The 71,175-nt window shown below is 44.0% G+C and overlaps 1 protein-coding gene across 1 annotated transcript; it reads right to left on the bottom strand.

Annotated features, from left to right (window-relative positions):
• Positions 1-21,564: 21,564 nt before the first annotated feature.
• Positions 21,565-37,305, bottom strand: LOC143497853 (NLR family CARD domain-containing protein 3-like). Its single transcript, XM_076993461.1, is given in 11 exon segments — positions 21,565-22,554; positions 22,850-22,896; positions 25,273-25,446; positions 26,415-26,585; positions 30,644-31,980; positions 31,982-32,424; positions 33,079-33,283; positions 34,433-34,487; positions 36,097-36,243; positions 36,357-36,464; positions 37,192-37,305. Coding segments are annotated over 10 exon segments (3,168 nt in total). The 5' UTR covers positions 36,407-36,464; positions 37,192-37,305; the 3' UTR covers positions 21,565-22,015.
• Between the last annotated feature and the right edge of the window lie 33,870 nt (positions 37,306-71,175).

Below are 71,175 nucleotides of genomic sequence, written 5' to 3'. Positions count from 1 at the left end.
GACCCATTGGTTCACACACAGGTTTACTAATTATGCACAGAAATGATGTGCAGAAATTCTGTCATGAATGTGTGATATAAGATATCTTTGTAATTGCACAAACAACGAAATTTTGTTGGAGCAATCCTCCTCCAAACGCCAACATAATTAAATAACAAATATCAAAAATATCAAGAATAAATATTTATATTTTTTTATATTTAAAGTGTCGTAGTGCATATGGACCTGAGTACAGTGTGCTAAAGTGATGTAGTGAATGTGGGGTTAAAATCTGTTGGGTTTATTGTGCTCAGTGTTCAGTAGTGTAACAGCTCTGTGATAGAAGCTGTTTTTTAGTCTTGTAGTCCGTGCATATAGTGTCCTGTAGCGTCTTCCAGAAGACAGTGGAGTGAAGAGACAGTGTCCAGGGTGTGTGTTGTCCTTTATTATATACCTGGTGCAGCGGGTCCTGTATATGTCCTCTAGTCTGGGGAGCTGGTGCCCGTGATCATCTCAGCAGTCTTGATAATACGCTGGAGATCTTTCCTATTGTATATAGTGCAGCCACAGAACCAAACAAATGCAGTATGTGAGGACGGACTCAATGGCTGACCTGTAGAAGCTCACCAGCAGTTGTTGTGGGAGTTGTGCTCTCTTTAAGCACCTCAGGAAGTGTATCTTTGGAGACCTTTCTTGGCCGTCGCTGTGGTGTTGGTGGTCCAGGTCATGTCATGGCTGATGTTAACACCGAGATACTTGATACTCTTCACAGTTTCCACTCTCTCACCACTGATTGTGATTGGGTGATGGACGAGGGGTCTCAGTCTCCTGAAATCCAGGATCAATTCCTTCATCTTTGCTGCATTGAGGATCAAGTTGTTTTCCTGACTCCAGTCCTCCAGGTTCTCGACCTCTGACCTGTAGGCAGTTTCATCACTGGATGTAATCTTGAATTAATGAATGTTCAACTTATATAGCGCCTTTCTAGATACTCAAGGTCACTTTACAATTTTAATATAAAACAGTTTTTTCGGTGTAATAAATCATTTACAGAAGGAGTTTGGGAGTTAGTTGGGAAACATTTTGGAACTCAGCCAAGATAGATAGATAGAGATAGATAGATACTTTATTGATCCCAGAGGGAAATTCCTGAATTCCAGTAACAGATAGGCACATAGGGTTATAAAGGGAAGAAAAGATAAAAAATATACAGTAGGTAAACAGTTTAAAAATCCTAAAGTTAAAAAATGAAATAATATAAGATAATATAATAAAATAGACTTCTCATGGCAAAAGGTAAAGCAGCAAAATTAGCATTGGAATAATGTACAGTTAGTGCAAGTAGTGCAGTAATACAGTAGTAAAGTGAAAAAGTACAGGTAATAAAAATATATATATATATATATATATATATATATATATATATATATATATATATATATATAAACTGAAAATGCTGAAAAAAGAGGTATGGTACCAGGAGGGTGTTACGTATGATAAGGGGCTTTGTCCATTAGAGTGACCGGGTTGGGGGTGTCACAACGTTTGTAGTCTGCTATGCTGAGAGGAGTTGAACAGTCTAATGGCCTGGGGGACAAAAGACTTCCTGAGTCTTTCGGTGGAGCAGGACTGGGACAGCAGTCTGCCACTGAATGAGCTCCTCTGCCGGGTGATTGTGCTGTGCAGAGGGTGGTGAACATTGTCCATGATGTTCAGCAGTTTGTTGAGGGCTCTCCTCTCAGCCAGTGGTGTTAGGGGCTCCAGCTCTAAACCCAGCACAGAACCAGCTTTCCTCACCAGCTTGTCGAGTCGTCCAGCGTCCCTCTTGCTGATGCTGCCTCCCCAACATACTACAGCATAGAAGAGGACGCTGGCTACCACAGACTGGTAGAACATCAGCAGGAGCTTCTGGCAGATCCTGAAGGACGCGAGCCTCCTAAGAAAGTAAAGTCTGTTCTGGGCTTTCTTGTAGAGGTGGTCGGTGTTCACTGACCAGTCCAGCCTTTCATCCAGGTGCACACCAAGGAACTTGTAAGACTTAACTCTCTCCACATCGACCCCATCGATGGAGACTAGCTGCTGGGATGGCCTGGACCTTCTAAAGTCCATGCACATCTCCTTGGTTTTGGTGATGTTCAGCTGCAGATGGTTTGCTTTGCACCAAACCACAAAGTCCTCAATCAGGCTCCTGTACTCCATCTCCTGTCCATTACTTACACACCCCACAATTGCAGTGTCATCAGAGAACTTCTGCATGTGGCATGACTCCGAGTCGTATTTGAAGTCTGATGTGTACAGGGTGAACAGGACTGGAGAGAGGACGGTCCCCTGTGGTGCTCCTATGTTGCTGATCACTGTATCAGAGGAGCAGTCCCTGATCCTGACATGTTGTGGCCTCCCAGTCAGGTAGTCAGTGATCCAGGTGACCAGGTGCATGTCCACCTCCATCTTCACCAGCTTGTCTCTCAGCAGTAGGGGCTGGATGGTGTTAAAGGCGCTGGAGAAGTCGAAGAACATGACCCTCACAGCACCGCTCCCCTGGTCCAGGTGAGAGTGAGCTCTGTGCAGGAGATGGAGGATGGCGTCCTCCACCCCCACCTTCTCCCTGTAAGCAAACTGCAGTGGGTCCTCAACATGGTGGACCTGAGGTCTGAGGTGACTCAGCAGCAGTCGCTCCATGGTCTTCATCACGTGGGATGTCAGAGCAACTGGCCTGTAGTCATTCAGCTCCTTCGGATGTGGCTTCTTGGGAACTGGAATGAGGCATGATGTCTTCCACATGACAGGAACCTTCCCTAGGCGTAGACTCAGGTTGAAGACATGTTAAAGCGGCTCCCCCAGTTGGACAGCACATGCTTTGAGCATTCTGGGGCACACTCTGTCTGGGCCAGCTGCCTTTCTGGGGTGAAGTCTCCTCAGCTGTCTCCTGACTTGGTCCGCAGTGAAGGTGGGGGGACTGCAAGAGCTGTTTAGTCTACTCACTGATGGTGGTGCTGATGTTGGTGGAGGTGAGGGTGGTGATGGTGACGGGGATTGTAGAGGTGAGGGTGAGGGCTGGTTTGCTGGCCGTGGTGACAGTGTGGTAGTTGCTGCAGGAGGGGGGGAGGTGCAGGAGTAGGGGGCTGCCGGGGGGGGCTAGTGGGGGTGACTGGGTGGTGAGTGACTGGGTGGTGAGTGCTGCAGGAGGGGAGGGGGAGGGGGCAGCAGGAGCAGGACAGTCAAACCTGTTGTAGAAGTAGTTGAACTGGTTTGCTCTGTCCACACCTCCATCCACTGAGTTGCTGCTCTTGTTTTTGCACCCTGTGATAGCTCTCATCGCACCCCAGACCTCCCTCATGTTATTGTCCTGCAGCCTTCTCTCCACTTTACTCCTATAGGACTCTTTGGCCTCTTTCAGACGTCCCTTGAGATCCCTCTGTATGCGCTTCAGCTCCACCGAGTTTCCATCTTTGAACGCCCTCTTCTTCTGATTGAGGAGGTCCTTGACGTCACTGGTGATCCAGGGTTTATTATTTGGGAAGCAGCGTACAGTCCTTGTGGGAACAGCTACGTCCATACAGAAGTTCACGTAGTCTGTAACGCAGTGTGTCACTCCCTCAATGTCCTCACCGTGTGAATGTAGCAGCACGCTCCAATCAGTGGTCTCGAAGCAGTCCATTAGGGCTTCTTCTGCTTCAGGAGACCAAACTCTGAATGAGTGAGAGGTAGAAGGCTGCCTCAGTACCAGTGGTTTGTACTGAGGCTGTAGGAAAACCAGATTGTGATCTGATTTTCCCAGTGGTGGTAGTGGAGTGGCCCTGTATGCGTCCCTCACATTAGCATACAGCAGGTCGATAGTCCTGTTTTTCCTGGTGGGACAGTCCACAAACTGGAAAAAGGCAGGCAGGGTAGAGTCCAGTGTGACATGGTTAAAGTCGCCAGAGATCAGACAGAAGGCGTCAGGGTGCTGTGTCTGTAGCGCTGCGACGGTGGAGTGGATGACGTCACACGCTGCCTGCGCGTCCGCCCGGGGTGGAATGTAAACACACACAAAGAAGGCGTGTGAGAGCTCCCGCGGCATGTAATATGGTCTGAGGCTCACCGCTAACAGTTCTATGTCCCGACAGCAGATAACCTCCTTCACGTTTACATGACCGGGGTTGCACCACCTGGTGTTGATAAAAAGCGCAAGCCCCCCACCTTTGCGTTTCCCGCTGAGTTTCGGGTCCCTGTCCGCTCGCACCGTAGAGAATCCAGGTAGCTCAACGTTAACGTCCGGGGTGTCGGGGGTGAGCCAGGTCTCGGTGAAACACAGCACACTGCACTCCCTGTAGAGCTTCTGGGTCTTCACCAGACTAGCCAGCTCATCGGTTTTGTTGGTCAGCGAGTTGACATTCCCCATAACCACCGACGGGACCGAGGGTTTGAATCTCCACCGCTTCTCCATCTTCTTAGCCTTTAGCTTAGCACCGGCTCTGCAGCCCCGATACTTCCGCCTCAGCTCCCCCGGGATTGTTAGGACAATGCCCCCGCGTCCCATGGGACGGAGGCTCAGCAGTTGTTCCCGGGAATAGAATCGAAACTCTACGCTGCACTCCATACCACTCTGAAAATATATTATAATATCCTTAGGATATAAATAAGATGCACTATGGTCATGCGTAAAAGCCTAAGTCAATAAATAAAGTTTAAAGAAAAACTCGAGAAAAAAACAAAGCACACAAGACGGAGCAACTGGAAAAGGCAGCCACTCACGGCGGCGCCGGAAGACAAATCGAATATTATTATAATAAATTTTATTTTATAAATAAAATAAATATTATAAATATTATTATAAAGAATATTAAAATAAATGAAACTATTAATAATGAAAACTTGAGGAGCTCCACAAAGCTCCATTGATAATGTACAGACTGGTGGAAAGATCTGGAGAATTTAGACATAACATGAACACAGGCAGATAATGAAAGGGCCTCTACATGCTGCTGGATGAACTGTGGATGTAGGATGACACTGTAAAAGGCCTCATTTGATAAAGGTCCAGATCAGGGGATCTTTAAACAGATAGAACTTTTACATTTGGACCTAATACATATATAATGAATGTGTATATGAATATGAATGACTGGGGTGTGAAGTAATGATGATTGGACATAATGGTGGTAGAATCTAAAGCGCATATGTAAATAGAGTAGGAGGGGCAATGTGTATCTGATTAGAATATGTCACGGTAGGCCGGTCCGGCTCCTCAGGTGATCCGCCCACTTCACAACACTCCACCTCCCGTTTACTCCATAGATCACAAGCCCCGCCTACTGATCAGTTCTCTTCATTCCGTGCACCTGTCACTCATTTCCAGTCGCCCTCTTTATCCGTTAAAGGCCAAGATTGAGTGACTCTCTTCAGAGTTCAGAGCGCTATCTGCTCCCTCGCATTTAAACTGCATTTAACAGCTTTGAGTTGTGCTGTGTCTATGATGGAAATGGAGATTAAAGTCGACCTAGCACCACCTCCTGTGTCTGCTGCATCTGTCACCTCGTTACAGAATATACCGTATGAATAAACATTAGTGCTCCTCTGAGCCCTGGAGACTTTCATGTTGGGGGAAGACTCAACTGTACACCAACGTTGATCTACAATAAAGTGGGACCTGTTATTCTCATCAAGTGATCTTGGAGTCTGTCTTCTTTATTTTATTACTCTGTTCCTTATTTGTTTAAGGATAATTCAGTGGTACTGGCTTTAATGTGGGACTAAGGAACCACAAATATTTACTCGCTCCACACATACGCAAGAACTGAGAAGGGAGAGAGAGAGGAAAATGTGGAGAATGCAGACTTAAAATACTTTGTCTGATTAAAGAATCTGTGTGTAATGTGTCACTCACTGTGGGTCAGGGGTCACAGGCCCACTGCTGAAGTCAAGAGGCTGATGCATGGACCAGTCACTCTTCATAGACACACAGCTGGGTACTGGAGATGATTCACTCTTCATAGACACACAGCTGAGTACTTGAGATGATTCACTCTTCATTAACACACAGCTGGGTAATGGAGATGCTGCTCTCTTCACCCTGATGAAGATGAGGAAAGGGTTGAGTAATTATGTTCTTCACTACATCTCATTTATCCTGAATATTCCCTCTTCCTGTTTCCTCAGATTAAGGGCTGATGTAAAGCTCCTCACTTTGGGTCAGATGTTCCTCCTCCACTGCTGGAGTTATGAGGCTCCATCATGGAATTGTTCCTCTTCACACACACACAGCTGGACACTGGAGATGCTGCTCTCTGCTCCCTGTCAACACTTCATCATAAAGAGGAGGAGCAGGACACTGAAACACTGATTACAATGAACCTGATGTCACTGCAGGATGAATCTGTCCCGTATAAACATATGACTCTGCAACCAAACACAAGCCCAGTAACACTTGTGAAGGAAATATTGATTATATTCATGTGTGATTCATGTTAGCATGGTCTGTGTGAAAAGTACTGCTTAGTAATTAACTGTAACCATATTGAAGATGTTTTTCTGTAAGACTGAAGTTTTCTGTGCAGCAGCAGAGTTGGTGATAATATTGCTTATCCGTTTCTAAGCAAAATTGTTAATGCTTATTTTCTTTTAGCAAAAATGATTTCAGTAAATTAGCCATTTTAACTGAGTGTATAGATGCTATAAAGATCTGGATGAACTGCAACTTTCTTAAGCTGAACCAAGATAAAACGGAGGTTCTGGTTGTGGGTTCTGATAAAATCCCTAGGGAGGTAGAGGTGGCTCTTGGTTCTCTCACATCAAGAGTAAATGCTCTTCCTAGAAATCTTGGAGTTATCTTTGACCCTCAGCTACAACTCAATGAACACATCAAAAAGCTTATTCAGTCATGCTTTTTTCAGCTTAGGAACATTGCAAAAATCAAGCATATTCTATCATTTCAGGACTTGGAGACAATCATACATACATTTGTGTCTTCGCGCATAGACTATTGCAATGCCTTGTACACTTGCCTTAGCCAAGGATCTTTGGCAAAGCTTCAGATGGTGCAGAACGCAGCTGCACGGCTTTTAACCAGAACAAGACGTAGGGAACACATCACTCCAGTGTTGGCCTCCCTGCGCTGGTTGCCAGTGAAGTGGAGAGTGAATTTTAAGGTGCTTGTTTTAACGTATAAGGCTTTACATGGTGAGACGCCAGAGTATATTTGTGAGTTATTAGTTCCCCATTCCACTTCAAGGTCACTGAGATCTACAGACAAAGGGCTTCTGATGGTGCCGAGAACAAAACTCAAGCAAAAGGGTGACCGTGCATTCGCCGTGTATGCACCTAAACTCTGGAATAGTCTTCCTGTAAACATCAGGTTTGCAGATTCCATATCATCTTTTAAAAAACTGTTGAAAACCCATTTTTATTCCCAAGCCTTTGAAACAGTCCACAATTAAACCTTGAGCCTGGCGGTTTTGCTTAGTTGTACTTAATTTGTGTTACATACCTATTTTAAGTCCTTTTATGTTTTTATATGTTGTGCATTTTATGTACGATTTTTATGTTTTTATTGGCATTTTTCATTTTTGTATTTTATTTTAGAGTTGTAAAGCACTATATATAAAGTGCTATATAAATAAATTTACATTTACATTTACATTTACAAGCACCCAAGGTTGAATCCCAGGGAAACTGACAACTGCTCCTTGGAAGCAGGCATCCTTAGTTTTTTCTACACACACACTTTGACTATAATAATCTGGACTGAGAGAGACAGTTCAGAGTTACTGCATGAAGCGTAAGCTTCACATCATACTTTTATACTTTTATATTTTGTAACTCTCTTGCTATCAAATAAATACTGCTTAATATATTATAAGACCTCAAATTCTGTGCCATCAATTCCACCACAGAATTAACTGAAGCTCACCGAGGACGCTCCTCAGTCTGGGACTGAGCTGGACGACGGGAACCCCACAAGCTAAAGGGAAAGTACCGCCAGGGTGTAGCTGAAAGTTCTGACCTCGCTGACGACTCCCGCCTCATCCAACGAACAAAAAGAACGTGGTGGTGGCACGCAATCGTAAGTGAATAAAAAAAACTTGTTTGTAGTTTTCCACGGAATAGGCGTCCCTGCCTGCATTGAAATAGGAAAGGAATATTACTCTGGGAGTAATAAAGAGCCTATTAAGAGAATAGGCCTATTTAGACGCCTAACTAGAGAAAAGGCCGTTCTTGTACACGTACATTAACGTATAAGGACCCGGGTCGATTCAGTGCAAGGCTATAGGAGGGACCTATTCATGGCCATTGTTGGAACTAAATTGAGATCCAATATATGTTAGGCAGTAAATAAGTGTTTTTGATAGCAATTTGTATTTTTAATAGCAATTTGTATTTTGATTATTTAAAGGATGGGTTTAAGTAACAGTAAAAAATATGCCTTTGATGTCAGCCAACATCCCAATAGCATTTTTGAACAGATGAATAGACTTTATGGTACTGACTGCTGCAAACATGTTCCATACTGGATAGAAAATTGTGGGTTTGCGCCAAGTGGCTCACTGAGTGTGGTGTATTTGGGAAAGTTGATACAAAGGGTTCAAGAGAGACCTAAAAAGGATAATAAGAAAGTATTTTGATGACAATAAAGAAAATATGTTGCACAAGGCAAAGTGTTGGTTAGAGGAGGCTCAAAAGAGAGCTAATATGCAAAAGAAGGTTATGCAGGTAGGGCTTGGAGAAAATACTAATAAGGTGTCCCAGTGTGTCTCCTTAGCTGATCCTGACCTCGATGCCACCCCAACGAGATGTCGCCCACCACCCGGAGTACCTGGGGGAGAGGGAGCTGCTGCAGCTGCACCACTCCCACACCCGCCTCACAACAGATACCCACCGTTGTGGATACCCGCCACCAATCAGACAGCCCACCAGATGATGATAACCACGCCCGAACCAGTGGTCACACAGTTCCCGATGGTAGAAGTCTCCGGCCCGGACGGAGTTATCATGGTGCACAGACACTGGACTTCTGATGACATCATGAAAGCAGGCGAGGGTATGGGCAAACCATCTGACATAGGAGGACGGCGCTTTGGAGAAGAACTTGTGGCTTTTGTTCGGTCCTGTAGACCGACCCAATCAGAACTGAAACGTTTACTGGTGGTCAAACTCGGACCTCAGTTCAACAAGATCGAACATGACTGGAATCCAGGTGATGTCCGTCTCCACCTACCTGAGTGGGACGCCCCTGATGGAGGGGGAGCTGATCTGAACGGACCATACAGAGACATGATAAGACGTCTGGTGGAAAGAGTGGAAGCTGCCTATCCAGTCTCCGTCAACACAGACAAGATAGCAGTTTGCAAACAAGAAGATGGAGAGTCTATCAGTGACTTCCTCGTTCGACTGACCAGAGTCCATACAGACCACTGCGGAATCGAAGCACCAGTACAACGTGCCAACGGCCCGGCAGACGTTGGCTCGTGGGAAGCCATCTGAGAAACACTTTCCTGGAGAACATGAAAAAAGACATCAGCGACCTCATCAGAGCCAACTGCATTGCATACAACAGAGCTCCTCTGTCGGTGATAGAAGATCACTCTAAACACCACGAGGCACAGCTCATAAATAAGGAGAAGAAGAAAACTCAGAAACAGAGCGACATACAGCAGCAAGCTATGCTGACTATGGTCCAGACCAGCCAAGATTACATCAGTAGCAGAGGAAGAGGCCGAGGCAGAGGCGGAGAAGATGGAGGAGGTGGTGGACAGAGAAACAAAGACAAAGACACATGCTACAATTGCGGCAAACAAGGACATTTTGCTAGAGACTGTCCAGAGTCCAAAGATGGCCATCTGACCACTGAGGAAAGAGGCCAGGACTGACGGGTGGCGGGGAGGCAGGACAGTGACGGGCCACTGAGGGTAGAATACAGCAAAAGGAAAGTACCAAATTTAGATTACTCTTTTGTCCAGCTAATTAGTAAAAACCCAGCAGCACTCCCACAGGTAGAAATAATGGTTGAAAAACGAAAACTTAAATTTTTGGTAGACAGTGGAGCAACACACTCCGTTATAATGGTTGACCAGATAAATTGTGAAATGAAGCATGATAAAACTGTCAGAGTAATGGGTGTGGGAGGGCTAACTGTCTTAGAGAGAGTGTCTGTGTTTATACAGTGTAATGTAGATAATAATGATTTGAACATAGCTTCCTGATCTCCGCTAATGTAATGTTTTGAGATTTGATGTGTAAATTGCAATACACACTCCAAAGTGGCCAGAATGGGCTATTTTTGTTTTGGGGAGAGCCCCAATTAATTCAATTGGCATCAGGACAACCAGCTTATGCCTATAAATGGCAGTACAGGGGCACCGAAGGGGTAATCAGAAAGCATTTCATGGCATACATGACTTATGTGTTACCAGCAGATTTTTTACATTAAACCAAGTGACACATTTCATTGCACATACATATCTGACGGACCAGATACAGAGTATGAGACCAGGTTCTATGCAGAGCTGCATGACTTAATGACCATGTGCTACGGTTAGGGGTTTCTGTGTTCTCTTTGTTGTCTGTTGTGGGTTTTTTGTGTTCAGGTTCTCCAGAAGAGGGCGCAAACACCGTGATTAACATCAGGTGCCGGTGTTTGAGGAAGATTGGAGGACGGGTCCTTAAAAGCTCGTTTGGACCCAGAAGCCGCACCTTGTGGTGTCTTGGGCAGTAGACTGCACCTGGTCATCGGGAACACTGAGCTGGGTTTTGCTTATCGTGGGTGACCGTTTTGAGATCGTTCGGACCGATGGTTATCCTTCGGGTTTAGTACATACATCGCAACGCGACTTGAGACTTACTGTTAACAGACATATCTGTTCGCTACGCGATACATGACGTGTTGCTAATATACACCGCTACGCGGTTTGAGACTTACTGCTATTTAGCTTTGTAGTATTGGATGTGTGTGCTGTAGAAATCTGTGTGGGTTGTATTGAGTGGGGAGGAAGTTTTGTTTTGTTTGTATTAGTAGGGCTGGGCTGCTGATTTGTTTGGGGTTTGTTTCTCCTGTTTATGTTTAGGGAGGTAGGTTACGTTATTGTCTTTTGGTTTGTTATTTCTTTGCTAAGGTTATCTAAGTTGAGTTGTGGGAGGTAGTTGTTATGTTTGTTATTTTAGCCTTGGCCCAGCCTGAAGTTATTGTTACCATTTTGTTAAATTATATACATTATATGATGTCTATTTTTATTAATATATACCTTAATATATTGGAAAAGCACCACAAATAAATCCATGGCGAATAGCCAGTGAAACGCGGTTCAGTGTTGCCTGATATCTTTCTTTCTTTTTTTAAGCTTATTTTATGTTGCGGTCCGGTTAGCGAGCCAGGGTCATTCAGGGCCGTAACACATGACTGACTTGAACGACACATGGGCAGCAGGCCTAGTGAGATTGAGTGAAGGACAAATGAATCTCTATTGTGTTCCATGGGCCACGCCCCACATATCACTACATAACACACTGGAATTATTTGACCAAAATGACAAAACACAAACAAAGGCCATACGTATGACACTCCTCCCAGCGGAAGAATTAGAATTGGCAAAAGTTCCGCAAGCTCTGTTGGTTAAGGGAAAGAACGATGTGGGCCTCATTTAAAGATGTGTGCATCGTTCCCAAATCTGATTACAGACCCAAATAACACCCATACCCATTGAAACCTGAAGCCATGAAAGGCATCAGGTCCGTTTTCCAATTACTACGAGAGGCTGGCGTGATAGTGCCATGCAAAACCTCACCAGTAAGAATTCCCAGTTTTCCCAGTTAAGAAGCCAGGGCGAGAGGAATGGAGGTTTGTTCAGGATTTGCAAGCTGTCAAGTGGCAGCACACCCTAGATCCCCAGAAGTCCCAAATCCTTACACCATTCTCTTTCAGGTTCCCCCAGACAGCTAGTGGTTCAGTGTAGTGGATCTTGCCAATGCATTTTTCTTTTTTTTAGCATTCCAGTTCATCCAGATAGCCAGATTGGTTTGCCTTTTCAAAAAAAAAAGAAATGATTGGGGAGTAGTGCACGATTTTGGCGCCATATAGAAAGACAGAGATTTCCTAACTAGTTCTGGCAGCAAAATTAAGAACCACAAACTAGTAGCGCAACTACTAGATGCTGTCCAGCTACCAGCGCAAGTAGCAATCATTAAATGCACAGCGCACACCTCATCCCAAGATGAGGTAGCGAGAGGTGATGCTTTTACAGATGCCACTGCAAAAGCCACAGCGCATGCGACGCCTAACTTACAAGCCACCCAACAAGAACATGCATTCACCCCAATAACTACAATTGATATCCAACAAATGGCCTCCTCAGAGGAGAAGGCCCAGTGGAAACGGGCGGGCTGTGTTAAAACAGGAGGCGTAAGGGTACACCCTGATACTGCTAGACCTTGCCTACCAAAGGTTTACATGCGAGGCCTAGTTAGGATTGCTCATGGGAGGAGTCACATGAGCAAAGGGGGAATAGACCAGGTATCACTACTTATACTCAAAAGTTTTGTTAAAAATGTTTGATCTGTACACAGAACTCCACTAGAAGAGACACCAACACAATACCAGCCCCATCAGGACACCTGACAGAACCGTTTCAAAATTGGCAAATAGACTTTGTGGAACTAACACCATCTGAAGGAAAGAAGTTCCTTCTAGTGTATGCATGTTCAGTAAGTGGATGGAAGCTTTTCCAACAGGGAAACAGGACAGTGATGCGGTCTCTAAGGTGTTCCTGAGAGAGATCATTCCCCGGTGGGGTCTGCCACAGAGAATTTCCAGTGATAACGGGGCACCCTTTGTCCACGCAGGACTTCAAAATCAGACTAAATATGTAGGTATAGACATGCGCAAGCATTACAGCTACCACCCTGCAGGCGCAGTGCAAAGAGCAAACTGCACAATAAAAGCAGGTCTTGTCAAGACCAGCCAGGAAACAGGGATGTCCTGGACAAAATGTTTGCCATTAGTGTTGTGGCAGTGTAGGACCAGACCACAAGCTAAGACAGAGCTGTCAGCATTTGAAATTGTCTTTGGCAGGCCTCCCAACACAGGTCTCGGACCCGCAGAGCTGGAGATGCACCTGTTGAATGAACAACTAATTCAAAAGTTTGTCTTTGTACAAGTCTATGTACTGTGTCTAAGCAGGTGAAAGCAGTGTTGCTAGAACCAGCAGACCATCTGCTCCACACCTTCATTCCTGGCGACTGGGTTGCAGAACCAGATGATTCCTAAAGCTTTCTGAAAGAATGACTACTTGATATTGATTATATTCATGTGTGATTCATGTTAATCATGTCCATGCAGACACTATAGCATGGTCTGTGTGAAATTAACTGTAACCATATTGAAGATGTTTTTCTGTAAGACTGAAGTTTTCTGTGCAGCAGCAGAGTTGGTGATAATATTGCTTATCTGTTTCTAAGCACCCAAGGTTGAATCCCAGGGAAACTGATAACTGCTCCTGGGAAGCAGGCATCCTTAGTTTTTTCCACACACACTTTGACTATAAGAATCTGGACTGAGAGAGACAGTTCAGAGTTACTGCATGAAGCGTACGCTTCACATCATACTTTTATACTTTTATATTTTGTAACTCTCTTGCTATCAAATAAATACTGCTTAATATATTATAAGACCTTGAATTCTGTGCCATCAATTCCACCACACACTACAGGAAAAGGACATTTTAACATATTAGTTCATTACGTTTTCCTGTTTCTGTAACTGTTGTATAGTGTTGTATATAAATTAAACATTCATTCATTCATATGTACTTGAATGCTTACTTGACTGACATGTTACATTATCACCATCTCTTGGTAACCGGTATCACTCTTTTTTAGCTAATGTTCCACTTAGATGTTCCAGTTCAGAACGAATAAAGTGTGATTTAAAACCCAAGACATTCCTTTCAATGGGACAAAATCTGTCTATTCAGTGACTAAATGAGAAAAACATCAGCTGGGAAACGTTAGAGTCTTTACAGATTCAGCTGAAAAATCTTAAAATCGACATGTGTGACGACCTTCTCATTAATTCCGTATAGAATTAAAATAAGGGTGGTAGGGTACGTTACCTGTTGCTTTTTTTTCGTACTGTTTGTTGATAAAGACAGAAAGAAATACCACAAATAGCACACTCAAGAGAAAAAAACTAACTTATGAACAGAACAGAGAAGAAAATTCTAGGGGGATCAAGATCATAAGAAAACATTCAAAGCCGTACATTCCTCAATGGTTCGAAGTGCCTTTTGTGTGTCTGAGTCTTTTATTGTCCGAGTGTATTGCTTGATCTCATTGTGAAAAGCAATAAAATCACGTTGCGGTCCCCGACCCCTCCCTTTTGGGCGTGTGTTTACGTTGTCTGCGTCTACTCGTCGGATATGGAGGGAGCAACACCCCTCTCCTTCCCGGGACCTCTTGCCCCTGAGGGTTGGCTCGCTCGAACTCTGCTCCATGGAGAAGACCCCTGAGAGTGAGTTTGAGGGGAAGGAATCAGAGGGCGAGGAGGAAAAGGAGACCGAGGACTATCCCCCCTCTGTATGCTCCGCTCCAGTACCAGTACCAGTACTATGGTGAGGGCGAGGAGGAAGAAGAGGGCGAGGAGGATGAAGATCAGGGGAAGAAGAGGAAGCTTATCCCCCCTCTATGCTCCGCCCCCACCGAGTACTACGGTGAGGGCGAGGAGGAAGAAGACCATCCACCTTGGGTCTGAATGGGTCTGAGTGGGTCTGAGGACACTCACTCTCCTCTCTCCTCGACCCCTCTCGGGAAACTCCACCTCCTCCTGGCGCTCGCCCCACGGACCTGGCAGTGGGAGCGTCTTCCTCGACCTCCATCTCCTCCTCACTGCCCAGGCTCCAGCTCAGGCTCCATTTGTAGAATTCTGGGACCAGCCCTTCAGTGCCAGGTGACTTATTATTTTTTAATTGATTGATTGCATCTATAACCTCCTCAAGTCTAATAGGACCATCACACAGAGCCATCTCATCTTCGGAGATGTAGTCTAAACCAATGTAGTCTATGTAGACCATGTAGTCTAAACCAAGTGTGAAACGTGAGGTAGTGTTGGGTAGTCCAGGGTACAGATGTCTCTATGCTGTGTTCTGAGTTTTGAGGTTCAGAGTTCTGTCCAAAACCTGGTTGCTGTAATTCTACCTGCATGTTCCATACACTGAAAAAAATGTGGAGTAGGGTTTACTTAAAAAAAACTTAGGAAAGTTTTTCCACGTAAGAACAGCAAGTAACTCATAATTTTCAGTGTATTTAACTACAAATGTTTCAGTAAATGTTGCAACACATTATGGACACTAATTATACAATTAGATTTTACTACAACAATGTAGCTACACATTCTCCCATGGCCTTTATTATTTACGTAATAGTAGTCATTTTTTTAGTTCTTTAGTAATGTTCCCATCTTATGTTACTTAGTATCTGTTAATCATAGTAGACACATACTTAGAGATGTGATTCATAAATGTGTTAACCATATAGAAGGGACACTGAACATGTTTGGTGTCCCATACGTCTTAGTAAGGCCTTAGAAAACTGTATTGTCCACCCTGGACGTCCTCGGCCCGTTCCGGGACTGAGGTGTACCTAAACCGACCTCGCTGGAGACGCCAGATGGCCTCCTAGTCTCAACATGGAAGTGGTCATGTCGGCTCTCAGACCATCATGAGAACAACAAGCGTGGAGGGGGCGTGTGGGGCGGAGCCAATATACAATTGTCAAATCATGTGTGATTTATGTTATGTTCATCCAATCATATGCTTTAATCACCTCATGTTCACCTCATGGATATCTTTTGTGCTTATGAACTAGATGTAGTGTGTGGCAGAAACCAGGAAGTAACTTCGACTATGCCACCCCCAGGGGTATAAGCTCCCCAGGGAAAGTGAAGTTATGGTCACAAACACCTCAAATTGATCCCAATTACCAGGGTTCCCACTCAATTAGGTTCATGCAATCAAGACAGAGACAAGGTTATCATAGAAATGTTTATTTACTATAAAATATATTCAATTGTATTTTTTTATCAATCTTCTAGTAAAATGGTTGCACCGACACACTCACACCTACTCACTCGCTCACTCACACAAACTGTGGGTATGGTCAGGATAGACCCACAAAATAACAACCAACCTTACACAAATACAAAGAAATGAATCAAAACAGACAAGGAATGGTTTACCAGAGGTAGGACCATCGCCACGGTTCAACAGAACCACACGTAATATATGCTGCCTTCATACCCCGGTGACATTAGAAATATAATTATTGGCCTTGTACAATACCCCCAAAGAATGGCTGAGCACACTAGGCCAGCAGTAAGACAATTCCCAAAATACAGTGATCACACACACACGTGAAGTTGTACACCCAACTCAAATATCACATCCCAGAGGGCACAGCAAATATTGCATTCCCAAGAAGGGCACCACAAACGTCCCAACCACCCCCCCAAGAGGAATCCAAGGCCCAAAGAAACCAAATGAAACAACAAAAGAAATATCTAACCAACTCAAAACACAAACAAGGAAATAAACAAACCAAATAACCAAACAATAAATTCAATAACAAGGAATTAATACCAGTGGTGGACTGGGGAGAAAAAGTGGCCCGGGAGTTCCTGACAGACTGGCCCACTATATATATTGTAACGTACTGTGCAAGGCAGAACAGGGAGGCGGACACAAACGCTGAGGAGAGCGAGATTTATTAAATGGATTTCCAAAAGCAGAGTGGAAATACGGGTCATAATGGGTGGGCAATCAGAACAAGAAATGTAGACAGGCATAACGACACAAGGAATAAACAAGGTACCAAGACAACGAACGAATACTCAAAACAAACATGGGAAAACGCATACAAACTAGGATAACCAGGTACAGAGCACACGAATGACTAAGCAGGAAACTTACAGATCAGGAACACTAAACAAAACAACCGATACAGACATGGGAGACACAGGGACTAATATACATGGAACTAAACTAGACACAGGTGAGGACGATGATAACGAGGCGTGGCAGACAGACAGAAACCGGGGCAACAGACAAGCAAGGCGGGGCTAACGGGCAAGGAACAACAGAGACACAAGGAACAGAGACACTGGAGTGACAGTGAGGAGAGGGGGCGGATCCCTACGTGACATATATATATATATTATATATATATACATAATGTGTAACGAATCAAGGAACAGAGACACTGGAGTGACAGTGAGGAGAGGGGGGCGGATCCCTACGTGACATATATATATATATTATATATATATACATAATGTGTAACGAATCAAGGGGGCAGGTGTGACGCAAAAGCAAGCACTCAAATAATTTATTCAATAAAACAGGCAACAGACTACACTCAGTAGCCTATCAGTGAGCTCAAACTGCTGACCCCGCCCACAGATCTTTTTAATGGATGCGCAATGCCCCATATTTCAAAGTACAGATTTGGCACGTCACGTGGTTAATATACTGCCACAATTTTACAATACTGTCATCATACTGCCCAATCCTAATAGGTGCTATTATTAGCTAAGCTCAGCAAGTTTTAAAATAAATATATATTAAAACACACATATGCTCCTCTGTTCATTGCAGATGCTCTTTTGAAATAATAACAATGTTGCAGTAGGCAAATTGCCCTGATTTGCACTGGTGGTAGTTGTTGTTTTTATTTTATTTTTTTTATTATTAATATTTAAAAGTTGTTCTCTACACTACTTTATGTAAAATATGCCCTGCAAATCAGGGCAATTTGCCTGATCAATCAACCCCGAGAGGTAACAGTGCCACCTGCTCCATTTTTAAGTAAACCTCTCCAATGAATGAATTCACTTTAGCATTTTATATGAATGAACGATGAATTAACTTGTAGCCTAACTTGAAAAAGGATATGGATCAGTCCATTTGCTTTTATTGACTCATCAGGCCTCATAGTCTTTCAGCCATTCGGGAGGCCTCCGCTCTCTGGCCAGATGCACTCGGTTCCTCTCAGGTGTACGTGCTTCAGCTGCTGCAGTCGTAGGTTGTTCTGAAGGCGTTGTCACAGTGTTCTTGTTATCTTGTGTTCAGGCATCGTGTAAGCTGAGAAGAATACCAGTTCTTTCCGTCTGCAAGTTTGAACGTTCATGGTCCCACTCGTTTTTGGATTTGAACTGGTTGAGTGAATTTGGGATGACCTTTGGGAACATGAGTCTGTTTTCTCACCTGAACTTTGTCTCCTACTTTGAAGGCCGGTGTGCGCGCCCCCGTCTTTTCATCACAGTATGTCTTCACCGGTGACTGGAGGTTTGACACCCGGTGGTGCACTTCCCCATCCTGGTCAGAGCAGGGCGGCAGTGGCATGACGGCCATCTTGGTACGCATCTTACGACGAAACATCAGTTCAAAAGGTGACACACCTGACATGGCATGTGGTGTTGCACAGTAAGTGTGCAGAAAGTCTGTCACTGTCGCTTTCCATGGTGCATTTTGGACAATTGCAGCTTCCATCACACTTTTCAGCACTCGATTAAATCTTTCCACAGCACCATTGGATGCAGGGTGGTACACAGACACTCTGGTGTGTTTGATGTTGCGTTCAGCAAGGAATGTAGACAGTGCAGTGGAGATCAGTTGTGGACCGTTGTCTGTCACTACATACTCAGGGTTGCCATAGCGACTAAAGGTTGTATTGAGAAAGCTCATCACAGTCTCTGTAGTGATAGAGAGTGTGGATGCAACTTCTGGCCATTTTGTGTAATAGTCAGTTAAGGTGATGGCATATCTGCAGTCCCATGTGGCTGTTTCGAATGGTCCCACGATGTCAAGGCCTAACTTGATCCACGGAGTGGAAGGTAGAGATACAGGCTGTAGTGGTGCGGTGAAGGTCTTTGCTGTACGATCCAGGCTCTGGCAGAGTGTGCATGCAGACATGTAGGATTGGGTCAGTGCATCCATTCCAGGGAACCAATACAACTCACACAGCCGTTGTTTTGTTCACACTCTGCCCTGGTGGTTCTCATGTGCAGCACAACTAGTGTTTTCCACAGGGAACGAGGCACCAGGAAGCGAGAGCCACGGAGCACTAGGTACCATGTACGCTCAGTTCATAGTGCATTTTGAAGCAGGGCTGAAGGTCAGAGCTCAGGGCTTTTTGCCACGCAGCCTTTTTGAATTTGTGAGCGTAAGGCTGAGAGCTCTGTGCATGACACGGAAGCAGACTGGAACTCAGCAGGTGTGACGGTTGCTCTGGCTGTGGAGAGTAGGGCAACAACCTCAGGCTCTGTCTCAGGTTCATCAGTATCAGGTGTAGACAAGGGTAAGCGCCACAGACAGTCTGTAGTTTGGTTCTGTGCACCAGCACTGTAGACAACGTCGTAGTTGAAGCAGAGCAGTCGTGCTGACCACCTGGTGATGCTCATTCCAGCCCTGTCAGTGTCTTTGGTGCAGAGGAGTGTAGTGAGGGCCTGATGGTGGGTGCGTAGGGTGAACTATGACCCCACAGGTACCTTCTCCATTTCTCCACCCAAACACACGCTAAGGCTTCTTTCTCCACAGTCACATACTTCCTTTCAGTCTGTGTAAGTGTCCTAGACTCAAAAGCAACAGTGCGCTCACTGTCATCAGGGTGAATCTGTGTAAACACAGCGCCTGTGCCGTAGTCAGAGGCATCTGTAGAAATGACACAGGGCAGCACAGGGTCGTACAGGGCAAGTGCAGAGCTGTGCACCAGCAGTTGTTTCACCTCATTGAAGCATTTGTCAGTCTCGTCAGTCCAGCTGTACTCTGTGTCAGTGCACAAGCACGCAGTGTCTCCACCACGGTAGCGTAGTTGGGTATGAATTTGTTGTACCATGAAAGCATCCCAAGGAATGAACGTAAGGTAGCTGCATCATTTGGTGGAGGTGCTTGTTTGATCACTTGTTAACATCAGCGAGGACCTGACATGGGCAGTGCACACCACACAGGTACTGAAGAAGGCCCACCAGCGCCTCTACTTCCTCAGAAGGCAGAGGAGGTTTGGTCTGAAGCCCAGCATCCTCAAGACCTTCTACACCTGCACTGTAGAAAGCATTCTGACTGGCAGCATTACCACCTGGTACGGGAACTGCACTGATCTTGAGAGCAAATCTCTGCAGAGAGTAGTACGAACAGCACAGTCCATCACCGGGGTTCAGCTCCCTAACCTGCTGGACTTATACACCAGCCGCTGCCTGAGGAAGTCCAGAATGATCATAAAGGACTCCTCCCATCCTAGCAGGACTCCTCCCATCCTAGCAGGACCCCTCCCATCCTAGCAGGACTCCTCCCATCCTAGCAGGACTCCTCCCATCCTAGCAGGACTCCTCCCATCCTAGCAGGACCCCTCCCATCCTAGCAGGACCCCTCACATCCTAGCAGGACTCCTCCCATCCTAGCAGGACTCCTCCCATCCTAGCAGGACCCCTCCCATCCTAGCAGGACTCCTCCCATCCTAGCAGGACCCCTCCCATCCTAGCCACTGTATGTTCTCTCAGCTGCCGAGTGGTAGGAGGCTCAGAAGCTTTAAAGCCAGAACCAGTGGGCTCAGAGACAGCTTCTTCCCCCATGCCACCAGACTCCTGAACAGCCAGTAATCTCGGCTCTGACCAACCCACACCCTCCATTACATGCATGAGCACCAAAGCACTTTATTTCACACTGCACCTCTGCACTGCTGGACTATTGGACTTAATAATACCAACCCGAGACAATACTCCACCCCTGCGCTCCCATATACTCACTCCATACCTTAATAATACCAACCCGAGACAATACTCTAGCCCTGCGCTCCCATATACTCACTCCATACCTTGCTCTGACATCAATACAGCATCATACTCACTGGAATTACAGGCACCTCTATACAACAGTATAATCTCCATAACCTGTTACATTCATCTCCATTTTCTGTGCAATATCACATGTATATTTAATATATTGTAGATATCAAAAATTAGAACAATACTTATTTTTATTTTCAAGACATACAGACACTAGTTTAAATTGTTTGTAATTTATACATCTTTTGTTATATTATATTATATTGTTGCTGCAAATTGTGGAACTTGCACACAAGTTTTTCACTCACCGGGGTACCTGTACTCTGGTGATGTGACAATAAATCTGATTTGATTTGATTTTGATTCATGTGGTGTGTGGAGCTCCAGCGAGTGGGTTCAGACTGAATGATGCTGTGCTGGAGGAGGCCAAGTTCTTTTACATCTGTTCTCAGATTCTGCTTTGCAAGCACAAAGTGGTTGAAATGTTTATCAATGTTCTTTAGCTTGGCATTAATGTCCAAATGACGTTAAAATTCAAATAAAATGTCTGTGTGGTAGTTTTAGAAGTGAGCAAAAAACTGAAAAGTGCACTGAAAACAGAGAATCAAGCAAAAACAAACGTGTGCTTAAAACAGTGAAACAAACACACTTAACTGTGTGATTCTTGTTTCTCTGCTCTCACTGTCACTGGTTTTGCTCGGTTGTTTTGCTCAGTGTGTCTTGCTCGATTGAACCTCATCTTTGCTCTCTTGTATTAAAGACAGTAATCTCACTCCACAGGACTGGAGTAAATTTCAGTCTTTCTCTTTAATGGACAGAAGAAAGCAAATGTACATCACATCAAAACATAAAACACTTTACATATGTTGCAATTTAACCAGCAAAATCACACACAAAATCCTATACTTTGCCCAGTTATGATACTGTATATCAATATGTGGTTGTCTGCTACCATCTACTGGACACATACCGGAACTGCAGGGAAATTTTGCATAAATGTAAAATACTGGATAAAACAGTAAAATGTAGAAGCAGGTTCTACACTCCACGGTTAACTACTCTGCATGTAATCACAGGACTTTATTTACCCCTAAACCTAGAAATGCAGAGAAGACAGTAACTGTTGAGGCAAGAAAAAGAGGAGGGAGAGAGAGAGAGAGAGATTTTGTTCTCCAGTTGTGTGTGTAGAGGAGTGTGTGTTTCCATGGAGACTCAGGTGTTGCTCCAGTACACAGGAGGTTATTCTAGTTCACACAAACACACCGAGGAGTCAGAACACCAAACCCCAAACCCTACATAGAGGGGCTCAGTGAATGTGGAGTGGAATGTGTGTAAGTGTGTGAGTGTGTGTGTGTGAGAGGAGACGCTGTAGAAGGACAGAGTGCCGGCCGGCCAGTCCAGATACACTCCTACTCTGTTGGAGCTGGAGGGGGCTGAGATGTCAGTGTAGTTATTATTGTGACAGACAGAGTAACTGTTATTATAGCAGCGCAGCTTCCAGGACTTTATATTACATCCAAACCCACAGTCATCACTGTCTCCTTTCCTGCTGATTCCTTTATATGTCACTGCTATACCAGCAACTCCACTACACTCAACCTCCCAGTAACAGCGTCCAGTCAGACTCTCTCTACACATCACCTGAGTCCAGCCATCAAATCTCTCTGGATGATCAGGATACGTCTGCTGCTCCTTCACACACGTCACCTTTCTGTTCCCCTCAGACAGAGAGAGAAGTGTGTGTGCTGTGTTTGGGTCCAGTGTGAGCTCACACGCATCTGCACACAAGAAGAGACATTAGAGGAGATGACACAAATACAAATACTGTGTGTGTGTGTGTGTGTGTGTGTGTGTGTGTGTGTGTGTGTATCTGTGTATATGTATCTGTGTGTGTGTGTATATATATATATATATATATATATATATATATATATATATATACATGCTGGTTATATTTTCTGTGTGCGTGTGTGTGTGTGTGCGTGTGTGTGTGTGTGTGTGTGTGTGTGTGTGTGTGTGTGTATATCTGTGTATATCTGTGTGTGTGTGTGTATTAACTACATAACTGCTTACATTTTCTTAGTCCTGGTTTGAGACTGATCTTCCCTGCATGATCCACCCTAAAGAACACACACACACACACACACACACACACACACACACACACACACACACACACACACACACACACACACACACACAGTTATTTTTTATTCTGAAGGCTCTGTCCTGAGAGAAATATAGAAATAGAGGAAGAAAGCTCTATTACTCACACACACACATGCACCTAGATAACTGAACTGTCTGTCCCACACACACACACACACACACACACACACACACACACACACACACACACACACACACACACACACACACACACACACACACACACACACACACACACACCTCTATAGGGTCTAGACTTCACAGATTACATTCACTGCCTTGTGTATAGAGTCAAACCCTTTAAAGAATATTCCAGGATCAATAATTAACTATACTGATAGGCTACTGATAAAAGTAGGTGTGTCCGGGGCGCAGCTCTCTGTCCCGCAGCAAACTTTAAGGCAACCAATTAAAGAGCTTCTCCAGATCACATGCTTGCCAAAAGTTTAAGGACCTACATAGACACCCATTAGTCCAGCGCCCCACACACAGGAAGTATACGGTACACATGTAATGTCACAGACATTCAGTGGACAAAAGGAGAAGGTGAGACTCCACTTCGAACTGAGAGACTCCACGGACCCGGCAATTCCAGCTGCCAACCCTCAGATTCGCACTGGACGGAAGTGGAATGCATCCCAAGCAGTTGACCAGGCAGTGGAACGGCTGAAGCACCAGGAGATCGTTGGTGCTACACAGTTGGGCAGATCTGGTCTGGGATGGGCAGTAGCACCAAAGAGCTGGTCCAAAGCGACCAGGAAGGAGAGGAAGGATCTTGTGATCTCTGAAGTTGCCAAGATGGAGGAGGAAACATACAAGATTACAGCAGTGAGCCAGCAACAGCAAGGCAGATGGACTACTTGGGAGGCTGTGCTAAACAGAACCATCACTTGGGCCGATTTGTGGAGAACTCCCCAGGCAAGACTGAGCTTTCGGATTAGGGCCACATACGACACCTTACCGAGCCCCCGGAACCTTCTCACCTGGTTTGGCACAGAAGAACACTGCCATCTCTGTAGTTTCCCAAGTCCAACCCTAAAGCACATCCTCTCCGGATGCAAGACAGCGCTGTCACAGGGAAGGTACAGGTGGCGGCATGACAAGGTCCTGCGCAAGCTCGCAGAGATCCTGGAAGCCCACAGACAGCAGGTAAACCGGTCAGCAAGCCTACCCACCTCCCCGATGTGGATCCAGTTTACCAGGCCAGGGACGACAGCACGGTGCAGCACGGGGACAGAGCGGTCGCTCCTGTCGCTAGGAAGTGAGTGGCAGTTGGCAGCCGACCTCAGCCGCCAACTGAAATTCCCAGCAGAGATTACTATAACATCGTTGCGCCCAGACATCGTGCTCTGGTCAGCACCTGCCAAAGCCGTCATCATGGCAGAGCTGACAGTCCCATGGGAGGAGCACATGGAGTCCTCGTACGAACGGAAGAAGGACAAGTACGCAGAGCTGGCAGCAACGTGCTCACAAGCTGAGTGGAGACCATTCATCTTCCCAGTGGAGGTCGGATGCAGGGGCTTCACTGGGACATCCACACAGAGGCTACTGAAAACACTGGGTGTCACAGGCCCTAACAGGAGGCGAGCTTTTCGCAACCCTGCAGAGGAGGCGGAGGAAGGGAGCTTCTGGCTGTGGCTCAGAAAGAAGGATGGCACATGGGGGAAAGAAGCTCTTGAGGGAGACGTTCTGGTATGCGGTCAGTACTTGTGCTTGATTCAGGGAGATGGACGTCCCTGACATGCACAGTCCCCTGCGACTCATTCCACACACAACAATAATAACGCTGGGGTCAGAGAGTGGGGTGAATACAGATCTTTCAGCAGGCTGCAGGGGGCGGCAGGGAGATGTCCCTGTCGCTGCTCCACCACCCAGAGATGTTCTGGGGGATAATGGAGCGAAACATCAGTGAAGGGTGGCCCCCCAGCTGACGACCCTGCAGCTCACACAATGGCACCGTCGGAGGTGCGTCAGGCAGCAATGCCAAGCAGGTGTGACCACCTGTGCTTACATCTAGATAGAATTATTGATCTTTTTTTAAATGTACGATAATTGTCAGTATTACTAGTTTCATAATACTTTTGCAATATATAATTTACATAAGTTCATATGTCTAAGTAAAATTTTTTTCTCTGGATAATTTGATGAGGGTGGCACCCCAGCGGCCCCTACTGACGAGCTGCCACTGAGGTCATGTATGATACTGTATGTATTTTAGGAATAAGACCATGTGTGTGTCATGTGTGCTGTTTCCATGTATGACACTGTTCTTCTCACATTTGGAGTGTGTGTTCACACACAGGGTGTTTAAGGGGATTCCTACATACCTGAGTGTGTCCAGTCTGCAGTGGGGATCCTCCAGTCTAGCAGAGAGCAGCTTCACTCCTGAGTCTCCTGGGTGGTTGTAAGTCAGATCCAGTTCTTTCAGGTGGGAGGGGTTTGAACTCAGAGCTGAAGCCAGAGAAGAACAGCCTTCCTCTGTGACCAAACAACCAGACAATCTGCAGAAAGGAGGAAAAAGAGGGAGAAAGACACTGTCCTCACTGCATTTGCAGAGCAGCCAGTATGGGGCGCTAGAGAGGCCAGTAACTAGTGGAGGCATCACCCTGTGCTTTATAATAAACTACTGTCATGGTGAGGTTTCATATCCATTCCTCACATATGATCCTACACCACCAAACACCCTCCACAATATTAAACCTAATAATCCTAAACTGCTTAGCTCTGAACTTTGATATAATGTTGTCAAATGTGTGTGCACAAGCACTGAAAAGGTGGTTTTTTCATTACATGTCATTTTAATATTGGGGTATTTATCATATGTGTAAATGAAATCAAAAGATATTGCCACATTTTCTTTCACAGTAGTGTAGATGTCTGGATTTGGAACATTAATAACACACTTGGGGCAGAGCTGTTTTACAACCTGCGTGTTTGTCGCTTCTATGCAGGTGTGTGTGTGTGTGTGTGTGTGTGTGTGTGTGTGTGTGTGTGTGTGTGTGTGTGTGTGTGTGTGTGTGTGTGTGTGTGTGTGTGTGTGTGTTCAGCTCTGTGTAGGAGTGTGAACGTTTCCATAAATACCCACATACATTTGAACAAGGGCTCATCTGAGTCTCTTTAGAGTGTTACATTTCTCTTCTAGGAGATTATGTAAATCTACTTATGCATCACACATTTTTCTTTCTCTCCACAATGTGGTCAGTCAATGAAATGTAGTTCATGTAGTTAATTTTAACAGAAAATATTTGAAATTAATAAAGAACGAAAACCTCATAAAATAAAGAATGAAATTGTCTTGCATTGCATTGTGGTAGATGTATTTATACTGTACTCAAAGGAGTTTTATTATTTTAAAAAAGGAAATTTACTTTTAAAAGTACATAAATATTTATCTTAATATTTATTAAAACCCTGTAGTGTCACCACACTTCACTGTTTCCATTCCAGATTAAATTGACAGAAAACTCACCTGAGAATCTCCAGTTTACAGTTTGAACTCTTCAGTCCAGCACAGAGCTGCTCCACTCCTGAATCTTGTAGGTCATTATTATTAATCTCCAGCTCTTTCAGTAAATTTTCTGTTTGTAGAACTGATGTGAGAGATTTGCAAGACTCCTCAGTGAGACCACAGCCAGACAGTCTGTAAAGGAGGAGTAAATACAGTACAAAATACAGATTAGGGATGCAAATTATCGATTAATTCATTAATCGTTAGTTGATTGATCTTATCGATCGACTTTCGATTAATCGATAAGCGGCGTTTTCCACCTGAATTTCAGTGTTTCAATAGGGCTTTTAAAAATATTAGCTAAATATACTGCTCAAAAAAATTAAGGGAACACTAAAATAACACATCCTAGATCTCAATTAATAAAAATCTTTGAAATCAGTTGAAAATCTCTCATTTCTACCCGTTGTCTGTTCCATTTGCACAAGAGCAGTTGAAATTGATTCACAATCAGTGTTGTTTCCTATCTGAACACGAAGTGTGGATGACTTGGAGTTACATTGTGTTGTTTAAGTGTTCCCTTTATTTTTTTGAGCAGTGTAGTTAAAACACTTTGGTCAAAAAGTATATATTATATTATGATAATTATATTGTATTATATGATATATTGCTCAAGTAATTATGCATTAGGAATTTTTTATGGTATAACAAAATACATTCTTTCATTTAAAAAAGGAATAAATTAAGGACTGGCTCCGTTCTTGCATTTGAAACATTAGACATTTTAAAAAATGTAAAAAAAAAAAAATTTAAAGAAGAAATTAAATAGAGAGCCAAACAGAATCTTATTGAGCCCATGTTTGGACAATGTTTCTAGCTTTGTAGTGAACACATGCTGTAACGCGACCGGAGAGTGCCCAAGTCTCCACAACATCATTGAGCTTGTCAGCTAAATTGTCAGCGGTGTGTCTGTCCGACATGTTCGTCGTAATCAGCACTGCAGATTTTAGCTGCCAGTTCTCGTCAGTGTAGTGGCACGTCACGGTAATGTAACTTTATGTTGTTAGAGTCGTCCAACAATCTGTTGTAAGGGCTACAGCAGTAGTGGTAGCTAGCTTTGTTTTAGCTCACTCTTCATTTTTCATAGCGAGCTTCGAAAACGCTCGCCTTCCCAGTGTAGCTGTGATTTTAGGTTGACCAGGTGCACTGGTGATATGCAGGACAGCTGCATGCACAGTGTTCAAATGATAATTGAGTGAGCTAGTGGAACTGTTGTACTTCAATACCGCATTACACAGAGAACATTTGACTTCTTAGCCTAAATTAACAATGTTGAAATTGTAGCGACTACTACTCCTCGCAGCGAGTTCCCTAACAGACAGGCACTTGGCCCTTTAAGTGACACTGGGAGAGCGGCGCCTGCGCGCGCCAGGGGAGGGGGAGAGAACAGTGCTGTTGTTTGAGTTGCGTGGAAAATAAAGTTTCCCTCCTCGGGATTTTCTGGATTACGCAGTTTCTGCCTCGTTTCCCGAACCCGCTTCAAAATGGTCCCACACCGCACGTCTTTTCGCCCGCTTCATTTTGTTTTCCACTCTGGTCTTTCGCGACACGTGTTCACCTCTCGTTCTTACACTCTGTTCAAGTTACTATAGGAACGCTCTCTAACGATTAATCGTGATTAATACATTTTGATCGAGTAACGTCTTAATCGACAATTAATCAAAAGTCGATTAATCATTTGCATCCCTAATACAGATCAATCAGATGATGCTGGATTCCAGAATCTGAACTGCTGATTAAATTATCCTCTGTATCTGTTATGCAGCTCAACCCTGGAGACTGCAACTCCCAGAATGCCCCACGTCATCTGACCCGTTCCTCCTCCCCTCAGTACTAGTTCACAACTGATTCTCATCATAGGCTATTATTTATATCACGACACTCAATAAACTCTTTGTGAAGTATTGCCGACATTTTGAAAGCATACCAAGAGTTTTTCCTGTATTCTATTCTCTTTGTGGTTCGACCCAGTTTGGCTAGTTCACTGCTCTCCTGGATTCTCCCTTTTTGTACCTGTCTGTTTTTTTTTCTTTTTGTGTGTACCTGACCTGGACTGCTTTTTTGACATTGACTTACGTCTGGATCCCTCTCCCCAGTTGTTTCATCCATCCATCCATCCATCCATCCATCCATCCATCCATCCATCCATCCATCCATCCATCCATCCATTATCTGAACCGCATAATCCCGCTAGTCGGGGTCACGGGGGGGCTGGAGCCAATCCCAACATCTCCGGGCGAAGGCAGGGTACACCATGGGCAGGTCGCCAGTCCACCGCATGGCCAACACACACGCACGCACGCACGCACACACACGGGCAATTTAGCATGATCAATCAACCTAACACGCATGTCTTTGGACTGTGGGAGGAAACCGGAGTACCCGGAGGAAACCCACGCAGGCACAGGGAGAACATGCAAACTCCACACAGAGCAGCCCAGACTGAGAATCGAACCCAGACTGCCTTGCTGTGAGGCGACAGTGCTAACCACCACACCACCGTGCCGCCCCTGTTTCCTCCATTTACTTCAATAAACAAAGTGTGTTTAAGTCTGTGTACGTTTGTGACTAATATGTACCCCACATCACAGTATCTTGTAAAATAGGATGAAATTAATTACATTAACAGATTTAAAAGTATCAAAGCAGAGGCCAGTAACTGTAGTGGAGGCTTCACCCTGTGCTTTATAATAATCTACTGACATGGTGAGGTCTCATATCTCATATGTTCATGTAGTTAACTTTAACAGAAAATATTTGGAATGAATTAATAAAACTTCCTCCACACCCCCCAATCTTTGGAGGACAACTTTGTTTTTATGTACAGATCAAATGATAACAATTCTGTATAATACAGTGCAATAGTGATAACAATTATTGGGGTTAGGTGGACCATAAGAAGATAGAATATAGAAAAGAGGGGGAGAGAAAATAAAAAGGGAAAAGACAGAAAAAAGGGGAGAAGTAACCACAGGGGAGCAGCCGGGAGAGGACCGGGCACGACAAGCCCCAGACCCAGAACCAGCTGTCCTCACACATACACTCAAACTCATATTTACATTCACCCCCATGTATACACCCCTACATACATACACACACCCCCTTATATACACCCTTATTATGTATACACCTACACACATCCATATACACATGCATACACACAAACACACACACACACACACACACACACACTCATCCTCATAAATAGACCCTCACACATATATACAACTACACAAACATACACTCCCACACACATTCACCCACACCCATATACACTCTTACGGACATGTATACACCCACAAATATACTTACACATTCATCCCAATATATACACACACACCCATATACCCCCCCCCCCCCCCCCCCCCCCCCAACATGTACTCATTCACCCACCTATACAAAAAGAGACAAGGACAAAGACACATTCATCCAAACTAACACACCCTCTATGGCGGGGGCAAATGGCTGGACCAGCAAGGATCGGCAGCAGCTCCAGGACGCCACCAGTCCAGCCCCGCTAGTGACCCATCCCTGTCCCGGCAGGGAGCAGCAAACGGGTGAAGGAAGGCATTCCCACCCCTCCACCCCCAGTGCTGTGTAGTGTGTAGGTGTTGGTGTATATGCATGTATGGTAGTGTGTGATACTATGGTGTAGTTAAAATTGAGGGGACAGGTGCTGGGACAAACGTGGGCAAAGCCCCGGGCCACTGGTCAGTGTTTGTCCACACCGTCCCCTCAAAAGCCCTCAATGTGTAAAGTGCAGTAAAAACTGAGGGACAGACAGTGGTGAGGAGACGGGTGAGGTCATGACAGCAGGTCCACCTCATTGACCTCTGGGTAACATGCCTGCCCCCCAGGATCCTAAATGTATGAGTACTGTATGTGTACTAGTCATCTAGTTAGGAAAAAGCCAGCTAGAAAAAGCCAGCTAGTTAGACACCCTGTTTCACACATTCATCCTATATATACACCCACACACATTCATCCTATATATACACCCACACACATTCATCCTATATATACACCCACACACATATACACCCACACACCTTCATCCCATAAGCACAACACCCAGGCAACACCCTGCTGAGGGCCAGCACCCCCCCCCCCCCCCCCCCAGACCTTCTGATTCAGTGATTCAGGAGCATCCAGTGCTATGTCACTGTGAATCTCTGAATGAAAATACTCACATGACTTTTCTGGATGCTTTGACCACTGGCAGCAGTCTCAGTAGACATTCCTCTGATGGGTCATATTTATTCAGGTCAAATTTACCCAGCTCCTCTTCTGAGTTCAACATCACAAACACCACAGCTGACCACTGAGCAGGAGAGAGACTGGCTCCACGCAGACGAGTGTCACCTCCTCTGCTCAGGTATGTTTGGACTTCCTGTACTAGAGAATGATCATTCAGTTCATTCAGACAGTGGAACAGATTGATGGATTTCTCTGGAGAGGGATTCTCCCTGATCTTCTCCTTGATGTACATGACTGTTTCCTCTTTGCAGTGAGAGCTGCTTCCTGTCTGTGTCAGTAGACCTCGTAAGAGAGTCTGATTGGACTCCAGTGAGAGACCCAGAAGGAAGCGGAGGAAAAGGTCCAGATGTCCATTCTGACTCTGTAAGGCCTTGTCCACTGCACTGATGAGGGAGTCAGACAATGTGTTTTTGACCAATCCAGGTTGTTGCTGTTCCAGCACATTGGTGTTAGTGGAGATGAAGGTAATAAACACATATAAAGCAGCCAGAAACTCCTGAACACTCAGATGTACAAAGCTGAACACTTTCCCCAGCTGTAGACCAAACTCCTCTCTGAAGATCTGAGTGCACATTCCTGAATACACCGACATTTCTCTGACATCAATGCCACTGTTTCTCAGGTCGTCCTCATAGAAGATCAGGTTGCCTTTATCCAGCTGTTGGAAAGCCAGTTTTCCCAGTGCCAAAACATGTTTTCTAGTTTGTTGAGGGTCAGTGTCACTTTTCTGATCATACTTTTGGTCCTTGTGTTTGATGTGAAAGATCAGGAAGTGTGTGTACATCTGAGTCAGAGTTTTGGGGATCTCTCCACTCTCTGCTTCACCCAACATCCTCTCTAGAACAGTGGCTGCAATCCAACAGAAGACTGGAATGTGGCACATGATGTAGAGACTTCTTGATGACTTCATGTGTGAGATAATTCTGTTGGCCAGACTCTGGTCTCTGATTCTCTTCCTGAAGTACTCCTCTTTCTGAGGGCCACTGAACCCTCGTACCTCTGTTACCTGATCAACACTCTCAAGAGGGATCTGATTGGCTGCTGCTGGTCGAGAGGTTATCCAGAGGAGAGCAGAGGGAAGCAGATTCCCCTTGATGAGGTTTGTCAGCAGCACATCCACTGAGGTCGACTCTGTTACATCCCACACGCTGTCATTGTTCTGGAAATCTAGAGGAAGACGACACTCATCCAGACCATCAAAGATGAACAGAATTTTGTAATTTGTATAGTGAGTTGGTTTTAATTCACGTGTTTCTGGAAAAAAAACAATGAAGAAGCTGCACCAGACTGAGCTTTTTCTCCTTCATCAAATTCAGCTCCCTAAAAGGAAGTGGAAATATGAAGAGAACATCCTGATTTACATTTCCTTCAGACCAGTCCAGTATGAACTTCTGCACTGAGACTGTTTTACCAATTCCAGCCACTCCTTTAGTCAGCACAGTTTTGATGACTTTGTCTTGTCCTGGTAAGGGTCTAAAGATGTCACTGCATTTGATGGGTGTCTCCTGTGTTGCTGGTCTCCTGGATGCTGTCTCAATCTGTCTCACCTCATGTTCATTATTCACCTCTCCACTCCCTCCCTCTGTGATGTAGAGCTCTGTGTAGATCTCATTCAGAAGTGCTGTGGTTCCATGCTGTGAGATTCCTTCATTAATGTTCTCACATTTTTCCCTCAGTTTGGATTTGAGTTTTCTGTAGCAAGCAGGGGCCAGTTCTGATAAAGAGGAAGACAACAGCACACATGTTAATGTCTTTAGGATCAATCATAACAGACTCATCATAGGAAATACAAGACAAAACATCTTTATGAATAGATATTTAGTCCCCATAGATTGGCCATGATACATTCAGGAAATTGAAGTACTGTAAGAGTTAAATTAGAGGATGGTTAGAGTGTCTGGGTATCAATAACACTGAATGATCAGCAGTTTGACATGGAGAACACATGGGTTGATGGAGGAAGCCATTACACCAGCTGAAGTTCCACCACAAACACTGGTAACTGTCACCTGACTGAGGAGACCTACAACTAGCAGACTGGACATCTGAGAGACAATGGAGGGAAATAGAAAACACACCTGTGTATGACATCATGAGACAGTGACCTGTGGTCAAATCTGATTGGTCAAATCTCAGTTCTAAAGAATAACAATGTATCTTCAAAACTCCAACATTCTACAATCACATGACAACAGTGATAAATGTAGGAGAGTCTTGAGTCTGCACCTGAGCAGACTACACTGAAGGGAGGTCAACTGAGGACAGACCAACACTGATTTAAGATCCTCATTGTGAACTGAGATTCACCAAGTGTCCTCCCTCTGAAGTAATAAAGTGATGTTATGATGTCATGACCCAGAGTTCTTACTGGTCTGTAGTGTGTTAGCGAGGTCTGTCTGGTTCATGTTCCTCAGGACGTGCAGTGTGATCTTCATCGCCCCCTCTCTGACACTGCTCTGATCCTCCTCATCCTCCACCTGTCTCTCAGTGCATGCTGGGTAATCTGGACTCAGTAGATTCTTGAATCTCTTAAGCTCATTTTTTACCAGAGAGATGATTTTGTGCTCCAGCTCCTGAATAAACAGTATCAGTAAAACTACAGTGTTACAGACAGATGATTATAACACAGGATAATCCATTAAACATAAGAGAGGACTGAACTGAGAGGGACTGGGTGGTCCTGTGGACATTATGGTTTATTACAAAAGTTAAAGTACAAAAGTTTAATATTTAAGTTTCAAGAATACAGTTTGAAGTTTTAGTATTAAGTTTAAGAATACAACCACAGAACTCAAACAAGCCAGAACATACCGGTAATACAATATCTCCCAATATAAGAACTACCACAGAACAAGAGAATTAACAAAGCTTAAATCATGGGCAGTCATGGCCTGGCGGTTAGGGAACTGGACTTGTGACTGGAGGGTCGTGGGTTCGATTCCCAGACAGGCCATGACTGAGGTGTCCTTGAGCAAGGCACCTAACCCCAACTGCTCCCCGGGCGCCGGGCTAGGGCTGCCCACCGCTCTGGGCACGTGTGATCCACAGCCCCCTAGTAATCACTAGTGTGTGTGTGTGTGTGTGTGTTCTGACTGCACAGATGGGTTAAAAGCGGAGGACAAATATCGATTGGGGTGTAAAAATCACAATTGACAAAATATGGCACATTTCATTTCATTTTTTTTTTTTAAATAGGACAGACTAACAAGAGAAGGGACAGAGATTAAATAGGACAGACTAACAAGAGAAGTCAACTGTGAAGAGGTGGGACTGATAATCACAGGGTGGAGTTACTGAATGGAAGGAGGGACAGACAGACATGAAAAACACATGGGAAGTATAAACAGGGAAAGGCTGGGCGGGGCTAGAGGGACCAAACAGACAGATTGACAGGAGAGGGTGGAGCTCAGCATGACACCCTACACACACACACACACACACACACGCACGCACGCACGCACACACACACACACACACATATGCATGCACACACACACACAACATAATCAAGGAGGTAGACAATTTTAGATGTGTTCGGGGACAATGGCTAATTCTGGCACTTTTATAGTTATGTTTATTAATGTACACTGTCCCTGTCAAAAAAACGAATAAAAAAATAAAAGAAAATAAAAATACAAACACACACACACACACACACACGCGTGCACGCACACACACACACACACACACACACACACACACACACGCGCACACACACACACCTTGAATACTGACTCCAGTTTGTCTTTAGAAATCTTTACAGGTTTCTTTTGGACACTGTGGACAAACAGAACAACAACTTTAATTAAAAAAATAGACATATAGACAAAATAGACATGTTTATAGACATGAATTCATATATATGTTACATTCATGAATACATGTTACATTCATGAATACATGTTATATTCAGGTACATGATGATGATGATAATGATGATGTGATACATGTGGAATAACCCAACACATCTGAACATGTGACGGTTCACTGGGCTCCCAGACTGAGGGACACTGAACCCAAATGCTGTAGTGACAGTAGAACAAACACAGAGAACCTGCACCTGACTTTAACTCTGGTGATGTAGAATAATGTTTATGTGAATAGTGCCTCACTTTATTATAAACACCTTGTACCGGTACACACTAGACACTTTATTAGAAACACCTTGTACTGGTACACACTAGACACTTTATTAGAAAAAACGTACAGTTCTGAATCAGTCTAGTTCTTGTATTTCTCATTGTGTTTACTCTCATAATGGTGATTCAAATTGTAATCCTGGTCTTCACAAACTAAATACACAGCTTTACCACTGACTTCAATAAATACACATTTAGAAGTGAATGTTTTGTTAAAAACTGTCACTAATGTATCACTCACTGTAGGTCAGAGGTCACAGGTCCACTGCTAAAGTTAAGAGGCTCATCCTTGGACATGTTACTCTTCATAGACACAGAGCTAGTCATGATGATTGGACATAATGGTGGTAGAATCTAAAGGGGATATGTAAATAGAGTAGGGGGGGCAATGTGTATCTGATTAGAATATGTCACTGTAGGCTGGTCCGGCTCCTCAGGGGATCCGCCCACTTCACAACACTCCACCTCCCGTTCACTCCATAGATCACAAGCCCCGCCTACTGATCAGTTCTCTTCATTCCTGCACCTGTCACTCATTTCCAGTCGCCCTCTTTATCCGTTAAAGTCCAAGATTGAGTGACTCTCTTAAGGGTTCAGAGCGCTATCCGCTCCTCTGATCCCTCGCATTTAAACTGCATTTAACTGCTTTGAGTTGTGCTGTGTCTATGATGGAAATGGACATTAAAGTCGACCCAGCACCACCTCCTGTGTCTGCTGCATCTGTCACCTCGTTACAGAATATACCGTATGAATAAACATTAGTGCTCCTCTGAGCACTGGAGACTTTCATGTTGGGGAGAGACGCAACCAGGGCTTAATTTGAGCCGGATCCTGCCGGAACAGGATCCTGGAACACTTTAATTTTGAAGCGCGCGTTCCGGTAACTGTCTGCCTCGATCCGGTAACATTTTATGTTGTCCACTGCTTGCGTTCCGGCATCGTTTGATTTACAAATTAAGCACTGGACTCAACTGTACACCAACGTTGATCTACAATAAAGTGGGACCTGTCATTCTCATCAAGTGATCTTGGAGACTGTCTTCTTTATTTTATTACTCTGTTCCTTATTTGTTTAAGGATAATTCAGTGATACTGGCTTTAATGTGGGACTAAGGAACCACAAATATTTACTCCCTCCACACAAAGGCAAGAACTGAGGCGGGAGAGAGAGAGGAAAATGTGGAGAATGAAGACTTAAAATACTTTCAGTCTGATTAAAGAATCTCTGTGTGTAATGTGTCACTCACTGTGGGTCAGGGGTCACAGGCCCACTACTGAAGGCAGGAGGCTCATCCATGGACCTGTCACTCTTCATAGACACACAGCTGGGTACTGGAGATGATTCACTCTTCATTAACACACAGCTGGGTACTGGAGACGCTGCTCTCTTCACCCTGATGAAGATGAGGAAAGTGTTGAGTAATTTTGTTCTTCACTACATCTCATTTATCCTGAATATTCCCTCTTCCTGTTTCCTCAGATTAAGTCCTGATGTAAAGCTCCTCACTTTTGGTCAGAGGTTCCTCCTCCACTGCTGGAGTTATGAGGCTCCATCATGGAGTTGTTCCTCTTCACACACACACAGCTGGGCACTGGAGATGCTGCTCTCTGCTCCCTGTCAACAGTTCATCATAAAGAGGAGGAGCAGGACACTGAAACACTGATTATAATGAACCTGATGTCACGGCAGTGTGACTCCGCCCCCAAACACAATCCCAGTAACACTGGACACACTGGAAAAGGACATTTTAACAGATATGTTATATACAGTATTCTACATATACGTGAACGCTTGCTAAACACTTAAATGCAATAACACGCTACTTTAGCGCCATCTTTTGGCAACTTATATTAATGAATATTGACGATGTTTTTTTCTTTTTTTTTTACCAATGTTCCGCCTAAGATCGTCTAGTTTAGAACAAATAAAAATGTGATTTAAAGGCAAACTATTCTTCCAGTGTGACAATATCAGTGACTATACAGTGGCCTCTCTTGAAAAATGCTAAATAATATTTGAATCCATATTTAATTTTAAACTTGTATCTAAATAGTTATATTTAGGTATCATAAGTATCTCTAACTACAGTGACTCTTTGACGATGATCCTTAAATACAGATTCTCCTGAACAATGTTAAATACGACATGCGCTATCACCTTTCTCCGTGTCAGTAATCTACATTTCCGGAGTGACTGAAGTTCAAAAAGTTCGCCGTTTTGTCACAGATCGTTTCGTACAGATTCAGACTGGATTACGTCCTTTATCGTTAGAACATTAAACCAGTATATTTTGTACATAATGTAACATTTCAAACATTTCTGTAAGTGTTAATAAACTCACCGTCGTATGTCCCAGACGTGCGTTCATAAGGTGATTTTTATTTGGCGTTTACTTTCGGTTTCGTCTCATCTCATTTGACCACACCTATGACGTAGTTTCCGTGCGAACACTAGGGGGCGCACAGACACAGAGCGAAAAACAAACGTGAACGTCATGGCCAAACGTTTTGAGAATGATACAAATATTAATTTGAAAAAGCTTCAGTTTTTATAATGGCAATTTGCATATACCCCAGAATGTTATAAAGAGTGATCAGCTTAACAGCAATTAATTGCAAAGTAAATATTTGCCTAGAAAATGAACTTTATCCCCCAAAACACATTTCAACTTCATTGCAGCCCTGCCTTAAAAGGACCAGCTAACATTGTTTCAGTGATTGCTCCATTAACACAGGTGTGGGTGTTGATGAGGACAGGGCTGGAGATCAATCTGTCATGATTAAGTAAGAATGACACCACTGGACACTTTAAAAGTAGGCTGGTGCTTGGCATCATTGTTTCTCTTCTGTTAACCATGGTTATCTCTAAAGAAACACATGCAGTCATCATTGCACTGCACAAAAATGGCCTAACAGGGAAGAGTGTCACAGCTAGAAAGATTGCACCTCAGTCAACAATCTATCGCATCATCAAGAACTACAAGGAGAGAGGTTCCATTGTTGCCAAAAAAGCTCCAGGGCGCCCAAGAAAGACCAGCAAGCACCAGGACCGTCTCTTAAAAGTGTTTCAGCTGTGGGATCGGGCTACCAGCAGTGCAGAGCTTGCTCAGGAATGGCAGCAGGCAGGTGTGAGTCCATCTGCACGCACTGTGAGGCGGAGACTCTTGGAGCAAGGCCTGGTCTCAAGGAGGGCAGCAAAGAAGCCACTTCTCTCCAGAAAAAACATCAGGGACAGACTGATATTCTGCAGAAGGTACAGGGAGTGGACTGCTGAGGACTGGGGTAAAGTCATTTTCTCTGATGAATCCCCTTTCCGATTGTTTGGGACATCTGGAAAACAGCTTGTTCAGAGAAGACGAGGTGAGCGCTACCACCAGTCTTGTCTCATGCCAACTGTACTATGTGAAAATATAATATTTGTGTCATTCTCAAAACTTTTGGCCATGACTGTACATTTGTATTTCATATGTATACATATAGGCCATAATGTGAACCAACAAAAAGTGCTTAGAAAGTGATTTTTGTTCGCACGTCTGGGCACTACTTTTTAAAAGTGTTTTTGAATAGACAATACCCTTATTGACATTGAGTTAAAAGTTCTCCGTAAAATATCCTGCAGTTTTGTCACAGTGCATAAATGAATATATACGTGAATTTAAAAAAAACAAAATTTCTATGCTGCTGGTTTTGCTTGTAACTTAATTCATCTCCATTTTCACAACCTAAAATGTATCTCAAACTGACCTATACATGTACCTAAACATATAAGAGAAGTATTAATGCTTTAGTACACTCAAGTGTGAATTTACATTATGGAATATTGCCACACAAAATAAAGCATAAACACAATATGAAGTTGTATACACTGGTGTTTTATATATCAATTTTCAGTAGATACTGTGTAATCACAGACAGCAAAAAAGTACAGACTTTAGTCAATGGTGGCTGAAATAAATCAAAACGTTACTGCACCCCCTTTTGTTTTAAATAATGAATAAAATAAACACTACAATAAATGCAATATACAGCTACAAATATGTTTATACACAGTACAGAATGGTGTCTTAAGGTCACAGCATGGTTCATTCTAGCATTGAATACATTACTGTCCCTCGATCCCAAATACAAAGTTATTTTCTTACTCATTACTATTATTCATCCATTTCACTGTCATCATCAGAGTCATCATCCCATGGAGCAATGTGCTCTGTTTCTTTTAAAGTATTTCCACAATTTTGGCATCTACATAAATCTGTACAACACGGGCTGGCAGACATACAGGAACATCTCCCTGTCTCACATTTGCCCTGCTTACAACTGCAGTGAACTACCTGCAACACACTTTCAGGGGCGGGTTTTAGTCATCCAGGTCACCGTTAACTCTCCATCCTCAAGGTGCCATCCATTGCCAATGGGTGAAGGGGCACATATTACTTTTCAAAGAGTGTCTCGTTATTGCTGCTTGGTAGTTTGTCCTTTTGCAATGCTGATACAGGGCATCACTTCTTGGGGCATGGATAGTTCTGGCAAAGCTGAGGTTGACATGCAGAATGTTTTGTATCTGGCATCGTTCACATCTGCCAAGAATGTCTGACCATACAGTTGGCACACATATTTGCAAAGCAGTTCAAAGGTCGACTGATCCAGGTTAAAACTACTGCCCAAATCTGTAAATGCAGTCAGGTATTCCTTTTTCTCTGAGACAAAAGAAAATGTCTTTCTTTTGCCCTTGTCCTGAAAGGCACTTGTAGAGTCACATCCTGAGAATGTGTGGATCCCAATAAGAGCTGAACACACACGGGTGCCAAGAGCTGATGACACCTTGGCTATGTCAATGATTCTTGTTCTGTTGGTAAATCCAGTGAAAAAATACAACCTACAAGGTAAAGCTCTCTGCAAACTTACAGCAATTACTGCCACATCAGTATCAGGGCTCTTGATGACTACAGTCTTATGTTCCTGTGCAGCATGTTGTGCATGTAAAAACAACCTGGAATATCAACATAGCCAGCGTTGGTTCCTCAGTTGCACCCACAATCCAGGAAATCAGATTATACAATTTGAGAGGGACAACAGATTTAGCTTCAGTTACATTTGTCATCTGATGTGGGTGGCCGTGGGCATGTCATCCCAGAAGCGTCATGCAAAAAAAAATTTGGGTTTTTTCACAGTCACTTTCAGTTTGTCTTACCTCAGTTGACTCAGTTGTTGTTGCTGTGTCTAATGGGTGAGGTCGCCCGTCTAGTAAAGTATCTGCAGATAACGTCTCAACAAAAACCATCTGACACATGTAGCGCTTGCTGGGAGAGTAAAACACCAGCTGGGGGAAGTCACGGGCTAACCGCCTCTTCAAATTATTCATTTTTTTTTTTTTTTTGGCCCACCTCCACCCCCCCATCTTTGGAGGACAACTTTGTTTTTATGTACAGATTTAAATGGCAATTATAACAATTCTGTATAATATATAGTATAGTGCTAACAATATATAGTGATAACAATATGCAAAGTGATAATTATTGGGTGGACCAAGAAAAGAGGGGGAGAGAAAGAATAAAAAGGGAAAAGACAAAGAGGCAGGAAAAGAAAGAAGAAGAAAGAAAATAATAATAATAATAATAATAATAATAAAAATAATAATAATAAAAATAAATAAATAAATAAAAAAAAATAATAATAAAATAAAACACGCAACCAGCTCAAATGACCACTGCAAAGAAGAACAGAAAGTAAACCAAATACATAGTACAAATGAGTGCGATGTATGGGTGTGTGTGTTTATGTGCAACCTAAAAGTGCAACATAGGATAGATGTATGGAATGTGGATAGCAAGGGTGGATAGCTGCGACAACATCCCCCCAGAGGCCAGAGGCGGGCAGAGAAAGACCCGGGAATCCCACCCGCAGGCGGGAGAGAGAGACCCCGGACAGCGCCCCACCAGTCAAGGAGCGCAGGTCCAGGGGAACCAGAGGGAACAGATGTAGGTGTTGGTGTATATGCATGTGTGGTAGTGTGTGATACTATGGTGCAGTTAAAATTGAGGGGACAGGTGCTAGGACAAACGTGGGTGTATGTCCACACTGTCCCCTCAAAGGCCCTCAATGTCTAAAGTGCAGTGAAAACTGAGGGACAGACAGTGGTGAGGAGACGGGTGAACCATGGCAGCAGGCCCACCTCGTCAACCTCTGGGTACATGCCTGCCCCCAGAATCCTAAATGTACAAGGACTGTGTGTGTGTGTGTGTGTGTGTGTGTGTGTGTGTGCTTGTGTGTGGGGGGTGGGTGGGTGGGAATGCTTAGGTCCAGAGGAAAGGGTCCTCTGGAAGAGGAGAGCCAGCTTGCTAGCTGGCTCATTGAGCACCGAACCTCACTGCCCCCCCAGCTCAAGGCAGGGAGCAGTCGACCTGGGGAGACCAGGGTGACAACCCTCCCCACCACCACATCCAAGCTCAGATCCACACCACACCAACGGTGTTAACGGCGGTCGTTAATTTGATACTCTTATCGGGCGATATAAAAATTATCGCCGTTAATCTATTCTTAAAGTTGGGTTGGGAACTGGGTCAAAGTGGGTAAGCAAACTATGATGACTTTCAACTTGATAGTTTAGCTCGGCTGTATTCCTAACCAAATTGCACAGTAGGGGCGAGAACGAGTTTTTAAACCTGTGAATTACAAATCGTACGTGTTTTTACATGGATGCAGCCACGAAGTCGCCAGGTTTGCTTCATGGAAAATTCATTTTTAGGAACGTAAAGCGTTACCGGAGCAGAGCTCGGAGCGGTCGTTTTCTGCATGGTCCTAGCGCTAGATTCGTCGCTATTTAAATATTTCTTTTTAACCGTTAAAACTGCAGAGGACCAAAACTGACTTTTGAAAATTACGTCCGTGAGGTTAAATGTACTAAATGTTGGCTTACATTTCAAATATCATGTTTAGCTGAATAAACATGTTATTTAATGTACAGTATGTAGGCTTACAAATTCATGTTTAACTGAATAAACCGTTGAACACGAGTAGCCTACATTTTATTGAGCATGTTTTTTTTTCTTCAAGTATCAAAGTAGAACAGCTTCCTCAAGCAGTCATTGATGCATTTTGGAAACAGGAGATGAGCCCCTGGTCTAATGCACCCTCTGTATTAAGAAACCCTATCTCAAAAACTGACTTTTAGTAATTACTTGGGTAGCACGCATATGAGCCACTTTAATATAGATTAATCTAGATTAATTTCAAGATTTCAGTGAGATTAATCTAGATTAAAAAAATTAATCTATGCCCACCCCTAATATATACACACATACATACATACATACATACATACATACATACATATATATACATACACATATATACACACATACATACATACATACATACATATATATCTACACATACATATACACCCACACACGCTTGTCCCATATACACAACACCCCTGTGTATGCACCCACAACCATACCAATTGCACAGTGATCAAACGATGACAGACATCAACAGTATTGAGGACATGCTGGTCGGAGTCCGGAACCCTACCTCCCGGCCCACCCCAGACATCCCCATCATCCACCACCCCACTCCCACCACCCAGGCACCTCGGAGCCCCAAGGCCCAGACCCAGCGCCCCGACCCAGGCCGACCGACCCACCCCACCCAGCGGTGCAACCGCAGCGGCGCAGGTCCCCCCGCACGGGCAGGGCCCCAGCTTGGGGTCGGGGGGCCCCAGGCACCGGGCCCCGCGTCCCACCACCTGGCCCCACAGGGGAGGCCAGCCACCCCGCCGAGGGCCAGCATCTGCTCCCCTCGCACCCCGGCCCCACACCCCAGAGCCCAGAGGGAGCGCCACCCAAGCCCCCCCCCCACCACCGCCCGCCAGGGCAAGCACATGACATCCCAGGTCGGCAGCCCCGGCCCTCCAGCCCAGAAAGTGGCCGGCACGAGCAGTCTCCCCGGGGTCGACCCCCAGCCACCAACCGGCCCTCCGGGAGCTGAAGCCCACGCCAACCACCCCGACTAGCTAATGGAACTGATCAGTGGGAACCAAAGAGAATTAAATTCCTCCGACTGGTCTTTAGAGGAAGCAGACATTCTCTCCAGACAGATGTGATCAAGTAATAAATTTTTGTAATGAGTAATATGCAGGTTCTTTTTCGTTTTCCAATTGATGAGAATGGTTTTCTTGGCGATGCATAGGGCAGTGAGAACTGTAGGGGTTATAGTTATGAGATATAACTAACCTACCTGCTTGCCTACAACCAAGGACGGAAATAGGTGCAGAAGAAGGATTGACGTGCATAAAACTTAAATATCTGACTCCAAATTATAGTTGGTAAGAATCTAAAAGAACTCACTTCTTGAATAGATCAGTACAGGTTATAGAATATACCTAACCAACTTTATAAAGTACCTTGCTATAAACAATAGCCTGCTTTGTCAGAGGTTTATCATAAACATGCGTAGCAGATGGGATACTTTAGAGGGAATTGGCATTAGCATTGATTTACCTTTTAACTGATACTAATAATGAGCTCATCTGGCCCAGTATAGCTATAATCAAGGAAGACCGTGGCTACACAATTAACCAGATTTATTCAATAACCAACAAAATATAAAACAATAACAACCATACTAGATTAAAGTAACAATAATACCTAATGGAAACAGAGATACCAACCGGTGCAGGCTGCCTCACGGAGAAGGACCCCAAAGGAAGCAAAGAGAGAAGAGCCGAGATGAAAGAAGAGAGCCCAGATGAAAGAAGAGAGCCCAGATGAAAGAAGAGACCCCTGCACCCACAAACTTGTCTTTTTATATCCCCCAGCATCTCAAAGGGACAGCAGTCACAAAAACAAGGTTAACCAATGGGAATCAGGTTGCTGGTAAAGACATCAGAGTACATTTGCATACAGTGTGCATTCCATACAGGACTGTCCCCTTTGGGGTGAAGTCTACAAACCTTATCAGGGAGTGATGGAACTCTTATCCTGTTAGCATAACCTGCAAAATAAGACTAAACATGCCACACAAACATACTGACATAACTAAAATACAAATGATCAGTTTTATCCCATTGCTCTGGGAACCTCTTGAGGTAAACCACCATTTGTTGCCCCCCATGGTTTTATGGAGGAACACCAGATCCTGCATCCCCCACAGGAACACATCTGAGCACTCCTACAGAACTATGTGTGATATGTTTGCCTCTGTATCTAATTCACTGACGTCTCCTAAGATGCACAGTCTGGGGGAAGTTGGGATGCAGCTTTTAAGCCCCGTGGACAATTCTACACATACCTTCTGCCAGAATTCCTTAACAGGCCTACAATCCCATATAGCATACATATAGTTATCAATTATATTGCCTGTACAGTGGGTGCATATGTTTGATTGTGCTAGGCCCATTGGTAACATCCTTTGTCCTGTATAGTGTGTTCTATGAAGGACTTTGTATTGTATAAGTTGTAAGTTGGGGCTTTTACTTATTTTGAAGATATTTGTACATATGTCGGTCCAGAAGTGTTGATCTGGATTAATAAATAGATCTCGTTCCCATTTGGCTATCGGAAGGGAGATTGAGTCATCAAATTTTAACAATAATTTATACAGTTTTGATAATAATTTAGGAGTATATAGATTTAAAAATTCAGTTATCCATGCTGATATTTCTAAGTTCAGTTGATTGCGGTTGAATCTCTGTTGAATGATGGATTTTAATTGTTGATATTCCCGAAATCTACTGTTGTTTATTCCATATTCTGATACAAGTTCCTGGAATGTGACAAAGTTTCCATCTTTAATAACATGTTCTAAATTTTTTATTCCCTTGTCAAGCCATGATGTGAAATGTAGTACTTTCTTGTTCTGACAGATGTCTGAATTGTTCCAAATGGGTGTTAGTTTGCATGGGATGAGTGGGGACTGAGTTAATTTAAGGAATTCCCACCAGGCTGTCAGTGAAGTATTTATACTAAGGCTTTTAAAACAGTCCTGACGCTTAATATTAGAGCTAATGTAAGTGTGACGGGCAGGTGTGAGCAACAGAAATGGAAGCGATCACGCCAAGTCTCGGGGAAAAAGGATGATTTAATAGAAAGTGTGCAAACTAAAACCCGTGCAAAAGATCCAAATTAAGGATATAATGACCAGCGGTCAACTGGTACGAAGACAGGACATATATAGACAAACAAACGACCATCAGATGGGAACGGATCACGGGCTCCGCCCACCTGAGGGGCGCACACGACGTCACAAAACAACAACAACAACAGCCGCTGTGGACAGAGGCGGCCGGTAGGGGGCCGCCTCACCGTGACAGACCCCCCCACCAAGCCGCACTCCCCTCCACTGGGTGTGTGGCACACAGCGGCTGCACACAAAACATGAAGGGGCAGGAAGGCAGAGACAGGCAGGAACACACCTCCTGCCGTCCGGGAGCTGGAACATAAAACACACATTAGACAGCTCACCTCCCCGGGCGGGACCGTGGACAGACCGGGCCGTTCACAACACAAAACCACGCCCCGGTCGGTCACAGGGCCCTCACGCCCTAACTGGCGTTTAGCCAGTGAGCCCCACGGGTGTGCGGACGAGGAGCTATGGCTCCTTTATCGGCTCCTTTATCGTCCGTACAGGTGGTTCTAGGCGGTTCGTGACGGACGCTTTGCCGAGAGCAGTCACCTCCCAGACGCAGGACTGAGCGCGTCGGATCCGCCCTTCGTTGTGGGTTCGGGGCACTCGGTCTTGTTGGCACCCCGGGACGGGTAGTGCCCTTGGAGGGGGCGTCTGTCACGTTGAGGACCCCGGCCCCTCCCTTTTGGGCGTGTGTTTACATTGTCCACGTGTATCATCTGCGTCTGTGTATCTCCGTGGTTGTGGTTATTGTCCTGTGCTAACGTGTATCACCTGTGGCTCGTCTCGTGAATCACGTGGGGTTAATGTGGTTCGTCTATTTAATGTGTGCTCGCGCAGTGTCCCGTGCTCGTCAATGTCTAAGTCTACACGTAGTGTGTGTGCTTGTGTTATGTGAGTCGTGCGCTATTGCGCAATCTACGTTGTCCATTAAAGTGACGTCTGCAAAAATCAAGAATTCGTGTCTCGTCCGTCTATCGCCGCCCAGCGTCACAGAAATATTGATACAAATTTGGTAATTCTAAGCCACCATTGCGTTTTGGCTTTTGCAAGGTTTTCATACTTATTCTTGATGGCTTGTTTTTCCATAGAAATTTTGAGATGTTTGAATCTAAGGATTTAAACCAAGCAGCAGAGGGTTTATTTGGGATTAGTGAGAATAAATAGTTAACTTTGGGTAGAAACATCATTTTAATGGTAGCGACTCTCCCCATGAGTGATATAGGTAAAGCGTTCCAACGTGTGAGATCATCTTCTATTGTTTTTAATAGAGGGATATGATTTAACTGCACCAAGTCTAACAGTTTAGCAGAGACATGTATGCCTAAATATCTAATATTACCTGATTGTAGTGGAGTGGTGGTCGTGTTCTGGAAACTACAATTTATAGGCAAAACTGTTGATTTGCCCCAGTTGATGGAATATTCTGTTATAGAAGAGAAGCTGTCTAAGTTTGATTGTATTCGGAAGGGAAGTTCTGTAGGAAAAGTAACACATCATCTGCGTAGAGACTTATCTTATGGTTTGTGGTTCCTGTGTTAATTCCTGTAATATTTGCATTTTGTCGAATTGCTGATGCTAATGGCTCAATGAAGAGAACGAAAAGAGAGGGTGATAGTGGGCAGCCCTGCCTGGTACCCCTCTGCAGAGTGAAGCTTTGTGAGGTGATGTCGTTTGTCCTAACCCGTGCATTAGGAGAACTATGTAAGGCTTTGATCCAGATTATGAAGGATGGGCCAAATCCAAATTTGTGTAGAACTGCTAATAAATATTTCCAGTTTACCCGGTCAAATGCTTTTTCTGCATCTAAAGATACAATGGTAGTCTCTAATTTGTTAATTGTGCAGTAATCTATTATGTTTATTAGTCTGCGTGTATTGTTAGCAGATTGATCTACCCTTGATAAAACCTGTCTGGTCTGGATGTATTATAAGTGGGGTGATTTTCTCTAATCTTCTGGCAAGTGCTTTGCAAATAATTTTAAGATCTACGGAGGGAGCAGGAGGAAATGACGGAGTGACACGTCAGGCAGCAAACCGGCAGAAGGCGGAAGCTTTGGAACATGGCGGCAGGCCGCTGCTAAGCAAAATTAACAATATTTTTTATTACCCGCTAACATAATTTAAGACAACCTAAAAATATAGCATAATAATCTCTGTGTTTGTTTTTTGTTGGTTTTTCTTTATTTCTCTTTTACATAGGTATCAACGGACGCAACAACTCTGGAGCACCGCAAAGATTTGGACAATATATTTACGTATATTGACAACTGCTACGATAGAATTATCATGAGCAAACCAGACAAGACGCCATCGACCAAGAGGAGCCGTGCCGAAGCTTCCCCGGGAGCGGCTTCCCCACACACCTGCAACACGGCGGACATCCTGGAATCCATCAACACCAAACTGTCCAGGTTTGACGCGCGCCTGGCGCTGGTGGAAATTCTCCACCAAGAGTTTCAGGCGTTGCGTGAGTCGGTGGAATTTAGCCAGCAGCAAGTGGAAGCACTCGCGGCTGAAAATACGGTTCTCAGAGAGTCGGTGAAATCGCTCACCGAGGGAATGACCCGACTCTCTGAAGAAAACAAAAAAATAAAGGAAACTGTCATTGATCTTCAGTCCCGCAGTATGAGAGACAATCTTATATTTGCAGGTATCCCGGAGAAGGCGGACGAAGACCCCGAGACTACGGTGAAAACATTCATACAGACTCACCTAAAAGTCTCAGAGGCAACCGTCAAAACCATCAGCTTTCACCGCGTTCACCGCCTGGGGGGGAAACGGCCAGATGCGCGGAGACCCAGACCGATCGTGGCAAAATTTGAACATTTCAAACAAAAGGAACTGCTGAAAAGCCGCGGCCGGGAGCTGAAGGGAACCAACTTCAGTATTAACGATCAGTTCCCCAAAGAAATCCTGGAGCGACGCAAGGTCTTGTTTCCCATCCGCAAGAGTTTCATCCAGGCAGGATCCCGGGCTGTAATATCAGTGGATAAACTCTACGTAAACGGTCAACTCTACCGCGACACCAACACAACACCATGGCTGTTCTAAACAGGTGAAATGTATCAACACCGACACCAACTCCTTACTACACATTACTTTTCGCCTAGAACAACAAGACATGTTTAATTTAAATAACTAATGCCGGTCTAATTAGCACCGTACTGTATGTTTTCCGTCATTAGTCCTAGTTGTTTATACTTTTTTTGTTGTATATGCACTTTCAGTGTACGTCTCCTTTTCCCTTCCCCTCTCTTTTTCTCTTTCTACACTCACCCAGCGATTTGTTCACCCACTTTCAAGACTGCAATGTATTGTATGCACACACACACGCACATGCAGGCAGGTAGGCAAAACAGACACACACGTAGACATATAGCACATTCTCACACTAACACACAGGAGATACACACACATGACCGATTCATGCAGGCACAGACACATAGGCATGTAGCGCAGACGCAGACACATACACGAAACATTCAACACAGGCATACTACACAGAAGTGCAACACACACACCTTTAGCAACCGTCCAACACTCAAACAAGTAGTTTTAACATTAGTTCACTGAAGTTCGTCACATGGAATGTACGTGGAACTGGTTCGAGGGAAAAGAGATTGAAAATTTTTAATCGGCTAAACGACTTACAAGCAGATATTGTCTTTCTACAGGAAACACATATGTCCAAAACACCTACATACACACTGACCTCTCCTCAGTTCCCACACTTGTACTCAGCCTGTTACAACTCAAAACAAAGGGGGGTGGCCATATTAATTAACAAAAGGATAAGCTTTTCCATTAGCAACAATATAACTGATCCAGATGGTAGATACATAATACTCAACCTATCCATTCTAAATATGCGTTTATGTTTTGCTAACATATATGGGCCGAATGTTGACGACCCCTCCTTTTTCCACAGTATTTTCACTGCACTCTCTGATCACTCTGACACCAAACTAATAATAGGAGGAGACTTCAACTTGGTACTTGATCCAGATATCGACAGGCTCAGTACAGCAGTGAGTCAAAGGAACTGGCAGTCTATAGACACCCTAAAACAATATATGAACGATTTTGGGCTCTCTGATGCGTGGCGTTCACAACACCCCACTCTCCGGGACTACTCTTTCTTTTCGGCAGTACACCACTCACATTCTCGTTTAGACAACTTCTTAGTTAGCAATTCCATTATGACAGATGTCACAGACACTTGTATTCACCCTATCACTATCAGTGACCATGCACCGGTCTCTCTCTCTTTGACACAGAAAAGAACCACACCAGCAACGAGGAACTGGAGATTAAATACATCATTACTTAAGGAACAAGATTTCATTAATTACTTCAAAAAAGAATGGGCAACATATTTAGAATATAACGATCTACCAGGTACCTCTCCGTGTGTTCTTTGGGAAGCAGGGAAGGCAGTAATGCGGGGGAAAATAATATCCTACTGCACACATAAGAAAAAGACAGAAAAAACACAGGTATTAGAATTGGAAGAAAAAATAAAATCTTTAGAAGCTGCCCATGCTGCTTCACCACAAGAACACACACTGAACAAGCTGAGGAAACTCAAACTGGAATTGAATGAAATAATAGATAAAGACACAATTTTTACTGCAAAGACTGCGCTGGCAGAATTTTGAACATGGCAATAAATCTGGAAAATTCCTTGCTAATCAGTTAAAGCTTAATAAGGAAAAAACAACTATCTCCTCTATTAAGAACTCAACAGGCAGCATTATTCACGACCCACAACAAATAAATAAAGCTTTTAAAGAGTTTTATAAAGCTTTATACGCATCACAGATTAATCCATCAGATTCAGCTATTGAAGAATTTATTAATAATATAAATCTCCCAAAGCTAGAAAACGAACAAATTGTTGCACTGGATTCACCACTTGCTCTGCCCGAATTACATGAAGCCTTACAGCAGCTACCAAATAACAAAGCTCCAGGACCAGATGGATTTCCTGTAGAATTCTACAAAGAATTATGGTCTGTGCTAGAACCAACCTTTTTTAGAATGGTAAATCAAATTAAAAAAGATCATGTCCTGTCTCCAGACATGAATTCTGCTAACATCAGTGTACTTCTAAAGCCAGGCAAAGACCCTACACTTCCTTCCAGCTATCGCCCCATTTCACTCATAAACGTAGATCTTAAAATTATTTGCAAAGCACTTGCCAGAAGATTAGAGGAAATCACCCCACTTATAATACATCCAGACCAGACAGGTTTTATCAAGGGTAGACAATCTGCCAACAATACACGCAGACTAATAAACATAATAGATTACTGCACAATTAACAAATTAGAGACTACCATTGTATCTTTAGATGCAGAAAAAGCATTTGACCGGGTAAACTGGAAATATTTATTAGCAGTTCTACACAAATTTGGATTTGGCCCATCCTTCATTAACTGGATCAAAGCCTTACATAGTTCTCCTAATGCACGGGTTAGGACAAACGACATCACCTCACAAAGCTTCACTCTGCAAAGGGGCACCAGGCAGGGCTGTCCACTATCACCCTCACTTTTCGTTCTCTTCATTGAGCCATTAGCAGCAGCAATTCGACAAAATGCAAATATTACAGGAATTAACACAGGAACCACAAACCATAGGATAAGTCTCTACGCAGATGATGTATTACTTTTCCTACAGAACACACAAGCTTCCCTTCCGAATACAATCCATCTTATAGACAGCTTCTCTTCTATAACAGAATATTCCATCAACTGGGGCAAATCAACAGTTTTGCCTATAAACTATAGTTTCCAGAACACGACCACCACTCCACTACAATCAGGTAATATTAGATATTTAGGCATACATGTCTCTGCTAAACTGTTAGACTTGGTGCAGTTAAATCATATCCCTCTATTAAAAACAATAGAAGATGATCTCACACGTTGGAACGCTTTACCTATATCATGGGGAGAGTGGCTACCATTAAAATGATGGTTCTACCCAAAGTTAACTATTTATTCTCATTAATCCCAAATAAACCCTCTGCTGCTTGGTTTAAATCCCTAGATTCAAACATCTCAAAATTTCTATGGAAAAACAAGCCATCAAGAATAAGTATGAAAACCTTGCAAAAGCCAAAACGCAATGGTGGCTTAGAATTACCAAATTTTTATCAATATTTCTTAGCCAATAGATTACAGTACATTTTAAAATGGGTCAAATACGACTTAATAGACAGGCCATGGTTGGACCTAGAACAAGCATTTTGCGGGAAAATAAAACTCTCAGACCTACCTTACATTAGCTCTAATATTAAGCGTCAGGACTGCTTTAAAAGCCTTAATATAAATACTTCACTGACAGCCTGGTGGGAATTCCTTAAATTAACTCGGTCCCCACTCATCCCATGCAAACTAACACCCATTTGGAACAATCCAGACATCTGTCAGAACAAGAAAGTACTACATTTTTCATCATGGCATGACAGGGGAATAAAAAATTTAGAACATGTTATTAAAGATGGAAACTTTGTCACATTCCAGGAACTTGTATCAGAATATGGAATAAACAACAGTAGATTTCTGGAATATCAACAATTAAAATCCATCATTCAACAGAGATTCAACCGCAATCAACTGAACTTAGAAATATCAGCATGGATAACTGAATTTTTTAATCTATATACTCCTAAATTATTACCAAAATTGTATAAATTATTGTTAAAATTTGATGACTCAATATCCCTTCCGATAGCCAAATGGGAACGAGATCTATTTATTAATCCAGATCAACATTTCTGGACCGACATATGTACAAATATCTTCAAAATAAGTAAAAGCCCCAACTTACAACTTATACAATACAAAGTCCTTCATAGAACACACTATACAGGACAAAGGATGTTCCAAATGGGCCTAGCACAATCAAACATATGCACCCACTGTACAGGCAATGTAATTGATAACTATATGCATGCTATATGGGATTGTAGGCCTGTTAAGGAATTCTGGAAGAAGGTATGTGTAGAATTGTCCACGGGGCTTAAAAGCTGCATCCCAACTTCACCCAGACTGTGCATCTTAGGAGACGTCAGTGAATTAGATACAGAGGCAGACATATCACACATAGTTCTCACTGCCCTATGCATCGCCAAGAAAACCATTCTTATCAATTGGAAAACGAAAAAGGACCTGCATATTACTCATTACAAAAATTTATTACTTGATCACATCTGTCTGGAGAGAATGTCTGCTTCCTCTAAAGACCAGTTGGAGGAATTTAATTCTCTTTGGTCCCCACTGATCAGTTCCATTAGCTAGTCGGGGTGGTTGGCGGGGGCCTCGGCCCCCGGAGGGCCGGTTGGTGGCTGGGGGTCGACCCCGGGGAGACTGCTCGTGCCGGCCACTTTCTGGGCGGGGGGGGCCGGGGCTGCCGACCTGGGATGGCATGTGCTTGCCCTGGCGGGCGGTGGTTGGGGGGGCTTGGGTGGCGCTCCCTCTGGGCTCTGGGGTGTGGGGCCGGGGCGTGGGGAGGGGCGGGTGCTGGCCCTCGGCGGGGTGGCTGGCCTCCCCTGTGGGGCCGGGTGGCGGGACCCGGGGCCTGGTGCCTGGGGCCCCCCGACCCCGAGCTGGGGCCCTGCCCGTGCGGGGGGACCTGCGCCGCTGCGGTTGCGCCGCTGGGGGGGGTGGGTCGGTCGGTTTGGGTCGGGGGGTCGGGTCTGGGCCTTGGGGCTCCGAGGTGCCTGGGTGGTGGGAGTGGGGTGGTGGATGATGGGGATGTCTGGGGTGGGCCGGGAGGTAGGGTTCCGGACTCCGACCAGCATGTCCTCAATACTGTTGATGTCTGCCATCGTTTGTTCACTGTGCGATTGGTATGGTTGTGGGTGCATACACAGGGGTGTGGTGTATATGGGACTAGCGTGTGTGGGTGTATATGTATGTGTAGATATATATGTATATATGTATGTATGTGTATGTATATATTTATATATATGGATGGATGTATGTATGTATATGGGTATATATGTATATATTTATGGGTTAAATGTGTGTGAGTGCATACGTGTATGAAAGAAATGTGTGTCTAGGTGTATGTGGATGTGCGGACTGGCTGCTCTCTGTGGTGGGGGTGGTGTGGATCCGTGCTTGGATGTGGTGGTGGGGGGGGTTGCCGCCCTGGTCTCCCCGGGTCGACCACTCCCTGCCTTGAGCTGGGGGGGCAGTGAAGTTCGGTGCTCAATGAGCCAGCTAGCAAGCTGGCTCTCCTCTTCCAGAGGACCCTTTCCTCTGGACCTAAGCATTCCCACCCCCCCCCCCCCCCCCCCCACACACACACACACACACACACACACATCCTTGCTCATTTAGGATTCTGGGGACAGGCAGGTACCCAGAGGTTGACGAGGTGGGCCTGCTGCCATGGTTCACCCGTCTCCTCACCACTGTCTGTCCCTCAGTTTTTACTGCACTTTAGACATTGAGGGCCTTTGAGGGGACGGTGTGGACATGCACTCACGTTTGCCCTAGCATCTGTCCCCTCAATTTTAACTGCACCATAGTATCACACACTACGACACATGCATATACACCAACACCTACACACAACACTGGGGGTGGAGGGGTGGGAAGGCCTTCCTTCACCCACTTCCTGCTCCCTGCCGGGGCGGGGGGGGGGGGTTGCTGGCACGGGACTGGGCTGGTGGCTTCCTAGGACCGCTACTGGTCCTTGCTGGTCCAGCCATCTGCCCCTGCCGCAGAGGGTGTGCTAGTCTGGATAAGTGTGTGTCTCTGTCCTTGTTTTCTTCTTGTTTCTGAATGGGTGGATGAATGAGTGCGTGTTGGAGGGAGGGGACATATGGCCAGGTTTGGAGGTGTGAGGGTGAATTTGAGTGTATGTGTGTGTGTGTGTGTGGGGGTGGGTGTGTACATGCTGGGGGTGTATAGGGGCGAATGTAGGGTGGGTTTGGTTAGGTGGGTGAGGACAGCTGGTTCTGGGTCGGGGCTGGTCGTGCCCGGTTCACTCATGGACACTCCCCTGAGACTACTGCACCACTCCAGAGGGGGGGCGCCTTGGGGCTCCGGTGTCCGGCTTGGCCCCCCGGCGTAGGGGCGGTTGGCCCGCTCCCCTGGGCGGTGGTGATATGGGGCGGCCGGGTGCTCCTCGGCGGGAGGTGGGCCCTGCCGGGTGGTGGGTGGCTTTCCGGGCGCGTGGCGCCGTGGTTTTGCCGCTGGCCCCTGGGGGGGGGGGGGGGGCATCCTGGGGGGGAGGCGCTCTGTTCCCTCTGGTTCCCCTGGACCTGCGCTCCTTGACTGGTGGGGCGCTGTCCGGGGTCTCTCTCTCCCGCCTGCGGGGGCGGGCGGGTGAGGGTTTCTGGGAAGTGCGGCTCTGGTACTCCACCGCTCTGTGGGGGGCCGTGGGCGGGTGGGGTTCCCGGGTCTCTCTCCGCCCGCCTCTGGCCTCTGGGGGAATGCTGTCGCAGCTACCCACCCTTGCTGGTAAGTACATTCCATACATCTATCCTATGTTGCACTTCTAGGTTGCACATAAACACACACACACACACACCCATACATCGCACTCATCTGCACTATATGTATTTGGTTTACTTTCTGTACTTCTTTGCAGTGGTCATTTGAGCTGGTTGCGTGTTTTATTTTATTAATATTATTATTATTATTATTTTATTATTATTAATTTTTTTTTTTTTCTTTTTTTTTTTTTTTTTTTTTTTTTATTATTATTATTATTATTTTTTTTCTTCTTTTCTTTTTCTTCTCCTTTTTTCTCCTACCTCTGTCTTTTCCCTTTTTATTATTTCTCTCCCCCTCTTTTCTTGGTCCACCTAACCCCAATAATTATCACTTTGCATACTGTTATCACTATATATTGTTATCACTACACTATATATTATACAGAATTGTTATAATTGCCATTTAAATCTGTACATAAAAACAAAGTTGTCCTCCAAAGATGGGGGGGTGGAGGTGGGCCAAAAAAAAAAAAAAAAGATCTACGTTTATGAGTGAAATGGGGCGATAGCTGGAAGGAAGTGTAGGGTCTTTGCCTGTAGGGCTTCATGTAATTCGGGCATAGCAAGTGGTGAATCCAGTGCAACAATTTGTTCATTTTCCAGCTTTGAGAGATTTATATTATTAATATATTCTTCAATAGCTGAATCAGATGGATTAATCTGTGATGCGTATAAAGCTTTATAAAACTCTTTAAAAGCTTTATTTATTAGTTGTGGGTCGTGAATAATGCTACCTGTTGAGTTCTTAATAGAGGAGATAGTTGTTTTTTTCTTATTAAGCTTTAAATGATTACCAAGGAATTTTCCAGATTTATTGCCATGTTCAAAATTCTGCCAACGCAGTCTTTGCAGTAAAAATTGTGTCTTTTTATCTATTATTTCATTTAATTCCAGTTTGAGTTTCCTCAGCTTGTTCATTGTGTGTTCTTGTGATGAAGCAGCATGGGCAGCTTCTAAAGATTTTATTTTTTCTTTCAATTCTAATACCTGTGTTTTTTCTGTCTTTTTCTTATGTGTGCAGTAGGATATTATTTTCCCCCGCATTACTGCCTTCCCTGCTTCCCAAAGAACACACAGAGAGGTACCTGGTAGATCGTTATATTCTAAATATGTTGCCCATTCTTTTTTGAAGTAATTAATGAAATCTTGTTCCTTAAGTAATGATGTATTTAATCTCCAGTTCCTCGTTGCTGGTGTGGTTCTTTTCTGTGTCAAAGAGAGAGAGACCGGTGCATGGTCACTTATAGTAGGTCACTTATAGTAATAGGATGAATACGAGTGTCTGTGACATCTGTCATAATGGAATTGCTAACTAAGAAGTTGTCTAAACGAGAATGTGAGTGGTGTACTGTCGAAAAGAAGGAGTAGTCCCGGAGAGTAGGGTGGTGTGAACGCCACGCATCAGAGAGCCCAAAATCGTTCATATATTGTTTTAGGGTGTCTATAGACTGCCAGTTCCTTTGACTCACTGCTGTACTGAGCCTGTCGATATCTGGATCAAGTACCAAGTTGAAGTCTCCTCCTATTATTAGTTTGGTGTCAGAGTGATCAGAGAGTGCAGTGAAAATATTGTGGAAAAAGGAGGGGTCGTCAACATTCGGTCCATATATGTTAGTGTGACCGGGGGGAGGTTCCCACACCACAGATACCCAAATAAATGAGTAGGCAAGCTGTTCCACATGTCAAAAAATTTATTTAGTAACAAGTATTAAAATATTATGATAAGACATAAAACATCAAACTAAAGAGGTACATAAAGCCAGTATTTATACACCGGCGCGTGGGCAATCAGATAAATTCACCGCTTTCTCGTCAGTAATGGTCAATAGGATTGCTTTGCCTATGATGTAGCTATATGAACATACTGCACTAGCTGTGCATTATTTTCTCTAAAAAACAAACACTACGAACGTAAGGTATCCTTACATGAACAATACAAGTATCCCATTTGAGAAAACACACACAGACAGCCTACCAATTAAAACACCTGTGAAAGGTGCGCGCTTGGCCTGTTGGTGGTCCAGGTACGACGCTACTCCACTGCGCTTCACCTGCTCTAGACAGTGTAGTCGACTGGTCCCCGGAACTCCCGAAATGTGAAACAAATCTGCATATTAACATCGGGATGCTACGCTCAACACGTATAAGCCAGTCACAATGGTTAGAGAGCTACCTACCGATCGTCCGGACAGAAGCGGACTTCTATGTGACCGAAATGATGCTCAAGGTGTCTACCGCAGCCACTCACTAATAATCCGGCTGGAGACCGGTTTCCGTTCGAATAGATAGCTTAGATCTACCACATCCAAGCACCTTGAACTTTCAGCCGTGATACGCTATATTCAAACACACTCCTGGAGACCAGAAAACAGACGTCACACACGCGCGCACCTGCGCCATTTAACCTCGCTGCCGGATCACGTGATGGCTATAATTAAAATTGTAGAATATATTAAATAGAATTAAATTACCATCGGACAACTCCATTCACAGATTAAAAGCTCGCAAACAGTACAGCCCTACCACATTAGCAAAACATAAACGCATATTTAGAATGGATAGGTTAAGTATTATGTATCTATCATCTGGATCTGTTATATTGTTGCTAATGGAAAAGCTTATCCTTTTGTTAATTAATATGGCCACCCCCCTTTGTTTTGAGTTGTAACAGGCTGAGTACAAGTGTGGGAACTGAGGAGAGGTCAGTGTGTATGTAGGTGTTTTGGACATATGTGTTTCCTGTAGAAAGACAATATCTGCTTGTAAGTCGTTTAGCCGATTAAAAATTTTCAATCTCTTTTCCCTCGAACCAGTTCCATGTACATTCCATGTGACGAACTTCAGTGAACTAATGTTCAAACTACTTGTTTGAGTGTTGGATGGTTGCTAAAGGTGTGTGTGTTGCACTTCTGTGTTGTATGCCTGTGTTGAATGTTTCGTGTATGTGTCTGCGTCTGCGCTATATGCCTGAGTGTGTGTGTCTGTGCCTGCATGAATCGGTCATGTGTGTGTATCTCCTGTGTGTTAGTGTGAGATTGTGCTATATGTCTACGTGTGTGTCTGTTTTGCATACCTACCTGCATGTGCGTGTGTGTGTGCATACAATACATTGCAGTCTTGAAAGTGGGTGAACAAATCGCTGGGTGAGTGTAGAAAGAGAAAAAGAGAGGGGAAGGGAAAAGGAGACGTACACTGAAAGTGCATATACAACAAAAAAAGTATAAACAACTAGGACTTATGACGGAAAACATACGGTACGGTGCTAATTAGACCGGCATTAGTTATTTAAACTTAGACATGTCTTATTGTTCTAGGCGAAAAGTAATGTGTAGAAAGGAGTTGGTGTCGGTGTTGATACAGTTCACCTGTTTAGAACAGCCATGGTGTTGTGTTGGTGTCGCGGTAGAGTTGACCGTTCACGTAGAGTTTATCCACTGATATTACAACCCGGGAACCTGCCTGGATGAAACTCTTGCGGATGGGAAACAAGACCTTGTGTCGCTCCAGGATTTCTTTGGGGAACTGATTGTTAATGCTGAAGTTGGTTCCCTTCAGCTCCCGACCGCAGCTTTTCAGCAGTTCTTTATGTTTGAAATGTTCAAATTTTGCCACGATCGGTCTGGGTCTCCGCGCATCTGGCCGTTTCCCCCCCAGGCGGTGAACGCGGTGAAAGCTGATGCTTTTGACGGTTGCCTCTGAGATTTTTAGGTGAGTCTGTATGAATGTTTTCACCGTAGTCTCGGGGTCTTCGTCCGCCTTCTCCGGGATACCTGCAAATATAAGATTGTCTCTCATACTGCGGGACTGAAGATCGATGACAGTTTCCTTTATTTTTTTGTTTTCTTCAGAGAGTCGGGTCATTCCCTCGGTGAGCGATTTCACCGACTCTCTAAGAACCGTGTTTTCAGCAGCGAGTGCCTCCACTTGCTGCTGGCTGAACTCCACCGACTCTCGCAACGCTTGAAACTCTTGGTGGAGAATTTCCAGTTTGGTGTTGATAGATTCCAGGATGTCCACCGTGTTACAGGTGTGTGGGGAAGCCGCTCCCAGGGAAGCTTCGGCACGGCTCCTCTTGGTCGATGGGGTCTTGTCTGGTTTGCTCATGATAATTCTATCGAAGCAATTGTCAATTTACGTAAATATATTGTCCAAATCTTTGTGGTGCTCCAGAGTGGTTGCGTTCGTTGATACCTATGTAAAAGAAAAACAAACACAGAGATTATTATTATATATATATATATTTTTAGGTTGTCTTAAATTAAGTTAGTGGGTAATAAAAATATTTTTAAGTTTGTTTAGCAGCTGCCTGCCGCCATGTTTCAAAGCTTCCGCCTTCTGCCGGTTTGCTGCTTGACGTGTCACTCCGTCATTTCCGTTCACTCCGTCCGTTCCTCCTCCTCTTCAAATTATTCAAATTAAAAGTGTGAGTGTGTATACTGTATATATATATATATATATATATATATATATATATATATATATATATATATATATATATATATATATATATATATTGTGACAGTTTTCATATGGTATGAATAATTATGGACATGCCACTTTTTGTTCAATTGTGAATAAAAGCTGAGAAATATTTTTCCCCACAATGATGCCTCTTGTACATCATCGTATTATCTCCTGGGAGATGCCTGTGTCATTTCCAGTCAAAAATATAATTACTGGTTAAATAAAAGTAAATTTAAGTAAAAATTTGCCAGGGGTATGAATACTTTCGGGCATGACTGTGTATCCTCCTCAGACCCGAGAGAGGACACGTCAAAAACAAATGATTTCTTGCAAATAAATATGTTTGCTGCAGCCATTTAAAAGTCACAATAATTTTTTTTTCAATTGCATACAGATTTTAAGATATTCAGTGTCCAGTATACTGGACATTTGGAATTAAGGGCATAGACTCCACATGAGTTTGAAAACATCCAATATTTATTACTACTAACACAAGATCCAGAGCAAATGCATTTTCTATGTTAAGTGTTAGGGGAATCATGTAATACATTTTTACAGTAAAAAATACATATTAATATGGAAGTACATATAAATATTTTGTATTTCAGTTAGCAACATTCTATAGGTTAATTCCAAATGTCCATATAGCTGGACATACATGTTTCGCTCGAAATTTGGGACTGTGAAAATAACTTTCCATTGTTGCTATAATTATTTTTCGTATCAGTATACGTCTAAAATGACATATGTACAAAGACTTTTCAGTTATCAATATGGAATAATGAAGAAAAACTTGGGTTTTGTTCGGTTACGGAGGCGGTGTACGTCTTTCTCGGGAGTTGCCATTTCCAGGACTATTTTCGACAACCAATCAAAAAAACCGAAACGTACTTGACCAACCAATAGAAAGCCCTTGTTGGGCAGAAACCCGTAAAAGTGGGTGGGACATTGAAAAACTTGTTGTCGAGTTAAAAAACGCAGAAAAAAAATGTCCAGCATACTGGACGTTTGGAATGAGGAGGGTATCAAATATAAAACCCTGGTGCTGGCCTACAAAGCAAAGAATGGTCCAGCTCCTCCTTACTTGATGGCCATGGTAAAAGCCAGAAGCATACCTAGAGCCCTCCGCGCCTCAAGTATGACGCGGCTTGAGCCTCCATCATCCAGGACACATGGGAGACAAGCATCCAGACTTTTCTCTGTTCTGGCTCCAAGGTGGTGGAATGAACTTCCCTTGTGTGTCCGAACATCAGAGTCACTTGCTGTCTTCAGACGCCGACTGAAAACCCACCTCTTTCAAGTGCACTTTACGTAATTATGCTTCGTCTATTGTGCTTTATCGTCTCTTTCCTCAGGTGTTTGTTACAGGTATTGCTTACTGTTTTTTCTCAGGTATTGTGCAAAATTTGGTTATAGGAATTGCTTACTGTCTTTTTCCTTAGGTGATGTGTATATTCAGGTATAATAATGACTTGGCATAATTGTTAGGTATCATATGACTTTCTAGTCTAGTGGTTTTTCCAGCTTAGAGTACCTTGTGTTCAGGACTATCTATACTACCTTGGAGATTCCAAGCAACTACGTAGCACTTTGTAAGTCACTCTGGATAAGAGCGTCTGCTAAATGCCATAAATGTAAATGTAAATGTGTATATATATATATATATAAACAAAAAATGTTTTATGCACATTTTTTAAGTAGCAAAGATGGTATAATTTTGAAATTTAAAATACCTGTAGTTTGACACATCAAGTGTTTCATGGTCCTTCACCAGATTTATGAAGATCCTTCTTAACTGGGTCATTGTAAGTATCTCTTGGTTTACAATTATTCTATGGCGGATGACTTTTTCACAGAAGATCTTGTAGCTGGCATCATAAGTTGACTAATTTCTGCAAAAAATAAATAAACAGTGTGACTAAGGGCAGAGAATTATTAGTTGATGCAATATGAAATATAGCAACTTACTGTTCTTCTTCTGGGGTCCCAGTCACTGCAGTGGACTTTGACAAGAATCTGGTGTACTGTCTGTAACAGGACTTGTGGTATCGCACCTCCAGGGATACACAGTCTTTGTCCTGAATATGAACAAGTATGCTAGTGTCTTCCTTCATCGTGGCAGCTTTCAGCAATAGGCCTTTAAAAAATAAAAGAAAGAAGATATTTCATTTCCACAACAGGGACAAACAGTGGCAAATGGTGCTCTTTAATATGCTACCTTTCAGATCTCTCTCTCTCTCTCTCTCTCTCTCTCTCTCTCTCTCTCTCTCTCTCTCTCTCTCTCTCTATATATATATATATATATATATATATATATATATATATATATATATATATATATATATATATATATATATAATATTATTTTGCTTAATTTGTATAAATTATTTACTTAGCCTTCCACATGTTGAATAATTTTTTTATAACTGTATTTTTTTTTACTTACCTGCTGAAAACGTTTCTGCCTGTGACAGATGGTCCTTCTGGCGTTTGCCTCCAACAGATAGATACTTGTACTTTTTCTTGCATATTATGCATAATGCAGGACGCACAGGACCAACACAAGGACAAGCCCATCCTGGACCCAAGTGTCTTTGTTGGGGAAGATGTAGAAGGACCAGGGGATGGAGAGACTCGCATCTGTCCGTATCCTGAGCTTCAGAAGAATGTGTGACTCGCTTCTCTGTCGCATCCAAGCGCTTTTTGTGTATAAAATGGTGGTAGCTAGTGGGGTGATACCAGCATCTTCGGGAATATTCTCAAACTCCATTTCTATACAATGTTTATATGTTTCTGCTGTCCTCTGGCTCTCACCCTTTAAACCAAGCCACCGTTTGACGCTATTCCTGAACGTGTCCCACTGCGTTCATGAAAATGCATTTGCCTCTTCTTTTTTTAAAGATGTGTAAGATGCATATAACATTGTTTTGCACCCTTTTAAGCACATTTGAAGACAGTGTTGTCGTAAATTTATCTCCACTACTCTGTGTTGCAGAGGCGCAGACATGTTGGATTTCAGCTCCAAAATGCAGCCACCTGATTGGTCTAGAGTAGGGTGACCATATTTTTGTATGGGAAAACCAGGACACTGTGTAGGTTGTTGAGCGGGGGCGGGGGGGGGGGCGGCGAACGTAAGTTGTTGAGCGAACGTAAGTTGTTGGTTCTCCGCCAGTTGAGTACGATCAGGCTCAACTGATGAGGCTCAGGGATTCCGTGTCATGCAGCGCCGTGCTCAGGGTCCTAGTCCCTGTATAATTAATGGCCCGATGAACGTAATTAGGCCTGTGTTGAAAAAATCAATTTTCCGATTCAGAATCGATTCGCATATTATGATCTGATAATCGATTCGTATGTCCAAAGATCGATTTTTTTAGCGAACTTTTACCCCCGCCTTGTCACTGAATTCACGCAGGCGTGCTCGGTCTAACTAACTGTAAAACAACATGGCGTCGGACAGTGCCGGTAACGACGATAGTCAAATAGGAAATCTAAAAACAGAAGGACAGTTTATCCAGTGTCAGTGACTATTTACAGTTAGTCCATGTCACTCACAGTTTACCCAGTGTTTTTACAGTTTTAAAAAGTTTAAAATGTTCTTCTTGTAACGTTGGGCGCAAGGCGATGTACGAGACAGAATCCTTTGCACTTTCCAAATCGTTACGTTTATTACATTTACCTACGCGCAGACAGTGCACATAAAACACGTTAACATAGAACATGTGTGACTCATACAACGACGAGCACACGACGCTGCGCGAACGCACAATAAATAGACAAACCACATAAACCCCACGTGATGGTGAGACGGATTATCACAAGACGCACCCGCACCCACGGAGATCCGCAGACGACGTTAACACGCCCAAAAGGGAGGGGTCGGGGACCGTAACGTGACAGTTCTGTTCTTATATTCTCACTTTAAAGAAAAATACACGTTTACATTTTATACTTTCAGTTTATTAAGTGTGAGCACTTTTAAAATAAAAATGCATTTGGTAGCAACAGCTTTTGGGTGAATTCTTAATTATTTCAATCATAATAATAATGCACTGGTTAGTGTACCAGTAGGAGTCCACTGTTGCAGATATAAACACCTCAAAGATGTCTTCTGTTTATTGTCCTGGATTACCTTTCTTGAAGGTAGATTTATGATTACTAGGGGTGACCTGCAATAGTCGCTGATTCGACTATAGTCGACTAAACCCCCTAGTCGACTATGAACGTCATAGTCGAATGTACCATTCTAACTGCATGGAGGTGCCCAAGGATGCTGCTAAGCATTAGTTGTTACATGAAATGTCTTTGTTTTCGTTATATATAGCCTTTTGTCAAATAAAATCATCCTAATTTATGTTAATACATATTTAAAAATTATGTTTGCGCATTAACAATTGGCATATTCCTTACTACACATTAATAAATCACACCCTGCAGTTGCACAATCCAAATGAGCGGAGCTGAACACGCTACAGAATACGCAGCATCTACCGAGATTATAACGGCTACTAAAAAACTTAAAAAGTATTTTGAAAAAGATAAAGATGAATCAAACAAAGTAAAGTGCAAGTTATGTCATCAACGTCTTTCATTTCGCACGACAACAACCAACATGGCATACCATTTAAAACGCGTGAGGCGAAAAAAAACAGTTCAGCCGTTTGTCGTTTCGGTCGTGTCATCTTGTCTCGTCGCGGTGCGTCTCGGCAAGTAGGCCTATAGACATTTTTTGTTGTTTGCTTTTAAACCCCGTTACTTGAACCTTTCCTTATATTTTTTTGCTGTTGTGTGTCAATTTTTTAAATATTTTCAGGCAGGCATATTTTATTTAAAATATTTGACATTTTGCAGAGTGCCTGTCTGACAGTTCGATATGCGCAATGCGCATTGACGGTTAATGTTCTCTAACGCTTCATAAAAAATAAGTAATTAAATAAAAGCTGAATAAAGCCAACCTACCGTGTTTATTCATTTATCTGAGTGTTTTAGGTTTTTACTTTGTAGAGGAAAAAAATCCTGAATGAGAACGGGGTCTCATTTAAGGTGCTCTAAATAAATAAAAAATAATAATAAACCCGATTCGACTATTAGTCGACTAAAGGGAAAAGCTGACGAATCAGATTCGACTATGAAAATTCTTAGTTGAATACACCCCTAATGATTACCCTTTTCACCAGTCTTCCAGCCATCAGTAACTATCAACTACCAGTAACTATTTGCTGATTAATATCGATATAATACTAGTTTTAACATGTTGCTTCTGTACACAGTCAGGAAACACTAACACTAAACCCCGAATTAGATCGAATCGGATCGAATCGATTAAATCGGATTAAATCGAAATAAATAGATTCTTAATCTTCAGAATCGGAATTGGATCGATTCTTGGAATTTGAATCGATACCCAGCCCTAAACATAATTAAAAAACCAGGACATTTCCTCAGTTTTAAAAAATATCCCGGGACGCCCGGGACAGGACCTGAAATACGGACATGTCCCGGGAAATACGGACGTTTGGTCACCCTAGTCTAGAGGGAAGTAAGTCCGCGAATCGTATCACTCATGAAGAAAATAAATTTTTGGGGGTGATAATTGATAAGTTATGTTGGAAACCACACATAAATAATGTAAAAACTAAAATGTCCAGAACTATTGCAATACTGTATAAAACCAAACATATTTTAAATCAAGATTCACTATATATACTGTACTGTTCCTTAATAGTACCATACATGACCTATTGTGTGGAGGTATGGGGAAATGCATATTGTCACGTTGAGGACCCCGGCCCCTCCCATTTGGGCGTGTGTTTACGTTGTCCACGTGCTTTGTCTGCGTCAGTGGAACTCCGTGGTGATGGCTATGTCGTGTGATAATGTGCATCACCTGTGAATCGTCTCGTAACCACGTGAGGTTAATGTGGTTTGTCTATTTAATGTGCGTTCGCGCAGTGTCCTGTGCTCGTCAATGTCTAAGTCTGCACGTCGTGTGCCTGTGTTTGTTTTCTGTGCGCTTCACAGCGCTATAATACGTGTTACAAATAAAAGTGACGTCAGTCATCTGGAGGATTCCGTGTCTCGTCCTTCGTCCTGCCCGCACGTCACACATATAAAACCAACATACATCCAATTTTCATGCTGCAGAAAAAAGCAATATGAATTATCAACCAAGCAGGATATTATGAATCAACCAATAAACTGTTTATTAAAAAACATGCGCTAAAATTTAATGATATAGTTCAGGGGTCGTTAACCTATGGCTTGCGAGCCATATATGGCTCTTTCAATGGCTGCATATGGCTCGGAGACAATTTTTTACTCAAAATAATAATGCTAAAATATAAACGTATTACAATCCAATAATTTCTTGCCGCTCACGTTGAGCCTCACCGTACTGGCGAACCGAGACGGGAGAATAAACAACTTACGTTCGCCACAAGCCCCCCCCCCCCCCCCCCTCCCGCTCAACAACTTACGTTAGTATGGCTCTCATGGAATTACATTTGTCGTTCTGTGACGCTGGGCGGCGGCAGACGGACGAGACACAGAATCCGTTTTGTCGTAACAGACGTCACGTTTATTTGCAGACACGTAAATCGCGCAATAGCGCACGAGCAACATATACATTCAACACAACGTGAAAACGTAGACACAAGATAACGACGAACACACGACACTGCGCGAACGCACATTAAATAGACAAACCACACAAGCCCCACGTGACGACGAGACGAGCCACAGGTGCAACGACTAATCACGAGACATAACCACAACCACACGGTTCCACAGACGCAGACAGGTACACGCGGACAACGTGAACACACTCCCAAAGGGGAGGGGCCGGGGTCCTCACCGTGACAGACGCCCCCTCCAAGGGCACTACCCGTCCCGGGGTGCCAACAGGGCAGATGGGCGGATCCGCAGCGCTCCGTCCTGCGTCTGGGAGGTGACCGCCCTCGGCGAAGCGTCCGCCACGAACCACCTAGAACACCCTCCCTGGGAAGATCGGGGAGAAGACGCTGGACAAACACAACGGCACGGTTACAAACACACAAACAGGCATACTTACACAAATCGGCACAAATGGGAAAAGGGGATTTGGTACACATACGGGTAGACTCACAAACACTGGAACAGACACACATGACAGTGGCGCCAGGCTGCGCGCCAGGAGGTGGGCAATGAGGGGAGAGAGACCGGGAGCCACCGGTGCTGCAGGCGCTGCGGTGGGCGGTGCTCCTCCTGCCCTTGCTGCATACCCTCCACCGGGCACAGCGTGGCTGGCGGACGCGCCAGGTGCAGCGCGGTTGGCTGACGTGCCAGGCGCAGCGTGGTTAGTCCCACCCCTCGGTAGGCCGTACAGGAATCCCTCTTCGCCCGGGGATCTCCCTCCGGACCTGGCAGTGGGAGTGGCTTCCTCTGCTTCCATCTCCTCATCACTGCCACGGCTCCAGTTCATGGGCTGCCTGAGCTGCCACCCCGGGACCAGTCCATGTCGCTGGCTGGAGAGCGCTCGGAGGATGAGCCCGCCTCTGAACACTTCCTCCTCTTCACCGTCCCGGCGGACAGTTCCGAGGGGGGAGGGCTCTACTCCTCCTCCGTGTAGGAACCCTCGGACGGAGGGTAATCCTCGTTTTCCCCTTCTTCACCCTCCTCTCTCCCACCATAGTCTATGGTGGGCACGGAGCACACCGACGGAGGGTAGTCCTCTGCATCCTCTTCTCCCCCACCATAGTTTATGGTGGGGGCGGAGCATATGGACGGAGGGTAGGATTCTTCTCCCTCTTCACCCTCACCGTAGTATATGGTGGGGGCGGAATAAACCGAGGGAGCGGGTTCTTCGCCCTCGTCTTCCTCCTCCTCTTCGCTCAGGGAGTCCCCCTCCCCTAACTCACTCTTGGGGGTCTTCTCCATGGAGCAGAGCATGAGGGAGCCTACCCGCAGCGGTGAGAGGTCCCTGGAGGGAGAGGGGTGACGCTCCTTCCAAAACCGCACCGCGGTCTCGCGGAAGTAGTCCGCCATCTCCTCCGTCTTGGCTTCCCGAGCCCGAAGCAGCATGACGTCACACAACACGTCCTGCTGCATCGTTTCAAGGGTGACTGGGGCGCCGCGGTGCTGTGCAGGGGAAGAGGCGTGGTGGTGCTTGCTGGGCCTCCTCCCCTTCTTGGGTCGGGTGGTGTATCCCGGCATGGTGTCTCTGGTCGGTTCGTCGTTCTGTGACGCTGGGCGGCGGCAGACGGACGAGACACAGAATCCGTTTTGTCGTAACAGACGTCACGTTTATTTGCAGACACGTAAATCGCACAATAGCGCACGAGCAACATACACATTCAACACAACGTGAAAACGTAGACACAAGATAACGACGAACACGTTGTGGTGTTCGTGTCTGACGTTACAGGTCCAGATGTGTGTCTCCTCCCACCGTGTATGTCATTCGCTTCCTGGTTGTTGTGGATTGGCTGTCCACCACCCAAGACCCACAGTCCCGCCTTTAAAAGACCATCAAATCAGCAAGACGGTGAGATTATTCTCCAGATTGGCGTGTGGTGTGTTATAGCGTTCGTTCGATTGTTTGGTTGGTTTTCTGGTATTTGACTTTGAATTATTTCGTCCCTGTACTTGAGTCTGGATTTGCCCCTTTTGGTCTTGGTAGCTGGTGTATATATTGTATGTGTTTATGTATATCATTTATGTGTATATATATGTAAATAGTGTATAAGTATAAATATCCTGCTTGTTAGTTCGGCCCAGACGGGAAGAAAGGACACGACGCTCTTTTGGTTATACCGTTCTCTTTGTTTTGTCATAGGTAGTTAGGGTAGGTTATTGTTATTTACTTTCATTTCTTTAAATCGCATCAGGTTAGGTAGTTGATATTATTTTGGTTAGAGACGTTTTTGTTTGTTATTTTGAGCATTGTGTCGTGTCCTGGAGTTACATCCCTTGGCCATATTTTGAATAAATTCGTCATTTCATTCATATCTATCTCACTCCCTCTTTTCCATATTATACTCATTCTCTGTTAGGGCTATAGCCTAGAGTAGTCGTAACAGAGCTGTACAGGCTGATTACTGATTTCTGTTACAGGTACAACGCCAGGAAGAAGAAACAGGAACAGGAGGTTCTGCGCCTGAGCGTTGGCCAGTCCAGCACTCCCACGGTGGAGAACCCCTCCCTCCCGCGCTGAGCTAGCTCCCGGAGCGTCCCACGCACGCCCACCCTGCCTACGACTTCAACATCCAGGCGGACGCTTCCGGACAGGCTTCCCAGCGCGTCCGAGGCCACCATCCTCTTACCTCTGATGACGCCACAGCTGCTCCAGCTTCTGCCACCCCCGCCACTCCAACTGCCCCCGCCACACAGCCTGGGCCCAAAGTGCCCCGGACCACAGCGTGGCGGTGGAGGAAGAAGTGGAGCAGTGGGTGGAGGAGATGAAGAGGTGCTGGACAGGGTCAGTGATTCAAACACCCACCTGACGTTTTGTAAATAGTTTATGTAAAAATGTTTCTATATGTATGTATGTATAGTTTTATGTGAATGAGCACTTAAGTAAGCACTGTTTTATATTATAAGCACTGATTGGCACTGATGTATTTAAAAGTTTATTTATTCAGATGTTTATTGTTGATTAAAGAAAACACTATTCACACATTTTGCTGTTTCCACAATTTATAAACAGTTTTATTTGCATTTTATAAAAATTGTGACAATTATATATTCAATAGAATATCAAGATGATAAAAAAGTTGAAATTATAACAGAAATTCTTAAATCGTGTTAAAAAATATATAAATAATATGATAAAAAAATAATAATACATATGATGACTTTCAATAGTTTACGTTTGTTGTGCATAGCACATGGCTACTCAACATGCAAGACGTTTAATTTGTCCTATAACTGTGTAATAAAATATAATATTCTTAATAATAACAATTGCAATAAAACGTGTTTATAATAGCACTTAAATCAGGATATGTTTGTGAAAACAACAAAAATGGAGATAATACAGCATATCGCGGTTTGGAGCACCGTTAATTTACCACAGTGGAAATTCTTTCACCGCGACAGCCCTAAGTGTGAGTGTAGGTGCTGAGGTCTGTGTGGTTGTTGTGAGTGTGAGTGTAGGTGTTGAGGTCTGTGTGGTTGTTGTGAGTGTAGGTGTTGAGGTCTGTGTGGTTGTTGTGAGTGTGAGTGTAGGTGTTGAGGTCTGTGTGGTTGTTGTGAGTGTGAGTGTAGGTGTTGAGGTCTGTGTGGTTGTTGTGAGTGGTAGTCCCTTTAAAAATCTCCCAGTCTGTGTCCTCAAAGCAGTCTTGTAATCTTGTTTTTTTTGTGGACTGTGGGCTTCACTCTTGCAATGAGTGGTGTGTATGCAGTTAGAAGCAGACTGATATGATCAGACCAGCCAAGCTGGGGAGAGGGCGTCCCTTTGTAACACTTTGGTATATTGTAACAAACTTGATCCAAAATGTTGCTTCCTCTGGTCTCAAAGTCAATGAACTAATGGAGTTTTGGCATCACAGTTTTCAGATTGGCGTGATTAAAGTCCCCTGCTATTATAAACACGCCATCTGGATGTTCATTTTGCAGCCCGTGAAGAGCTCGTCCATCTTGTTGACGATGGACTGAGCGTTCTCCACAAACAGACTGGGCACTGCTGGTCTGTCGGGTGAGTATCTTAGCCTAGCCTAGCCTAGCCTGGATGCCGGTCCGCTTGTCCCGCTTTTTCTTCCTGTCTCGTCTCCACCTGCGCTGCTTGCTGCTTCGGTTTGTGATCCATGCAGGAACTGATGTGTGGAGCAGCTCCTCCTGAATTTCATATGGTGGTGGAGTCTAGTTATTGTTTAGATTCTGTAACATGTTCAATCTGTTGATACTTATGTGGGTCGAACCAGATTGAAGGGAATAACTTATAGTGCAGAAATAAAAGAGTAAAACTATATACAACACTAAAAAGCGTCATTTGGAATGAGAGCTCTGAGCCGCGGCGTCTATGTGCGCCGCCATCTGGAGCCACTTATGTGCACAACACAATGTGGGGAGAGGAACACAGATGCAACAAGCAGCACAACCAACACCTGAGAATCTGTTTGACCATTTGTAGATTTTGTAGAGCTCACACCAAGTGAAGGGAAGAAATACTGCTTGGTAATTGTAGATCTGTTTTTTGCAGAAACTAAGCTGGGTGGACCAAAGTCCTCCCCATCGTTCTCATACAAATGAGAATGCAGCTGAGACCAAAACATGAATTAGAACTAGGGGTGGGACGCGATCAAAAAAATTAATCGAATTAATTACAAGCGTTGTAATTAATTAATCGAAATTAATCGCATTTTAATCGCATTTTAATATTTAACGTGGGAAATATTAATTTAAGTTTGAATTATGAATGAATCAATGAACATAAGCATAAACGTCAACATCTTGTTTATTTTTCCACCAGTCTACTACACAGACCAATAGATGAGTGCAGAAAACAAAGCAAACAGTTTTCAGAACACTGGAAATTCTGACCAAAAATGTTTAATTTTGGGAGCTTTGCTCATGATATTGGAAGAATAAGAAGAAGTGAAGTAAATCAGGTGTTTTTTAATACCATTTTAGATGGTAGACTTTTTCTTTAATTTCCCAGGCCTCTGCCACAGGCATCTCCATAGTGCCTAGTGATCTTCTGCATGCTCAAAGCAAATGACTGGATCTTTCATTCATCATCTATAATATGAGCTGTCACACCAAGATAATTCTTGTTGCTAACAGAGGTCCAGTGATCCCCAGTCAGAGCCACATTTAGGGCACTCTTCACAATAACCAAATAATGTGATGCGTAAAGTATTGTAATGATCCTTAAGGGATTATTGGGTTACTGTTTCTTTAAGTTAAGTTGTGTGTGCGAGTGGAAAAGTGCGCGAGGAGCGAGAGCGAGAGTGAGAGAGAGGATTCGGTTATTTTTCTTGAGTGAGTTCGCTTGTATTAATGTTTAAATAAAAGAGACGAGTTGTCAACAGTAAACTGTCCTGGTATTTAACCAACGTTACAGTATAAACGCCTCCGCCGCTCGTGCAAGGTGTGCGGAGTCGCGCGCGTCACTAGCGAAAGTTTAATCCAGTCTTGATTAGGTTTAATCAGTCTTAATGGTCCAATGAAGGTAATTTAAAAACCAGGACATTTCCTCACTTAAAAAAACCCCGGGACAGGATGTGAAATACGGACGTTTGTTC

Source organism: Brachyhypopomus gauderio, unplaced genomic scaffold (genome assembly GCF_052324685.1).
Source record: "Brachyhypopomus gauderio isolate BG-103 unplaced genomic scaffold, BGAUD_0.2 sc113, whole genome shotgun sequence".
Taxonomy (NCBI): Eukaryota; Metazoa; Chordata; class Actinopteri; order Gymnotiformes; family Hypopomidae; genus Brachyhypopomus; species Brachyhypopomus gauderio.
This window is presented reverse-complemented; position numbering and strand designations above follow the sequence as displayed.